Here is a 72,089-nt window from a genome sequence, read left to right as displayed (position 1 = left end):
ATCTGCCCAAACGCCGATATTCCGAACGATTGAAAATGACTTTTCTTGAGAAACATTTGGATTATCATGTCCTATACTTTGAAATTTTTGAAAGACTGACTTTGAGGATGCTATAAATTACTCAAGTCTGCCCGAATTGTGCGGGTAAAATTGATACCTAGTCACTTTGAATAAGAATGTACTTATGTCTCGTCTAACATTTGGAAGAAATATCTAGTTAAATGACAACAGGATACCGACATAACTTGAAGGAAATAAGAACGCCCTGAAGAAGTTCTGTTGTACAGAACGAAACGCGTCGGCTGGCTGTGGTACATAAACTTAAGGAAAATAAAAGCATTTGAATATACACCAAGATTCAGCGCTTCAATAAGGACTCTAAGTGATATGATTTGATTGGACTTATTGTGCAAGTGGTGCTGTGCCAAACTTTGGAATATTCTCCACTACTCTCTACTACTTACTCTCTACTACTCCACTACTCTCTAATACTCTCTACTACTCATTCTCTAGGACTCTACTACTCTCTACTACTCTCTCTCTACTACTCACTCCCTACTACTCACTATCTACTATTCTCTACTACTCACTCTCTACTACTCTCTACTCTCTACTACTCACTCTCTACTACTTTCTCTCTACTACTCACTCTTTACTACTCACTCTCTACTACTCTCTACTACTCACTCTACTTCTCACTCTCTACTACTCTCTACTACTCACTCTCTACTACTCTCTCTCTCTACTACTCTCTACTACTCACTGTCTACTGCTCACTCTACTACTCACTCACTACTACTCTCTACTACTCACTCTCTACTACTCTCTCTCTACTATTCTCTACTACTCACTCTACTACTCACTCTCTACTATTCTCTCTCTCTGCTACTCACTCTCTACTACTCACTCTCTACTACTCACTCTTTACTACTCTCTACTACTCACTCTCTACTGCTCTCTACTACTCACTCTACTACTTACACTCTACTACTCTCTACTACTCACTCTCTACTACTCTCTACTACTCACTCTACTATTCACTCTACTACTCTCTACTACTCACTCTCTGCTACTCTCTCTACTGCTCTCTACTACTCTCTACTACTCACTCTCTACTCTCTATTACTCACTCTCTACTCTCTACCTCTCTACCTCTCTCTACTTCTCTCTCTACTAGTCTCTACCTCTCTACCTCTACCTCTCTACCTCTACCCCTCTACCTCTCTCTACACGCAACACATATACACATATATATATGCATATATATGCATATGCATTTATATATATGTATGTGTATATTACCTACTGGCGGTCGCCAGTAGGTATATATAGTTAGGATTTTTTCTCTATGGGATTTTTGAAAATTCTATGTCTAATAACTTTGGCGTTTGTGGACGGAATTGGCTGAAATCTTCAGGGAAATGGAACATTTTGTTTCTGAGCAGCCCCTGAAAATTTGGGGGGGTTTCGTCAAGGGGGGGGCGAGAACAAAGGGGGGTCCCAAAACGTGTTTTTAACATTGAGTTTTCCATAGGGCGGTTGGCCTCACTTTTAGCCCGAACGGCTGAATGGATTTGCACGAAACTTGGCAAAATTGTAGGGACTGGTAGCCCGATGTGCCTTTGCTAGGTCTCAATATATGTGCTCCAGTGGATTTTGAGAAATTAACGTTCAAAAAAAGATATATATCTGTAACAGCGGACCAGGCAGCGCTCCAGTTCGCGTACTTTTCGCGTTACGGAGCTTTGTGAAGCGAAGCTGATTGGTTCTCCGGCGTCTGAAAACATTCCAAACAGTCCGTAGCGTCCGCCATCTTGTCTCTCGGTAGGATCGAGAGACAAGAGGAGGCCAAAGCGAAGGGGCAAATGACCATAAGGGGGCATAGTAGATCCTCCCTGACCCCCTAGGTTTGATGTGGAGGTTTTAAAAGGGACCCGGGGGGCAAAAAAAATAATAATAATAATAATCGAACGGCTGAATGGATTTGCACGAAACTTGGCAAAATTGTAGGGACTGGTAGCCCGATGTGCCTTTGCTAGATCTCAATATATGTGCTCCAGTGGATTTTGAGAAATTAACGTTCAAAAAAAGATATATATCTGTAACAGCGCTCCGCTTCGCGTACTTTTCGCGTTACGGAGCTTTGCGAAGCTGATTGGTTCTCCGGCGTCTGTAAACATTCCAAACAGTCCGTAGCGGCTGCCATCTTGTCTCTCGGTAGGATCGAGAGACAAGAGGAGGCTAAAGCGAAGGGGCAAATGACCATAAGGGGGCATAGTAGATCCTCCCTGACCTCTTTGAGACATTATTCATTTTTATTTTTAATTTATGAGGTTGTAGCGAAGTGATTGTAGTATAAAAAAAGAGTTATAGTATAGAGTGCAAAAATTGGTTCTTTTTGGAGGGGTGCGCCCGGTTAGTGTAACGGGAAGCGGACTGGGGAGCGTACTACAAGGAAAGAAGAATGATTGACTTTTAACTTATTGTATGTTTATAGACTTGTTTTTCTGCTGAGTGACGTCTCGGCCTAACTCCACGGGATGCAGTCCCTACCATCTCGGCGTTTAAGCCCAGGGGGACCGGTAGTGTGGGAGAGATAACGGGGCATATTATCAAGGGGGTTTATCTCCGCTTTTTTGGCTTTAAAAGCCAAGAAAGCGGAGATAAAATTATCTCTGTATTACCTAGCTGTTGCTAACACCAGTTAGCGACCGCTAGTAGGAGATAGCGACCATCTTGGGCTCCACTTTGCATGTCAGTGATATTTATCACTAATGACATGCAAAGTGGGCATGCCAAGATGTTAGCGACTGGAAACAGTCGCTAACATCGCTATCTCCTATTACCAACTTTTGGAGATATTCGCACTAAGCGCGAATATCTCCAAAAAGTAACACCTGCCCTGAGCAGTTCTTAGCCATGTTATCCAATGGGAGGTGGATAACATGGCTAAGAGCATTAGCTCGGTAATGCATGAATATCGCTGACTTTTCAGCGATATTAATGCATTGCGGCCGTTTTTTATCGCATTTGCGATAAACCTTGATAATAGCAAGGTTTATCTGCGATAATTTCTGACGATGCTTAGCGGTAAAAAATTCGTTGCTAAGCATCGTTAGGGATAAATATCGCTTAACTTTGGTAATATGCCCCAACGTCTGTTAACGTTCGATTCGAAGGAAATCAGGAAGTGTTGAAAAACATTGTCTGCGCCATCTTGCCTTTTTTCAAATGCCACACTTTTGTCGTGCATGGCAGCCATTTTAGATGCCTTGACCAGACCCACTCTCTGCACGCTGTCGATCCTTAGCATGGCTCCCCACCCTCGCAAGCATCTCCCCCAGGCACTGGTCACCCCCGCTCTCTGTCTTATGCATGGGCAATAAACCTCCCCCCATCTGCGCTGCTCTTCCCTGAGAATCACACCCTGTGCCCGCCCGACACCTCCCTTTCGCCCTATTCACTACCGCACCCTCTGACACTCCTTTTCCTCTGTGTCCGATTGTCCAGGCCGGTCGTAGGCTATCAGCTAGCCCTGCAGATGTAGTTTATGGCCCCAGCTGTAAAGAATCACCCCTCTTCAAAGGAGTTATAGTAGATCAAGGCCCACACCCGATGAGATCAGTCACAGCACACGCGTTCCTACTATCTCGAAAACCATCCTGTATTGTGATTGGGGAGGGGACCGAGCCTGAAGCGGAAGATTCCAGGGATGACTCTTTGTACATCAAAGTTTTTACAATTATGTGTCACATTAAAAATATATAGCACTCCAACAAAGTAGTAGGATTATAAAACTTTAATAACTTATAAATATATACAACAAAACAAAAACAGTAAAAACATTTAAACATTTTTAGGGAAAAAGAAGGAAGTAGCGGTCGGTTGTGCGAATAGTCCCAACGCAGCACAACGTCCAGATTTCTGGACGGCACCCAGGTGATGTTGCCTGGGTGCCGCACTGGTTTCGGTATCCGGCGTGATGCGTCGCGGGGGGTGGGTCATCAGTAGCGGTCTGTTGTGCGAATAGTTCCAAGGCAGCAGAACGATGGCACCAAGGTGATGTCCAATAAGTTGCCGCCCTCCGAATAACGGCGTGGGGCGCCCCGGGGGGGGGGGGGGTGAGGCGGCGTGAACGGGCTTCTCCAGGTGGAGTCTCGTCTGCTGTAGTGGGGCGCCCCTTTACCGTTTCAGTTGCCATTCCGTCCGCTTTTGGTCCACTGTGTCAAAAGCCGCAATTCAGCTGAGTTGCGCCCACTCTTGCGGTGCAGCGATAGGCGGCTGTCACAGGACTCTCAAAATGGCGGCAGGCTCTTTCCTTTTTGGGCCTGGTCCACTGAAATGGCCCTGGGACACCTTGGAAATCAGACGCTTGTCTGCTAGGTCTTGGACCCCATTCTCGAAAGCGTCCCCTCCGCCTTGAGGATTCTACAAAAGTTTTGGGGGCCCCCGACTCCTGCAGGCTTCTGGTGGGGAGCGGCTGCCATGATTGCTCGCGGAATGACCACGACGGAGCCACGAGATGGTGGTGCTTTCATGCAGACGCCAGCTTCAGTCTGAAACATCCAGGTGGGGCTTTCATCGTTTGGGAAAAAAAAAAAGTTTTCATCCAATGAAAAGTGTTATTTTTAGGTCATATGATCAAGCCTTCCATCATTAGGAAACCAAAAGTAAAATGAACCAATGAAAAGTTTTATAAACAAGTCACATGACCTGTTATGCGACATAGGGTATAAAATGCGGAGAAAATACGTTGGCACGTGAGGCGGCGTCAGTAGCGGACCGATGTGCGAATAGGCCGAAGGCAGCACAACGCGCCAAGATCCGGATGGCAAGGAGGTGGTGTCCAGCAAGTTGCCGCACTGGTGTGGCCATCCTACAATGGTAAAAGTCGGCGTGGGGCGCCCCGTTGGCCTGTGAGATGGCGGCAGTAGCGGACCGATGTGCGAATAGGCCGAAGGCAGCACAACGCGCCAAGATCCGGATGGCAAGGAGGTGGTGTCCAGCAAGTTGCCGCACTGGTGTGGACATCTTACAATGGTAAAAGTCGGCGTGGGGCGCCCCGTTGGCCTGTGAGATGGCGGCAGTAGCGGACCGATGTGCGAATGGGGCCAAAGGCAGCGCAGCAATATTTTCTGATTAGAAGACACCACAGGGCGCTGAGATGCCAAGATCCGGATGGCACCGAGGTGGTGTCTAGCAAGTTGCCGCACTGGTGTGGCCATCCTACAATGCTGAAAGTTGGCGTGGGGCGCCCCGTTGGCCTGTGAGATGGCGTCAGTAGCGGACCGATGTGCGAATGGGGCCAAAGGCAGCGCAACAATATTTTCTGAATAGAAGACACCACAAGGCGCTGAGATGCCAAGATCCGGATGGCACCGAGGTGGTGTCTAGCAAGTTGCCGCACTGGTGTGGCCATCCTACAATGCTGAAAGTCGGCGTGGGGCGCCCCGTTGGCCTGTGAGATGGCGTCAGTAGCGGACCGATGTGCGAATGGGGCCAAAGGCAGCGCAACAATATTTTCTGAATAGAAGACACCACAAGGGGCTGAGATGCCAAGATCCGGATGGCACCGAGGTGGTGTCTAGCAAGTTGCCGCACTGGTGTGGCCATCCTACAATGCTGAAAGTCGGCGTGGGGCGCCCCGTTGGCCTGTGAGATGGCGTCAGTAGCGGACCGATGTGCGAATGGGGCCAAAGGCAGCGCAATAATATTTTCTGAATAGAAGACACCACTAGGCGCTGAGATGCCAAGATGCGGATGGCACCGAGGTGGTGTCTAGCAAGTTGCCGCAGTGGTGTGGCCATCCTACAATGCTGAAAGTCGGCGTGGGGCGTCCCATTAGCCTGTGAGATGGCGTCAGTAGCGGACCGATGTGCGAATGGGGCCAAAGGCAGCGCAACAATATTTTCTGAATAGAAGACACCACAAGGCGCTGAGATTCGGTTACCATCGAGGTGGTGTCTAGCAAGTTGCCGCACTGGTGTGGCCATCCTACAATACTGCTCCGAATAACGGCGTGGGGTGCCCGAAGGGGGGGGGGGGAGGCGGCGTGAACGGGCCTTCCTAGGTGGAGGCTCGTCTGCTGTAGTGGGGCGCCCCTTTACCGTTTCAGTTGCCATTTAGCTGAGTTTCGGCCGCTCTTGATGCTACAGCGACAGGCGGCTGCAACAGGACTCTCAAAATGGCGGCCTGTTCTTTGGATTTGGGCCTGGTCCACTAAAATGGCCCTGGGACACCTTAGAACTCGGACGCTGGAATTTTTTTTCCTTTCCTCTACACGCAAAAAAAGGTAAATGCCCGGTACGTTACACGCTTCATCTGCCACGATGTACTCTCCAGAGGAACCGAAAAAATATATAGTTATGGTAACTATACCATGCATCGTCATATGGAGAGGTGGCACAGATTAATTATAGTGCTGCATAAAAGAGAGATTTGGAGGAGAACCCCCGACCTGCCAGTACATTCATCAAAGAAGTGGCACTGACAGCATCAGAGGCAAGGGAAATGGTCCCAAATATTTAGAAGAACTTTGGAAAGATTAAAATGACATGTTTAGATTGTGGCAAATTAATTTCATGTGGACAGATGAGTGTTACTCTAATAAATACAGCATATGAACATCATCATAGTCGATGGTTGGTAGAGACATTTTGACTATATCGTGGACCTGCCCGTCCTCGCCCAAAATGGCGCCGGAATAAATGGGACTCGTAACTCCTTGTTGTGTACTGGTTGCACAACCTTGATATCACGAGATACGTATGCAGTTTTGAAGCACATGGCGGGCGGGGACGAGAATAGATTGAATATTTCGACATCCCTATTGATATTAAGTTCTGATGTGTTATTGATTACTGTACTATTGAAAGTTCGAATTAACGTCACCCATGGTACTTGCCCGCAAATGTATATCTAGATAATTTTATTGTAACTGGCTCTGTCGTATTTTAATTATAAAATGTACGTCCACCGATTCCGCAACTGTTAGACACCTTAGTTCTTGCAACCTAATGGCCCGCCCGTTACGTTCCTCTACAGTGTAAATGTCTACTCATCATATACGATTACAGTTTGCTCCGTGGCCGGCCCACGTGGTTATAGGCTCGTATTTGTATAATGACATTTTCACAATAAAGGTTTTTAAAAGAAAACATGGTAGTAGTATATACATTGGTAAAGTTTTTAATAATAGTCACTGTTTTAGAATCAGTAAAAGGCAAGTGAAATAAAGCAGACCAATTACATGAAGGGTAAAAGGTATAATACGCAGGAACGCAGTAAAGATAAATGGTCAAGGGCTGTTGTGTTTTCTACTCCTGCAACATAAAGTGATCGATAAGAATTTCATATTCAGGCGTATCGGCGACTAAGACAGCAGGTCGACCCTCTTTTGCTCAACGGCTCCGTCATGGGACGAAGAAACGCCCTTTTTCTCGAAAAAAGAATATATTTTACTTGCAGGACAGTTGTAAATTTTCCGGGAAAGTACATTAGCCTGGAACATTATAACATATATTTAAGAAAAAATAATGTTCGGAAGTAATAAAAAGCGTAATTTTTAGGTCATATGACCAAGCCTTTCATCATTAGAATAAGAAAAGTAAAATGAACCAATGAAAAGTTTTATTAACAAGTCACATGACCTGTTATGCTTACGTTACGCGCTGCGCGTCGCGCCCCGGATCACTTCCGGATGCGCTAACGCGGCACGTCATATGACGCATTAAGCGACAACGCAGGTCCAGAATATAGTCAAAATGTCTCCACCAACCAGCGGTCGGAACACAACCCCTTTCAGCAGGCTAAATAGTTCTGTTAAATGACAACAGAAGGGACAGGCAACAAGAACCATCAGTCAAAGAGGGGAGGGCTAGTTCTTCTCTACCGGGTCACGTTGGGGCGCTACCGGAACTGATCGAATTGGTAGTCTACAGTGTTTCTGGATGTTTCAGACTGAAGCTGGCGTTAGCATGAGAGCACCACCATTTCCTAGCTCCGTCGTGGCCATTCCACGAGCAATAATGCTAGCCGCTCCCCACCAGAAGCCTGCGGGAGTCGGGGGCCCCCAAGAGTTTTGTAGAATCTTCAAGGCTGAGGGGACGCTTTCGAGAATGGAGCCCAATCTCTAGCAGACAAGCGTCCGAGTTCCAAGGTGTCGCAGGGCAATTTTAGTGGACCACGCTCAAATCTGAAGAGCCGGCCGCCATTTTGAGAGTCCTGTGGCAGCCGCCTATCGCTGCACCGCAAGAGCGGGAGTAACTCAACTACATGGTGAGCGAGACGCTGTAGTCGAAAGAGCGGGCGGTAAACAGCTGAATAGCGGAAGAGGCACAGTGTAGCAAAAGCGGGCGGAATGGCAACTGAAACGGTAAAGGGGCGCCCCACTACAGCGTGTCTTTAGGTGAAACGGATTGTGGGACAAGGTCAAGAATGGAAGAGTTACCAAAAGGCAAAAAGTTCCGCTTGATCCCGGGAGCCGGCCACTTATGTCGGGGGCGATCTCAGGCCACACCAGGAGAACACGACTTGGGGAGGGGGCCGGAGCCAAGCGCCCCCTCCGAGTCCGCGCCATCACACCGTCCCTCGGGGGCCTCCGTCAAGCGGTTCAGGGTGGCACCGCATCACATTGTTTTCAAATGCAGTCACGTCCTCAAACAGCCCCCACTTAAATTAAGAATAGTGAAGATGAAGCAAGTGCAAATAGGCTTCAGACAGTGTTACAAGCACTCCTCAAAACTTTGAACCATCAGAGTGCATGAGTTTCATGCTCGATCGATTGAGCTAGCCGGATCGGGTAACAAAAAGTATAAAATAGTTATGTAAATAGTTACTTAATAAAATGTTTTACCCTGTTACTTTGCTGGTGTGTTGTATATATTTGTAATATTTGCATAGAGTTTATCGTTATTTTGGGCGGGGTGGGTGGCGGAGCCGAGCTGTCTTGCAGCCATCATGGTGTGGAGCTCAGTTCATCTCACTAGTTTCGTATTTGTCATGAGGGGTTGTTCCTAATGTTTCTATTTTAGCGAGGTCAAAAAGAGATCCCATTAGTGGCCTACTGATTTTGCTCGATTCCTTTTGTTTTTTAACACGATTTTTCGCTATCTGCAAAGACTAAACAGAGTATTGCGACTCTGTGCTTGTTTGTAAATAGAGAATGAACCAAAGAGAACCAATTCTAAAACAGTAAATGCTTGGATAACAATCAATCAAATGGAGAGAGAAGCAGGCACGACGGATTACAACGGGGGCAAAGGCCTGCGTTAACTACCCTTCACTTCATCATTCATGTGATGATACGATGAACCTCTTCAGACTCTAATATAACCTTAGATACACTCAGTGTAAACAGACACTCACAGACTGTCACTCATCCATGGAGTTACTCACACACCTAGTCAGTCTTGCAAAGAATCAATCACACCTCCATTTCCTCAACTATATAGTTATACACACCTTACTTATTGAAACATATAATAACACATATTTACTCTGTTATACAATCCCTGATACAAGTTCACAATAATCCATACAGCCACTCACACATTCACTGGCTCTTATGCACAGTTATTTATATATGTCAACTATCACATGTACTGTGTTTTACATATGTACTTACTTTGACATGTAGCACTGAGATATCCATTCACTCACCAATACACTCATGCACACAGTCAACCGCCCATACAGCTGTTTCCACATGCACTTTTGAACCCATACATCTAGTCAATCAACTGCTCACACATCTATGCACAGAGTCATACACCTCCCAGACACCCACACACACACTCAGTCTCCCATACAAATACTTGGCCAACTAATCAATAACCCATATAGTTAGTCATATAGCTAATGATCAACACATGCATCAGATTACAAAACAACAGACACAATGATGCACAATTTAAAACAGTTTAGTCACTAACCCATGCACTCAGTGAGACACATTTAATCACTCACTTATACAGTCAGTCATGCACCTACAAAATCCTTCATCCAGACACTTATACATCCACTCATTCTTCAATATGTAAGACATATTTTAACTTTACAGAAACATACAGTCACTGGATGTTGTCATCAGTGATGTCATCAGTGATGTCATTTGAGATGTCATCAGTGATGTCATCAGTGATGTCACTGACCATGTCATGAATGATGTAATATGTGACATCATCAGCAGTGGATTGCGGGTGCGCGATATATAGTTAGTGCAACTAACTATATATGGAATTTCAATGGTTTTGTGTGAGTAAAATAAGGTTTTTTAAATGCTAATTCCGAACTATATATGGTCTATAACCTATGGTTTTTTCAGTGAATTTTCAAGGTTTTGTAAATGCTAAATCCTAACTATATATAGTCTATAACCTATGGTTTTTTCAGTGAATATATATATATATATACATACATATATCAACATATATAATCTGCATATCTATATAAATACAAATATAAATGCATGCATACATATACATATATGCATACATATGCATGTTATTTACATGAACGTTTTAAAAACACTAATAAAAGCAAAGCTAAAAAGCCACCTCATTACAAACAGAATGGCTTTAACTTAAACGAGGGCGAGATCTATTAAATTTTCAATGCTTGTTTACTTTGGTTCCATCAACAAGGCATTCAGATGTGTCACACATTTGCCATAAATTCTGAATGTTAGCACTCTAGTTGCTCATTTGATCAATGTAGTAAAGCTACTGCTCACCAGGGAAGTCTGCTGCTGGTATTCAAAGTGCATGTTTCAGTCTGCATGTCAGAATTTTTTTAATGAAATAGAAGAGGATTTGAGAAGTCACTCAAAATGTGCCCTAATTTTTCTTTCTGAAGCACTAATCATACTTTCTGTGGCAAAATGAACCCCCTCATTTTGTTCCTTTTTAAAGTAAATGTTTTCAGACTTACCACTTCATTCCAATCAAGATGGCTTCTGGTGTGCCATACTTTTGTCATAAGTAAGACTGTTAGCGCTCTAGTTGTTCTTTAGAACACTGTGGGACATTCTGTCATTGGGCTATACTTGGGCTACATCTGGGTGATATTTGGGCTACATTTGGGCTCTTTTGTCTCTGGTGGCCATCTTGGGAGACTGCATGTCAGAATTTTTTAATGAAATAGGAGAGGATTTGAGAACTCACTCAAAATGTGCCCTCATTTTTCTTTCTGAAGCACTAATCATACTTTCTATGGCAAAATGAACCACCTCATTTTGTTCCTTTTTAAATTAAATGTTTTCAGACTTACCACTTCATTCCAATCAAGATGGCTTCTGGTGTGCCATACTTTTGTCATAAGTAAGACTGTTAGCGCTCTAGTTGTTCTTTAGAACACTCTGGGTCATTCTGTCATTGGGCTATACTTGGGCTACATCTGGGTGATATTTGGGCTACATTTGGGCTCTTTTGTCTCTGGTGGCCATCTTGGGAGACTGCATGTCAGAATTTTTTTAATGAAATAGAAGAGGATTTGAGAAGTCTCTCAAAATGTGCCCTAATTTTTCTTTCCGCAGCACTAATCATACTTTCTATGGCAGAATGAACCCCCTCATTGTGTTCCTTTTTAAATTAAATGTTTTCAGACTTACCACTTCATTCCAATCAAGATGGCTTCTAGTGTGCCATATTTTTGTCATAAGTAAGACTGTTAGCGCTCTATCTGTTCTTTAGAACAATCTGGGACATTCTGTCATTGGGCTATACTTGAGCTACATCTGGGTGATATTTGGGCTACATTTGGTCTCTTTTGAGTCTGGTGGCCATCTTGGGAGACTGCATGTCAGAATTTTTTAATGAAATAGAAGAGGATTTGAGAAGTCACTCCAAATGTGCCCTAATTTTTCTTTCTGAAGCACTAATCATACTTTCTATGGCAAAATGAACCCCTCATTTTGTTCCTTTTTAAATTAAATGTTTTCAGATTTATCACTTCATTCCAATCAAGATGGCTTCTGATGTGCCATACTTTTGTCATAAGTAAGACTGTTAGTGCTCTAGTTGTTCGTTAGAACACTCTGGGACATTCTGTCATTGGGCTATACTTGGGCTACATCTGGGTGATATTTGGGCTACATTTGGGCTCTTTTGTCTCTGGTGGCCATCTTGGGAGACTGCATGTCAGAATTTTTTAATGAAATAGAAGAGGATTTGAGAAGTCACTCAAAATGTGCCCTAATTTTTCTTTCTGCAGCACTAATCATACTTTCTATGGCAAAATATACCCCCTCATTTTGTTCCTTTTTAAATTAAATGTTTTCAGATTTATCACTTCATTCCAATCAAGATGGCTTCTGATGTGCCATACTTTTGTCATAAGTAAGACTGTTAGCGCTCTAGTTGTTCGTTAGAACACTCTGGGACATTCTGTCATTGGGCTACATCTGGGTGATATTTGGGCTACATTTGGGCTCTTTTGTCTCTGGTGGCCATCTTGGGAGACTGCATGTCAGAATTTTTTAATGAAATAGAAGAGGATTTGAGAAGTCACTCAAAATGTGCCCTAATTTTTCTTTCTGCAGCACTAATCATACTTTCTATGGCAAAATATACCCCCTCATTTTGTTCCTTTTTAAATTAAATGTTTTAAGAGTTACCACTTTATTCCAATCAAGATGGCTTCAGGTGTGCCATACCTTTGTAATAAGTAGGACTGTTAGCGCTCTAGTTGTTCTTTAGAACACTCTAGGAGGCTGCAGTAGAACACAAAGGAATCAACTGACAGTCTCTGTCCTTGTTGGATGTACATGTTTTACTGAGAATGTCAGACTTCATTCTCACATGACTAAGAAAGATAATGTGAATTTACAGAAAATATGCTTTCAGTTTAGCTTATAGATCCCCTTCCAAACCACTGTGGGAAAAGCATGAGATAATCGTTTTCTTTCAAACATGATTCATGATATCCCAGCAGAAGACTTTTTCACATGGTAAAATCACCTTAGAACACACCACAATTCCTAAAATGAGTATGGTACCATCAACAAATGATTTATAATGTAACTAAAGTCCTAAAACCCTCTATTAACTACAATGCTTTTTAATGAGGTGCTATCATGTATATTGGTCCCAAGATGGCTGCCAAAACTTCTTGGATGAAGTGCTGACAGCCAATCAGATCTCACCACAATTTTTTGGGGGGCCTGGGGGGTCCTTGTGGGACCCCCTGAGCAGGCCTAGGGGGTCAGGGTGCTTCTACCCTGCCCCCTTTTTGAGTTCTACACTTTTGTTTTTCTGCTTTCCTGTGCCTCAGTCTAACGAGGTACAAGATGGCTGCCAACAATTTCTGTTTTTGAGTGTTGACAGACATTGGCAGCCAATCAGAATGCAGCTCGTACTCGGGAAGGTACAGAGTACAGTAAGCTTACAGTAAGCTTATATAGATATATATGTGTTTTTTAAGTTAATTTTCATAAAAACCACTGAAGCAATTTTCACCAAATATAGAAAAGGCACTTCTGCGTACCAGTCCCTACAATTTTGCAAAGTTTGGTGTAATTCCATTCAGCGGTTCGGGCTGTAGCCTTGTCTATTCGTCCTATGGAAAGAGCAAAGCAAAGAGGGTACATATAGATGCATCATGCTAACATAATATGGTCCGATACTCCTTATGTATGGGAAATATATTTTTTATCCCTCAGAATTCCCGGTGACTCCTTGGTATCGGACGTGGCTGCACAGGTGTGAGGCGTGCAGCATGCACCCGCCCCCTCCCCTGCCCCCGTATCTTTCCTCAACCCCCGATCACGGGGTCGAGCCTGCTAACTTGGGTCCTACGCGGGCCATAGCCAGTGTGCTGGGACCCAGGGGGGGCTACTCAATCGGGAAGAACTTAAGTCAATAATTCTCTTTGATTCCATAAGAAATGGGCTGAATAGAACAGAAGACTGGACCACCTTGCTATGAGCTTTGAGCTAACTGGACTATAAAGTAATGGTTCCTTCCTGTTTCCTCCTCCCTAAAACACACAGCATCCTGGCTGTGTTAAAGTATACTCTTAAATTCTGAACCGCTGTAAATTTTGAATTCTAAATGTATATAATTTATGATCACACACGTGAGAATGGGTTGTCACGCCTGCACACTTACAATACCAACACTTGCAACTAATGCTCGTGCGCCTAGATCCACCCCGGCGATATTTAGCGTTCTCACCCCCGTACCCACCACCCCGTGCTTAGTTGACACCCTCCCAATATCTATCCCTGGCACCCTTCCTTGCGGTAATCATGGCACGTTCCAATATGTCCACCACAATGTCTTCACCTCCTTCCAAGATGGCGCCCAACAGTGCAATTGCCAGCTTCCAAGTCCCCTCCTCCCTTTCCACGCCCCATCTCCAAGATGGCGTTCACACAGGCAGGCTTAAAACCGCCATAGGTCTGTCACCACCTGTTCCTGCCATTGCGCACAGAACCGGAGAAGCACATCGCTGCAACATCTCTGCGAGACTCCATTGAGGTAAGCTTGTGTCTCCGCACTTGGCTCACCCGCCTGACCTCACTCCTAATCTCTGCCCTTAGGTGTAGTAAGTCAACTACTCACTAACCCTTCTCTCTCCCCCCTCGCCAGCAAACTCAGATCAAAACCGCCATCCCATGCGGTTCAGCTGGATATCCCTTGGGCCCCGTGTCAAACTGCTACACGCAACAACTGGACCTCTGTAATTTTACCAAAGGTTATGCCAAGGACGGAAAGGTAACTTTCGACCCAGTGCCCAGCCCATCGCCGGCTACCCTGTTATTCTGCAAGCAAGCCCTGACTTTCCCTCTCTCCCCCCTCTAGGAAGCTTGACTCCCCGCCCGATGTGATAATTTATTCAACCGCATTCACGGAATTGCGGGCCTTTTCATGGTAAGGCTGCCCACATACAGAGGCCACCTCCGGCCACCCATCCCTGTTCCCAACCCGGCCGTAATCTTGTCCGGTCACCCACACCTGATCCCAACCCGGTCGTAATCTATTCCGGTTTCCGCCACGATACTTATCACAATTGACACAACCACCTCTCCGGACTCTCCGTTACAACGTCACCCGCCGCGCTGCCCGGCCCAATTTTTTCGCCGTTCCACAATCCGCCTTCGAAGCTGACTTACTCAGTAAACCGCCAGTCCTTTATTAATCCACAACGCACTCACCGCGCCTACCCAGAAGCTCAGGCATTCTTTTAAATTTTAATTTTTTTATTTTTAATATGTATAGCACTTGTCTGCCAGAGCTAGCACTGCACAATTGTAAAATAAAACACGCCGTATTAAGCACAACCACGGCTCCAGCAGTCTCAACAAGCACATACTACACTGGGTGAATGAGCACCCACCCCAAATATTTTTCTTCTCATGGTTGCCCGTAACGATGGTGGCACTCGACTCAAACAAAGGTTGTTGACATGCCAAAATATAACAGTGATTTTGATGGGTCACTGTCTTCTGTTTTTCATCTCTCCCTTTATCCCCACAGGCTGCAATGATACCCACCAGGCAATTGTGTTATTATTAGTCCTGATGATGATCCCTCTTAATTAGGAGCTTGGGAATGAACGTCGACTTTTCTTAAACAGTGCCACAAGTTGACCATTGTGTATAATGATTGTGGTAACTGTTGGTTAGAGCTTGCTGTACTATATAATTAAGTGCAAGCCACCACCGCTCCAAAGTTATTGCCTGATATTTGTTTGTTTCACATTATTTCTTTTCCTCACTTCCTTTTTCCCTAATGTTGGGTACAGGATTGTGCCTTGTAGTAATTGTCTGTACGTCTATTTTTGTTTCTATTCAAACATTGGCAAAATAAAATTCCATGTCCGGCTGGACATTGGAAATATAAATAGCACTTTTCTAAGTCTATTTAAATGTTTGTGATAATCCTTTGTCTGCTCAGGACCACTGTTTTCTGAAATAATAGGGACCCAGGGGGGAGGCGGTGGCTAATGACACTGACCTCACATTACAAACACAGAGGCATGACCTAAGGGCACCAAGGCAGCAGAAACACGCTGCACGGACAACAGAGGGGTCGCCAGGCGGAGACGCCCGTGCCCACATTGGAGCCGCCCCAACCACCCCCCTTCCCCAGGCAGCCCGCAGCCTTGGCCGGGCCGCCCTGCCCTCGATCCATCCCCGCATGGAAAGATTGAGCTGGGGGGAGGGCCATGGAATGCACTCACCGTGCAAATGTTGTTAGGCAGCTCCTCTGGGCACGACCCAACGATCGACACCCTTCAGACGGTGGGGGCCGTGGGCAGCCGCAGAGTGGAAAATGGCTATTGCCCTTAAGCTATGACTTTTGATAGAATAGGGATACATTATTACACCATCAAACATTAACATAGGAGGAGTACAAGTTAGGTAAAATATTAAGGGCCATATGTAGGTGGCCAAATACCGGTCGGTAACGGCCGAATGAGGCCGTTACCGACCGGTATTTTGAGTTTCAGATGTAGGGGCCAGATGTAGGTCGGTCGGTAACGGCCGAAAATCGGTATTTTCGGCCATTACCGACCGGAAAATCAGAATTGGTATGTAGGGCCCAGAATTTTACAGATTCGGTAAATTTACCGATCGGTAAATTTACCGAATCTGTAAAATACCGAATCGGTATTTATACCTATTCGGTATTTTTGATATGTAGGTCCCTTACCGATTCTGTATTTTACCATCAAATATATTTGATGGTAAAATACCGATTCAGGTGTGCATGCACATGTGTGCATGCACACCTGTGCCATATGACAGGCAGACCTGCCCTTAGGGCAAGTATGCCTGCCACATGGCCCCCGAATCTTTTTTGGGGGTGCTAGAGGGTGTCAAAGTGACACCCCCTGCACCCTTGTCAAAATCTGTATTTACCGATTCGGTAAATACCGACCAGTAATGCCCCATTCATTCCTATGGGCTTCAAAGCCCATAGGAATGAATGGGCCATTACCGGTCGGTATTTACCGAATCGGTAAATACAGATATTTACCGATTCGGTAGAAGGAACATCTGGATGTTCCTACATCTCAACCCCTTAGATTTACCGATTTTTAATTACCGAATCGGTATGATTCGGTAATTAAAAATCTGTAAATCTATTTTACCTACATCGGGCCCTAGATGGCCAAAATATTACCGAATCTGTAAATTTACCGATTGGGTAAATTTACCGATTCTGTAAATTAGCGAATCGGTAAAGTTACAGATTCGGTAATATGGGATGTAGGTGGCACTGAAAACAGTGCCACAGGCCCTTACTAATTTGTTATTTACCATCAAATTCTATTTGATGGTAAATAACGAATTTCTGTGTACATGCACATCTGTGCATGTACACCTGTGCCATGTGACACACATACATGCCCTAAGGGCATGTATGTGTGTCACATGGCACACAAGTCTGAATCCGGGGTGCAACAGGGTGTCAAAGTGACACCCTGTCCCCCTTGTAAAATCGGTAATTTTACCGAATCGGTATTTACAGATTCGGTAATTGCCATTGGTTCCTATGGGCCTCAAGGCCCATAGGAATCAATTGCAATTACCGAATCGGTAAATACCGATTCGGTAATTACCGAATGTTACCGATTCGTTAAGCATTTCGGTAAAAATACCTACATGGCATTTACCGATTTGTAAATACCGAATCGGTAAAATTCTGTATTTACAAATCGGTAAATGCCATTTACCTACATATGGCCCTAAGTGGTATAAAAAGAATATTGATTAAATGATTGATTATATTCAAACAGTCAACGTGTAGCCTGTGCCAAGTGTTAACAGTGTGAATGGTCCTCCATTTTTACACTTTCAATAATGTGGTCAGCGGTGTATGCAGGGAGCGTTTTACATTCAAATAGAAGCAAGGTCCTGATCTAATTTATGAACCAGAAAACACTGCATTCAAGCTTCTGCTCTGTAAGGCACTATCCTAAAGCATACCATACCAAATCCTTATAGGCGATCAACGTCAATATCCATCTTGTACAGTTTCCAGAAATGACTGAAAAAGTAATGTACATCATTAATAATATTTAGACTCGCAGCAAGACAAATATTAAGTAGCAACAAAATAAAATACAGTGTGCTTGATCAGGCACATAAGCGTCTCTCAAATGTAAGCAATCTACTATTATGATTCCTCAATGTATCTGAAGAACGTGCAACAAATAGAATGGCAAACTTAAAAGGAGCTGACTGGAGGTGCTGAGGACACATCTTGGTGCAGACACGGGAGACGCATCTTGAGGCAAGTTTGACTACAGGGATCTTCCTCTCTCACCCTCCTATGGGGCAATTTGTTCCCCTACCTAGGGCTTGAAACTCATAAGCCGCATAACTGTGGAGTGTGACACAGGTCACCCCATACAGTGGAACCCTCTCACCCTAGTCTGGTAAGAGTGGAGCTGCAATTTTTTCCTTTAGGTGCTGATGAATGCCATGGACCCAACTGGGCCGACTGGCAGAAACATGTCTACCACACTGACCACGGTGAGGGGATAACAGAATCCCCAATGCACCGATCACTGATTTTAATCACCATATAGATGCCAGTCACATTAAAATTAATTTGGCATCCATAAGGGCCTTTTACTCTCACTTTTTGCTTATATGGGCCCCCACTTAGTTTAGAAGTGCATCCCTGTCGTCAGGTGTATGCCCGCCCTCTATAAAACCGAGGGGCATATCAGCAACAGCCGGAGATAATCATAGCTAAGCGCGCTTAGCGCGAGGATAATTATCGCCAGCTATCGCTGGATTTTATCGCAGAGATAACACGCTATCAGCAACTCTTATCTCCAATGTGATAATAAATCCAGCGGTAGCTGCAGAATGTGCGATTATCGCTGGAAATCCAGCGATAATCGCACAGCGATAGGCGATACGTTGAAGATAGGGCAGGGTGGTCTCATCATTAGGATTCATCACCCATAGACTATAATGGCTTAGTCAGTTTACAACAGGCATAAGCAAACCTGCGATAAGGGCAGTTAGCGCTACTTTTCTCGTCGCTACACAGGTTAGCGATTAGCTTGATAATTGGAGAAATGTCTGTTAGCGACATTCTCCACGTTAGTTCAGCAGCATACGCCAACTTTGCATATGATTGGCGTTGCAAAGATGGGCATTAGGGAAACCGGCGCAGAGGCATAGGAACACGCGTTAGCGTGTCCTTGCTGATAGTGTGATAAAATTATCGCCGCTTTTTGCCCAAAAACGGACTCTTAAGCGGCGATAATTTTATCGCGGGGCCTTGATAATATGCCCCCAAGTTTTTAGAGGGCAAGGACTGGTCAATGATGAAGCATGAAGCTAGGTGGTGTGTGAGACCAGTCTTTCACTTTTAGGGGAATATTATCAAGCCTATTTTCGACGCTTTTGCAGCTGTTTTTGACCGAAAAGTGGCGATAATTCCATCGCAGTATTAACAAGGACACGCTAGCGTGTGTTTCCTTGCTTTAGCACCCTTTCCAGCTATGCGGTGCATCGCATCGCTAATGAGATGTAAAGAGGGCGTTCCCAGGCAACACAACAGGGAAAAACTCGCAAACCGCTCAACGCGGTATTAACAAGCCCATGCCCTGACACCCATAGCAATATTGAAACCTGCGCTAACCCCGGTTATCGCTGTAAGCTAACGTCTGATACATTTAAGACTTAGCTATATGTGTAAAGGGGGTGGATTGTCAGGCTACGACCACCATGGGCTATCAGCTAGGAATTCCCTATCGCTGCAGGAATATCACTGGTTTTCCAGCAATATTCCCTCATTTCGCTGACTATCGCTGGATTTTTATCGCCTGGGTGATGAGCGTTGTTAATAACAACACGCTAACCGGGCGATAAAAAACGGCGATAATTAAATTCGCGCTGAGCGTGCATGGCGATATTTATCGCATTTTTTTTGTTGTTAATATGCCCCTACGTGAGATGCCTACACTCAGAATCTAACACTTTAGCACCCTAGTCACTTAACTGGGAGCGGCCCCATTTGTGTTCAACAAACTTAAAAGGAGGTCTGGGCACGAAAACCAGCCATGGCAAATGTTGTTCGACAAGTCCCCATAATCCATGTATTTGTGCGTGTGGAGCAAGCAAGCGCGACAACTGCAAGAAGTTTTTAAGGGAGCTCTCCACCCATTTTCTTTCAAGAAATATCTAAATCGAGCATTTAACAACACATTTTTACAAAACATAACAAAATGCACATGTTAATATACATATACATCACATTTGCAACAGATGTTTATTTGAATCTGATAGCTGCTTACAGCATAATATGTATGCTGTCATTTTTGTATCATCATCAGAAATATCCTGCATCTCATTTGGTAACTATGAGGTGAAAACATTTCTGAACTTACGTCACTCAATATATATGCCATAGTCAATAGCTTGTTACTGCCGGTCTGACATACTCCCTGCTGTCTCTGAGCTGTAAGGTGGAAAAAGAGCTGTTTCTTGAAGTGCTCCGTACTTCATACACGTCATCCTCACTTTATTGAAAATTGACAAGAAGTGAGCCTGCCAGTGTCCCTTTGTCGAGTTTAATTTGTAACCTCATTGGAATCTTCACACCTAATAGTGCTGGGGGCACCCAACCCAACGAGCGGTCTCATGAAGCTAAGAACCCACATTCTACAAATGACTTCTTAACATTTTCCAAAATCTGTTGCCAGCATTTGCCAACCTTCTCGGCACTAGGAACTAGGCGCAGTGCATGGTACAGCAGGTCTTCCCTCTTGGATGTTCCTGGGCAAGTGTTGATCCTAAGTGCAGAGCATAGTGCAGGGTACACAGTTTGGTACATCACACCTCCTCTCTCTCCATCACATCATCCCCATGTGCATAGAAAAGCACAATGTTCAGTTCAGGAAGGACCTCAAGACCTGGCTCTTCAGATGACCTCATGACTCAAAGGAGCCACTCCCCCCTAACACCTTGAGAAACTTGTGGGTGAGTAGCTGCCCTTCGCAAACCCCTGATTGATTGATGCCCACTGTTAGAACTGGGGGTCTCTAGTTGGCAGAGGTAGGTACCACTGTCCAAATAGGGACCCTTGCTTCTAGTCAGGGTAAGGAGGATACACTCTTCAGATAACCCCTGCTCACCCCCTTGGTAGGTTGGCACGAGCAGGCAGGCTTATCGAAGGCGATGTGCAAAGTATTTGTGCCAACACTCACAGTAACACAGTGAAAACACCACAAACTGACTCCACAACAATTTAGAAAAATAAAGGTATTTAATCTAAACTACACAAGACCAAAACAACAAAAATCCAACATACACAGTTCAAGAATATGGTTTCAAAAGAGTTAAGGTTGCGTTAAAATAATCCACAGTTGCGTCACGTTTTGGCCAACAATACCTTTAAATGCGACAAAGTTCCAAGCGAAAAGCTGTAGCGGTGAAAAGCAAGCGATGCGTCACTCCTGAGACCCTGGGGAGGTGATATGACAACCCCGCTCGATGTAGCGGGTGTGTTGCGGTGACTCCTGTCTGTATGGGGAGGGATGCGATACCTTGCGTGGATTCCGGTGCACAGGTTTTCGTGGAAGCGGCTCGGAAAAGGGACGATGCGACGATCTTTGGGGCAGCGACGATCTCCGGTGCGGCGACGATGCATGGCTCATCGACGGTCTTCTACTCTCGAGGCCCCCTGAGGCAATGGCTCTTTGATGACTCTCGCAGCGACCTGATGCAGTCCGCAGGCAAGCGGTGCGACAATCTCACCCAGTGACGACATGCTCTGCGACGATACTCGCAGCGATGGTAATCTTCCCGCACCGATCTTGTGCGTCCCGCAAACGAAGGATGCAACAGCTCTGGCAGCGGCAACAGGCGCTGCGACGATCTCGACCTTCGTAGTGGTGGGAATTTCCTCGCACTGACGGGGGTGCGCTCCGCAAGCGAGCAATGCGATAAACTTTGCAGAAAGTTCTTTAAAGCTTGGTTTCCAGCTTCCCAACACAGGTACAACTTCCAGAGGCACTACACATGGGCCACGCACTCCAGGAAGGACAGAACTCTCAGCAGAGTTCAGGGAAGCTGGGGGTGAAGTCCTATTGTTCCTGGGACTTCTTAACAGGGAGCCAGCTCTTCTCAGGCCCTTGAAGATTCCTTCAAGCAAGGGAACACAGCACAAGCAAAGTCCTTCCCCTCTCCTTAGCAGCAAAGCAACAGCAGGTCAGTCCAGCAGAGCAACAGCAGGACAGTCTTCCTTCTTCAGTTTCAGCTTTCTCCTTGGCAGAAGTTCCTTCTTGATTCCAGGATGGTCTAATTTTCTGTAGTCAGGAGTCCTGTACTTATACCCCTAAAAGTCTTTGTTCCCTGTGTGCAGGAGGGCTCTGAGCCCGGTCTGAACCAGTTCTGGGTGTTCCTTGAGCACTTTGTTTTCCTGGCCTCTCCTTTCCTTTCAGAGAGAGGGGCAGGGTTGTCAGCCACCCAGCAGGAGGTGGAGCCAGCATTGTGGAAGGCAGGCACAGCCCTATTCAGGCCCAGGTGCTACCCCCTCCCACCACTCTAGATGCAGATGGAGCTATTCAGCCCAGGGATGGCCCACTCCGCCTCTGGGAGCCACCCAGCCCCTGTCACTCACAAACCAGACAGCCAATTCACAAACAGGCAAAGGCACACAGAAAGGTCAGACAAGAGAACAGCAACTTTCTAAAAGTGCTGTTCTCAAACACAGGATTTAAAAACAACCTTTCCTACAAGATGTGTGATTAAATTCTGAGTTCAGGGATACCAGACTTGTATGTCCTATCTTGCTCCTATGGGAAGATATGCTGGTAGCCACTGTAGCCAGCATTCCCCATGAAATCCTATGGGGCAAGATAGCCTTACAATAGTGAAAAACGAAAATGTCTGTAATTCACTACAGAGCATGTCACCTGCACTAGTACATGCTCTACCTTTTACATACACTGCACCCTGCCCAAGGGGGTACCTTGGGCCTTCCATAGGGGTGACCAATGCGCACAGAAAGGGAAGGGTTAGGCCTGGTCAGTGGGGACACTGACCAGGAGGACATGGCAGTTCACAGACTGCACATAGGCCCTGCGGTGGCAGGCCTGAGATACCATTTTAGGGCTACTCATATGGGTGGCACAATCAGTGCTGCAGGCCCACTAGTAGCATTTGAATCACCAGCCCTGGCACACTCTGTGCACTTTATTAGGGACTGCTTGGTGATACAAATATGCCAATCATGGATAGCCAATTACAATAACATAAATTTACACAGGGAGCACTTGCACTTTGACACTGATCAGCAGTGGCAAAGTGCCCAAAGCATCTATACCAGCAAAAACGAAATCCAGCACAGCATCAGAAATACAGGAGGTAGAGGCAAAAAGACAGGGGAAACCACGCCAAAGATGCCAGGTCTAACACCCACCAGAACTCCTTGGAAAGTTCTCGCAGGGGCAAGGCATAATACAAGCCACATCAGACGTCCTTACTCTCACGGCATAAACCAGCCAGGTACAGGCCTCAGCGCGTTGCATGTCATATCTCCTTCCCCTCACCCCCAGGTGTACTGGAAAGCAAGCCCTACGCACTGGTTGGCACTGGTTGTAGCAGAGCTGCTTGTGCAGAGCGCTTGTCACTGCAGAATCAGCATCCATTACCTGTTAACTGCCTAGTTGCCTCACCTCCTTTTTTCTCTCGCCTCTGTACATCATTATTCAAAGTAGTTTTCCACCCTTTTAAGGAACCTTGAGGCAATCTGGGTGCTAGACTAATAACCCATTGTATTCTGGCGGCAGGCCTACTGGGATATTCAGAAAAGCAGCAAAATATCCAGCATGTGAGGTAAAATGTGTCTTTTAGAGGTACAAAGAAATGCTCAAACTCCTGTATCCCCATTAACCAGCCTGCCTGGTTCTGCTCACATTCTTGTAGGAAGTGATTCATGAAAGTAACTACCAAACTGACCCATATCTCATTAGGGTGGATAGGCAAGGCTGCATAAAATACTTTTAGCAGCTTCCCTGCTAGTGCAGGGCCTCCTCACTGAGATGTCACGTTTCTTCCTTATTAGCATTTCTAAAGCCTATCAATCAATCATCAGACAGCATTTGTAGAGTGCAGCACTGTCACCAATAGGGGTATCCGGGAGATGTGTCTCCTTTGAAGAGCCAGGTCTTGCGTCTCTTTCTGATGTCTGCCAGTGAGGGGACTGTACGGAGCTGTAGGGGAAGGTCGTTCCAGGTCTTGGCAGCGATTTAGAAGAAGGAGCGGCCACTCCTGCAGCTGAGACAGATGCGGGGTGTGTGGGCAAGAGCAAGTGAAGAGGAGCACAGGTGTCTGGCATGTTGGTGGAAGTGCAGTCGATGGTTGAGGCAGGCAGGTCCTAGGTCTTGAAGGGCTTTGTAGACATGCGTGAGGAACTTGAACTGGTCTCTTTTCTGGATAGGGAGCCAGTGGAGATCTCTCAGGCAGGGGCGCTGTGGGTTCTTTCGGGGAGGTCCAAGATGAGTCTGGCTGCAGCATTTTCTATGGTCTGGAGTCTTCTGAGGAGCTGAGTGGAAATACTGGAATAGAGGGCGTTGCTGTAGTCGAGGCGACTGGCGATGAGGGCCCGAGTGAAGATATTTCTGGTGTTGTTTTGCATCCATCTGAAGATTTTGCGGAACATACAAAGTGTGTGGAAGCTGGGGGAAGCAACTGCATTAATTAGTTGTTTCATGGTCAATTGGCTGTCGAGGATGATGCAGAGGTTGTGTGTGTGGTCAGTTGCTGTGGGTGTGGGACCGAGTTCTGGAGGCCATCAGCTGTGGTCCCATGCAGAGGTGTTCTTCTAGAAGATCAGTACTTCAGTTTTGTTGGAGTTGAGCTGGAGGCAGTTGTCCTTCATTCATTTGGCTGTGTTGGTCATGGTGCTGCAGAAGTTGATTTTGGCGTTGAAGAGGTCCTCAATGAGCGAGAGAATCAGTTGAGTGTCATCTGCAAAGGAGATTATGCTGAGTCCGTGGGATCTGGCGACGTCTGCAAGGTGAGTCATGAAGATGTTGAACAGGGGGGGGGTTGTGGTATGATCCGTATGGTACGCCACATATGATGTCTTTGGGCGCGGAGGTGAAGAGAGACTGTCAGATGATCTGTGTGTGTCCTGTGAGGAAAGAGGAGATCTACTGGAGGGAATCTTGCTGTATGCCTATGTTGTGGAATCTGTTGATGAGGGTGTTGTGGGAGACAGTCAAACATAGCAGAAACGTCAAGGAGGATCAGTGCATGGTTTCTCCACAGTCAACAAGTGTTCTGATGTCGTCTGTGGCTCAATCAGCACCGTTTCAGTGCTGTGGTTGGCCTGGAATCCTGATGGAGAGGCGTCCACTAGGTGGTTTTGTTCCAGGAATTTGGTGAGCTGATGGATGGTTGATGGTTATTTCGAGAACTTTGGCCAAATAAGGGAGTAGGGAGATCGGACGGTAATTTATTACGTTGTTGGGGTCAGCAGAGGCTTTCTTTAGGAGGGGTCTGACGTCTGCGTGTTTCCAGCTGCCTGGGAAAATTTCTGTGGAGATGTAGGTGTTGAGGATACTGGAGATTTGCATGGTAATTGGGTTCGCTGCAAGGTTGTAGAAGTGGTGTGGGCAAGGGTCTGTAGGTGCCCAGGAGTGGATTGGAGACATGATGGCTGAGATGGTCAGGGCAGTGAGCGGTGAGCAGGTGGTGATGGCTTGGCTGATGTTCGCTGGTTGGTTGATGTGGTCGGGGTCAAGGGTGGTGGGTCAGAAGTTGAAATTGGTGTAGATGTTGGTGATCTTGCTTTGGAAGTAGTCTGAGAGGGTGTCGCAGAGTTCTTGGGAGGGGTGGATGGTGTTCTCTATGGCTGTTGGGGTCGAGAATTCCTTGACTATTTTGAAGAGTTCCTTTGTGTTGTTGGCTACCAAGTTGATGCAGGTGGCGATGACTGCCTTTTTGGCTTCTTTGATGTGCCGTTGATAGATGCTGCGGGCTGTTTTGTGAGCTGTTCTGTCTGCGGGGTCCTTGGTGGCACCACATCGTTTCTACAGTTGGTGGCAGTTGCACCTGGTGGTACTGAGCTCTGGGGTGTACTATCTTGCATGTTTGGGGGTCATTTTGGATTTTGTAGGTTTCAGTGGGGCGACTCTGTCGGCGCTGTCGGTGATCCAGGCGGCAAAGTTCTGGACGGCCTGGTTGAGATCTGTTGAGGCCTCAGGTTGGGAGGTGGTGAGGGCCTGTGACCACTGAGTTTCGATGACCTTGCTCCAGCTGCTGTGGGAGGAGATCTGAAAAAATAAGGAGTCAGGTCCTGGGACATGTAGTTGGTTGGGCCATGGGTAACCGTTATAGAAAGAAAAATTACCAACTACACACTTCTCTAGATCCTCAAATTTAAGGAAAAAACAACCCAGTGATACTTCTAGGTTAGTTGGGTATATTTCATTCGTACCCCTTTATTCTATTGTTTTACATTTTTTTCATTGTTTCATGTGTGAAAAGGACACTGAACATTTTGACAATTTACACATAAATACAATACATTTCTACAACATATATAATATACAACATTTATATATACACATATACTTCATATTCATACAGCGTGTTTGCTACTCACACTCCCTTCAAGACAAAAATCACGTTTGGACAAAAGGTTTAAATAAACAACTACTCAATGTGAAAAGAGTTTTTCAAATAGACCATAAATCAATTCTTTGGTCTATTGAGAAATTGATGTCTATTCCCATTATGTGCCGACGCGTTTCACACCCGATGATATCACTTCTCAGGTTCTCCTCAGGGCTCTGTCTTTTAAGTTTATCTAAAAGTGTATATAAAACAAAAAAGAATTTTTGTTTTTAATTGACTACATTTCATTCGCTCTCCTCCATTAGATCCAATTGTCACTATTTTTACCTGTTTTCCAGCTGTCGCCGGTCTGCAAGTATTATTTTGCACTCGACTGATTATCTTGGTCTTTGTACCTATAACCAAGGTGGGACATATTGTCATTCTCAGTTATCCCTGACAGTCAGACAGCATCTATGCACAAGCTGCATCTGGACATACCTGGGTGTGTCTGTTTATTGTTCTGACACTCTTCACTTTTTATCCTGTTTTTTCTAAGAATGGTACTCGTCCTTGCTTTTTGTTCACAATCTGGAAGTGACAAAACGCTCATGTAATTCTCTAGTGTGTTTATCTCTAACTCATTTTCTGACTTTCACTATACTTGGGGCATACCTGGTAAATTCTGATTCTCCCTCGTGTGCTGCAACAATTATGGCTTTATGTCCTCGAGCGGCTATTTGCACTTCAAGCCGTTTGACAGTTTACATGTGTACAGAAGATCGTTTTTAGTTTGAATGTATTTAGGGTGTAGGATTATACATAAAAGTCTACCCGCTTTTTCGGCGTCCTACCTGCTTGCTTCCGCGGCGATCCGGTGACTGCTGCATCAATCTGTGGATGTCGCAGCCATCGTGAGATGTGTGTTTTAACATAGCCGCGCGTCGCTCTCATCGTTATGCGTATATTGGCTTGCTGAGTTGTTTTGCCAATATAAATTTTGGAGCATGGACAGACAATCACGTACACGACATTGCGTGTTTTACAATTTGAAAAACACAAATGTTTCCACCTCACAGTTCCATGTTGAAATTCCTTCCCTTCCATTGTATTTCCACATGCCGCACAACTGCCGCATTTGTGATGTCCCTCAATGGGTTTCATCCCTCACTGGGACAGTAAATCACTTTGTCATGTGAGATGTCATCAGTGATGTCATGAGTGATGTCACTGACCATGTCATGAGTGATGTAATATATGACGTCATCAGCAGTGCATTGCGGGCTTGCGAGTTATAGTTAGCTGAACTAACTATAACGGGGGAATTTCTATGGTTTTGTATGAGTGCAATGTCCAGCTAATTATAACGCCCCTGAAACCTATGGTTTTTTCAGTGAATTTCAAAGGTTTTTTAAATGCTAATTTCTAACTATGCCTACAGAGATAGGACATGTAAAGAAAGAAGAAAAAACACAGAGAAAGAAAAAAAAGAAATGCAGAAAGAAGCAACAGAAGTCCTCGAAGACGAAGAAAAGTGCAGGAAGAAGGAAAACTTGCAGAAAGAACAAACAGAAGAGCAGAAAGAAGCCTTGTTGCAAAATCGTCCTGTACCCTCAACTTTTTCAGACGGATACTGGGGGTAACTGAGTCTGACTAACCAATCCTAGAGCTAGTGCTATGTTAATAGACACTTAGAATACAGTGAAAACACCTACATACACAAGGGAACACTAAGCGTTGGGGTCTCCCAGTGATTAGCATGACCTGCTCTGTAAGCCCCTAGTATATAATAGGGCAGGGGGATTAAAACTACCTCTTAAAATGCGCCACAGGGCGTGTTTGCACACGTCACCTCAGGCCCCGTCCACTCCCTTCACCACTGTGCAAAGACGCTCTGTGGGCGTTTTAAGTTGGGAGATTAAGTCCCCTTGAATCCTTTGGGTCCCTAGGGTCCAACTACCCCACTAGGTACTTCCAGTAAGCCCCACAGAGCAGCGTTGCAGAGAGATGTAAAAAGGGGCACAGCCTAGACCACCTCTCTGCAACGCAGCGCAGTGGCGCTTACTGGAAGCACCTGGTGGACTAGTTGGCCCCCAGGGTCCCACAGGATTGAAGGGGAATTATTTCCCCAACTTAAAACGCGCCACAGGGCATGTTTGCACACGTCACCTCAGGCCCCGTCCCCTCCCTTCTCCACTGTGTAAACGTGCCCTGTGGCAGTTTTAAATTGGGAGATTAAGTCCCCTTGAATCCTGAGAGTCCCTAGGGTCCAACTAACCCACTAGGTACCTCCAGTAGGCACCACATAGCTGCGCTGCGTTGCAGAGAGGTGGTCTAGGATGTGCCCATTTTTACACCTCTCTGCAACGCAGCGCAGTGGTGCTTACTGGAACACCTGGTGGGCTAGTTGGCCCCTACGGAGCCCGCAGGATTGAAGGGGAATTATTCCCCCAACTTAAAACGTGACAAAGGGCGTGTTTGCACACGTCACCTCAGGCCCCGTCCCCTCCCTTCACCACTGTGTAAACACGTCCTGTGGCCGTTTTAAGTTGGGAGATTAAGTTCATTTGAATCCTGAAGGGTCCTTAAGGGCAAATTAGCCCACTAGGTATGTCCAGTAAGTGCCATTGCAGAGAGGTGTAAAAAGGGGCACGACCTGCACCACCGATCTGCAACGCAGCGCAGTGGCATTTACTGGTAGCACCTGGTGGGCTAGTTTGCCACCAGGGTCCCTCAGGATTGAAGGGGAAATATTTCCCCAACGTAAAACGCGCTACAGGGCGTGTTTGCACACGTCACCTCAGGCCCCATCCTCTCCATTCACCACTGTGTAAATGCGCCCTGTGGCCGTTCTAAATTGAGAAATTATGTCCCCTTGAACCCTAAGGATCCCTAGGGTCAAACTAGCCCACTAGGTACCTCCAGTAAGCGCCTCAGGGCTGCGTTGCAGAGAGGTGTAAAAAGGGACGCGCCCTCTGAACACCTGTCTGCAACCCAGTTCCCTGGCGCATACTGGAGATACCTGTTGGGCTAGTTGGCCCTCAGAGACCCTCAGTATTGAAAGAGAATTAATTCCCCAACTTACAACTCGCCACTGGGCACATTTGCACAATGGTAAGGAAGGGGGCGTGGCCTGAAGTGACATGTCTCCAAACACGCCCTGTGGCGCGTTTCAAGTTGGAGAATGAATGCCTCCTCAATCCTGAGGGTCTCTGGGGGCCAACTAGCCCACCAGGTACCTCCAGTATGTGCCTGAGAGCTGCATTGCAGAGAGGTGTTTAGAGGCCACGACCCTTTTTACAACATTCTGCAATGCAGCTCCGTTGAGGTTCCGTAAAAATTATTACGATGTTCTGGGCATTGCCGAATATGGATAAGTTTGGTATCTACGAACCGCAAATGACGAGTTCGGCAAGTGTGCGAATTTTCGCTACACTACCTGCCAGGGTTCGTCTAATATTACGTATTCTTCATCTGAACCCTCGGGTTCCATTTTAGATACGGCATCCATTTTGTTTCTTGCCCTCACGTAGTCAGCGAGCAGATAACTGTTCGCCCCCTGACCCTCTAGTTCCCAAGCCTTACGGAAGACGCATATTCCTTTCATGCGTCTTTATGGCCGGAGGAATGACACAGCAAAGGCAGATGGCACAGCTTGAGGGTAATCTGGTTGTACCGGTCTATTGTGACAGCCTTACAGGCAATGGATCCAACTCTTTTGATCTCGCGATCATGCTTCCGATATTACCCCCACACTCTTTTCTCTACACGTGTCTGACTTCCTTGCAGCTGCTCTTGTCTCTCCTTCTTGGTCATTTACAACTCTAATGGGTGTGCCTAATGGTGGGAAGATGTACTTTTACAGTTGGGAACCGGCATGGCTATTTATAAAGATGTTCCGGGATTCTGAACACATGAAAGCGACCCTTTTGAAGTCTACTATGGGAACCGGATTGTAATCTTTTGTCCACATGTTATGCAATGGTAACACTCTGTATAAAAGAGAGCGACCTACAACCTCAATTTGAAGCAGACTCTCAGAACCTACACACTGTTGTACTTCTTGTGACTTTTGCCTCCCTGCAGTAATAAACGCTGATCTTTGACGCCGAAGGAAGTATCCCGTGTCTCTGTAATTTGTGCGCCGAAACAGGTATCCCATGAAGGTTATAGGTGTTGTTCCCTGGCACCGCTGGTACTGTTAAAAGTCCAGTCCTTCAGTTGGCGCCCAACGTGGGGCGACTTCAGCGGTACCGGTCCAAAGCCTGATGATCGTGAGGAACTTCGTGTGAAATCTCCGAGGGAAGGTGCACCCCGCTTCATCGATCCTGTTGTCGAAATAAGTGGCCCGAAGTTTTTCCCTGCGAAGATTCCCGCCTCCTGACGGCTGCGACGGACCGATGCCCTGACTGTCGACCTGTCTTCGACGCCCGGCGCAGACCTTATGTACAAGCGAGACGATAGACGGGCCTTCCTGGTGCCGCCATTGAAGTTCTGAGTTAAGTATTTTGTGGGTCGCTCCCAGTCCTTAGTGGTTGTTCTAGCTTCTTGAAAGCTTTGTTGTTAGCCTTGAAGGCTTTGTTGTAATAGCTCACCGAGCTTTTAATAGCCTCCTCAGGCTTTGTGGTTAGCTCTCCGAGCTTTGTGATAGCCTTAAGGCTTTGTTGTATTGCATGGTTCCATTGCATTTGTGGTTCTTAGTATTGGTCCTTAGTATTATTTGACAGTTGCAATTGCCAAAAACCGAGGGTTTTGACTTACACGAGGTTTAATTACTTCGGTAATCCTTGAAGTTTGATACTAGGTTAGTGTGCACGATGCCTAGCCATAGTGGTTTTTTTCGTATTTTCAAATGTTGCGCAATGGATTCCCGGTTGGAGGACTCGTGTCCGATACCTCCAGTTGGAACTCCGATACATGATCTTTATAGTCGACACGGGGTGGGTCCTATAATATATAATGATTACTGGGTCCGCTATACAAAGAAAGACTGTGACCTTAGATGGCCACCACATGGAACTTTTGAACTTTCGATTTTAGATAATCTTGAGGCTAAATTATTTTTAAAGAAAGCTAGGCCAGCTATGTTTGATTCCTTTCGGATATGGCGTAAAGAGGCCAAGCAGAAAGAAATCAAACAACTTAAAAAGGATCAGAAGCAAGGGTTCGTTCCGATAATGCAAGCTATACGAGAATGTAAACAGGACAAAGAAGAAAAGGAAATGGAAATCTCTACTAGATTGCATCATATGAAAATAGATAGATGTTACCCAGTTTTGCCAAATAATCTAGAAAAGAAAGAAGAAGATTTGAAGGAGGATTCCTTGTTATCGTATTTAATGAAATCACCACCTCCTTATGTACAGGGTGCTACTGCTCCTGTAGTTCCTCCTGTAGTACCTCCTGTTGCTCCCCTTGTTGCTCCAGCGGCTGCGGGTCAGCCCGCTGTTAACCCTACGTTTGTTCCACCACCTGTCCTTGTTCCTACTGCTCCTGTACCTGTACCTTCGCAGACTGTTGTTTCTGCTACTCCAACTATCTTGTCAGTTCCTACTATGCCTTCTTTCACCTCCAGTGTTGTTGCCCCTGTTTTTCTTTCTCCTTCTGTTCGTAAGCGTGTTCCTAACTCTGTTGCTACCCTTTATTCACCTTTTTCTGGTCCGCTATTTTCGTCTGATTCATCTGAAACTCCTCAGAGACGGAGTCAGATCCCTAGTGGTAGGGAGAAAGAGACATTAATAACCATGGCACATAGGTGGATAAGACATCCTGCTAATTACACTCCTCGTGTGGTCTTTGATACATTTTCTCAGTTTAATGAGCCTACGCAGAGATTCGTGTTTGAGGAGATGTGTAACTTTTTGAGGGAAGAATGGTATAATGATGATGTAGATAATGTACCATCCGACATAATTGAACTTCAGAGTCACTTTTCGAACGGTATGATTATAGGAGACGATGTACGACGTGCCGTGGAACGCTTATTAGCGTTCAGATCCACAGCACATTCTCGGGTGTCCTCAGATGATACCACCGAGAATTGGAAAGCGGTTCCTGGTCAATATCCCATGAGAGAGGTTCCGCCACTGTGGGTGCCTGGTGATCCTAATGCAAACCCTGTGGTTCTACCGCATTTTCGAAGGGTATGGATACATCTTCCATGGAAACGATCGGAAGTTTTGCAAGTGAAGCAATCCTTACCCGATCCGCGTAAAAATCCGGCTGGTTATTATAAAGAGTTATCACAACTGGTGGAAGCTTCTATTATGAACCTTGCCGACATCGACATGTTGTTTGGCAATGTTGTACCACAACCAGTTTGGGCCAAAATTCGTCAAGCCAACCGCGCAGTTGAATTAGGGGGTGATTGGGCTGCACTGCTAGCGGCTGATGCATTACAAGTTGGTGGGGCTAAGCCCGACCAGCTAATCTTAAACTTGCCGCAGAAAATCATTACGCTCATGAAAACTATCATGCCAGCGATGAAGGTGAACTGGGATAAGTTATCAGCTTGTAAGCAAAAGAAAGACGAGAGTGTCTCGGATTTCTTTACAAGGTTTGAGGAAGCGTTTGTCGACCACAGCGGTCAGGACATGGGAGCTGAGGGAGGCCAGCGGTTATTTGTTGACAAATTTGTGTCGAATTTGTTGCCTGAATTAAGCAACAAACTGAAAAATTCAGAGAGTGCGTGGGCAGTTTCAACCCCTGCGCAAATACTAGTAACAGCCCAGTATTATGAGAATAGGGAAAAGGAAGAAAGTGATCGTGTAGAGAAGAAAACGAAGGAGCTCAAGACGAAGGTTTTGTTACAGCAAGCATACCCTCCACGATCAAACCAAACTGATTCACAACAGCAGTATCGACCACGAGCACAGCCCAATAGGACACAGCCGCGTTCTGACAATTTTGATTATAGATCTTCCCTTGGGTATAATCAGTGCGCATATTGTAAGAAAGAGGGACACCTAAAATATGATTGTCTTGCCTTACGGGACCGCCTAAATGGTGTGTCAGCACGAGGAAATCGTGGTAGTGGTCCCCAACAGGCATCACGAGGTAGAGGTCGTGGTTCATCCCACAATCAGAGTGATCGTTATCAAAATCAATCAGATGCAAATAATTGTTTTGACCAGCGAAATGCAGGGTCAGTCCGATCTGCACAGTATAATGTGGACGATTATTACGTAGAGCATGAGACTGTTGTAAATGACCATTACTAGGACAGCCAACGACAAAGAGAGGGAGTAGTGTCAGTTCCGGTCGATCAGAGTGGGCCTTACGTTGCAGTGGCTACATCGGGTGTAGTTGAGCCTTTTCTGTTAGACACTGGTGCGACGAAAAGTTCCATCATGCATTCGAAACTCCCTGGCGCACCTTTGTCTGGCTTAACGAACGTTTCCGTTGGATTCTCTGGCGCCCCTGTTAGCAACCCAGTCTCTAGTCCTTTGCCTCTTATGATTGGTCCTCGTGAGCTAACGGCTCCACTGATTCTATCTACAGGTTGTGGTGAAAATCTTTTGGGCCTGGATTTGTTGAAACGATTATATGCAACATTGTATTGTTCCCCCGAAGGAGTGGAGCTTACATTGGGACAGAGAGTGATCTCTCCAATGTATTTATCAGTCGACAAATTCCCACCGGAATTGAGTTCCCTCCCTGCGTCCTTATGGGCCACAGGTCCCAATGATGTGGGCCTGTTAGACATTCCACCCTATGTGATTCAATTGAAACCAAATGCGCGATTACCACGTTTACCTCAATATCGTATTTCTCTTGAGGGCGAACGAGCGCTGTTAGCAATCGTTCATGATCTCATTGGAAAAGGTGTTGTTGAAGAAACTCGTGGAAACGTGTGTAATAGCCCTGTATTACCAATTCTGAAACGAACTGACCCAACTAAACCTCCTGTGTATCGTTTTGTAATAGACTTAAGAGAAGTAAACAAAATAGTGGTTCCACAATTTCCTGTAGTTCCCGACATTACGGCTTTACTAACAATGATTCCGGCATCTGCCTCCTGGTTCACAGTGATCGATCTAAAGAATGCTTTCTTTAGCATCCCAATTGCAGAGGAAAGCAGAGACCTATTCGGATTCTCATTAGGTGGTCGCAGTTTTAGGTTAAAACGCGCTCCACAGGGCTACTGTGAGAGTCCGTCAATCTACAGCCAAGCACTTAAAGGTCAACTTGATGCCTTTGTATTACCTAAAGGTGCAGCTTTGATTCAATACGTTGATGATCTTTTAGTGGCAGCTGATACAGAAGCTATTTGCAAAACGGCTACAGTATCATTGTTACATTATCTACATAACTTACACCACAAGGTATCGCCTTCAAAGCTACAGTATTGTTGTCAAGAAGTAACCTATCTAGGTCACTTATTGTCAAAAGAAGGGAGAAGGTTGACCCCAGAGAGAATTGCAGCGATTTCCCGAATGACTGTGCCAAAAACCCAGAGAGATGTTCGTGCCTTTTTAGGTATTACGTCCTATTGCAGACAATGGATTCCAAATTTTTCATTGTTGGCGAAACCATTGATAGCCCTTACGTGCAAGGATGTTTCATCCCCATTGCCTTGGACTGAAGAGTGTCAGAAAAGTTTTTCTGAATTACGTGATGCGTTGTGTTCGGCTCCTGTGTTGGGCACTCCTGACTACAGTAAGCCATTTACACTATACGTTCACGAGAGGGATGGTTGTGCGTTGAGTGTCCTGACACAACCTTTTGGTGGTAAGCAACGCCCATGTGCCTATTTTTCTTCGACTTTAGACCCAGTAGCAAGAGCCTTGCCAAGTTGTTTAAGGGCAACAGCGGCAGCTGCGGCGTCCATTCGACAGTCCGCAGGTTTAGTCATGAATAATATGCTCACGGTAATGGTTCCGCATGCAGTTGACACTCTATTGAATCGAACGAAAACTCAACATCTGACGAGCGCAAGATTGTCTGGATATGAGTTGACGTTGCTGGCCAGTCACATACGGATAAAACGATGTAATGTGTTGAATCCAGCAACATTGCTGCCGATCGACACAGAATCAAGTGGTGAAGCAGTACATGACTGCTATCTCAGAACTGAAGAGGAAACTAAGGGTCGTATTGACCTAAAAGATACTCCATTGACAGATCCCGATGGTACTTTGTATGTGGATGGTTCTTGTTTCAAGTTGCCGAACGGTGATGTGACGACTGCGTATGCTGTAGTTACATTGAGAACGATTGTGGAAAGCGAAAGACTAAGTCAGAATTCGGCTCAGGCTGCCGAGTTAATCGCTTTGACGAGAGCGTATGTATTGTCTAAAGATAAGCGGGTGAATGTGTTTACAGATAATCTTCGGGGTCCAGCTGAGGGTCGTCTTAGGTATACTGAGGGTGCCGAGCGTTGAGGGCGGTGTGCCGATTACGCCTCCACCCCCCTCCTGTGACCCATGGTGTGCATCTATCACACTATCAAAGTGCAGAAAACCCTAAAATCGGAAGCCTCCTAAACCAGGAGTTATTAGAAAGACAGTTTTTCTTTCTAATTTTTTGCACTTTTTTCACTATTTATTTTTCACTTTCACGTCCCTAGGTTAGGGTGGACCTTAGCGAGTCCATGCCGCCAGGGTTTATTCATACCAAGTCCTGAAGAATGCCAGGTAAATTCACACCGTTTCGTGGCTGAAACATGTCGACTGACTTAAGGAAACTACCACTTGAATAATTGTGGACGCATTTCCGACACATCATTTTATTGATAAAGTCCTTAGTGATCCTAATAAAACTGTTGTGATACACTACAGACTGATTTTAAACCTCACATCACTCACTTAATATTCTTTGCACATCACTGTCCTTACCCACTACCCGCTCCGCAGTAGTTCTGGCGTCGCAGCACACAGAGGGGATGCTAGATTCCCTCTGTGGGGCCCGATGATGAAGCATGTCATCACTAGGTGGTGAGTGAGGGCTTTCTTTCAACAAAAAACGCCTTAAGTGAAGTCGTTTCTTGCTCCATATTGATGGTCTCCAATCCTTCCTTGGAATACTCTTGTTTTGTTTATGAGATTAACACTGGGGTGCGAGAGTATCCCACTACCCTATCTCTCTTTTTGTTGCAATATGTGTTTACAGATAGCCAGTACGCGTTTGGTGTGGCACATAGTTTTGGACGATTGTGGAGAGAGAGAGGATTCCTTACGTCGCATGGCACGAAGATTCAACATGGTCAGCTTGTAAATGATCTTTTAGATGCACTCACATTGCCTAAACAAGTGGCCATAGTCAAATGTAGCGCACATCAGAAAGTAACAGATGATGTGGGTCGTGGAAATGCGTTTGCAGATGAAACGGCTAAAGAAACGGCTAAAGATTTAACGAACAGAATGTATGTTACGAGCTCAGTGAGATGGCCAACAGAGACTGGTATGTGTGAAGACACATTTGAAAGTGTGAAAGGAATACAGAATGAAGCCACTGAGACGGAAAGAACTAAATGGAGAGAGAGCACGGGAAGATTGGATGAGAATGGATGTTGGGTTGATTTATCAGAGAAGCAGAGATGGATGTTACCGGATGCGTATGTGCTCGCTGTTGTTACAATGGCTCATGGTATGGCACACATCAACACTAAAGGCATATGCAAGTTGTTGTCTCATGTATGGAAGAATGATGGGATTACTAAGTGCGCCGAGAGAGTGGTTAAGAATTGTATGGTGTGTTTGATGCACAATCCTGGTAAGGGCACCCCCACTCCACCTGGTCATTTTGCCCCTCCTACGTACCCTTTCGAAGTTATCCAGTTGGACTTTATCCACATGGACCGATGTAATAACTTGAAGTATGTGTTGGTTGTGGTGTGTGCATTCTCTAGGTGGATTGAGGCCTACCCCCTTAAGGATAATACGGCTTTATCCACGGCAAAAATTTTGCTCAAAGAGTATTTTCCCCGCTACGGAATGCCTCGGGTCGTATGGTCGGACAACGGAAGTGAGTTTGTTGGGAGTGTGATGAAGAGTGTGTGCCGCGGTTTAGGGATAGTACAAAAATTTCATAGTGCAAACCATCCACAATCAGCAGGCTTGGTGGAGGGATATAATGGCACTCTAAAACTGAAATTGGCTAAAATTCAGGCAACAACTGGTTTATCTTGGCCCGACGCTTTGCCTCTGGCTCTCCTGTCGACCAGGGCAACTGTACACTCTCGAGTAGGGCTCAGCCCATATGAGATTGTGTTCGGTCGTCCTGCTAATATATGGGGAGTCCCAAGACCTAAGGAAGTTGATAGAATTGAATACCCTATGTTGATTGATTATCTCTATGATCTGACTGCTAAATTGAGTTTGATTCATCAACAGGTCTTTGAGTCTCTGCCATCACAAACAGAGGGTCCTGGTCATCGACTTCAACCAGGGGACTGGGTCCTCGTCAGAAACTACGGACGAAAACGAAACCTTGAACCAAGATTTGTGGGCCCGTTTCAGGTACAGCTGGCTACAAGAACGGCGGTTCGACTACACGGACGTCGGAACTGGGTACATGCTACCCACACGAAGAGAGTCCCGCTTCCTTTGCCATCGGACACCTGGATAAGAAGAGGTCTTTCTTCATCTGAGACCGACACTGCACCACGTTTCGTTCCATTCAGCGAAGCTCGGCTTGTATCTGACACCGTTGCTGACTCCTCTCAAACAATTTCCTCCACATCAACCTTGGAAAATTTGACTGTTGAACAATTGCCTGAACAATTGAACACTCCTTTGCCGTCCAATCCATTGTTTGAAGATCAGACTCGCCCTGGAAGTAGCCGATATTTTCTTCGTCCACGAACAAGCCATAAATAAAAAGATTTTTTTGTTTATAGGTTCTACGTTACTCTGAAAACAGTGGACATTATATATATATTGTGTATCTTTTTCTTTTTCGTACAGCCAAGAACATTATCTAGCCTAGAACCTACCATCCAGGTTGACCGTAAGGCCGTGCGGGTACTTCCTTCTGTTTAGCAGCTATCGACACAAGGTTGGTTTCTATTATCAATTTCTGGGAATTCCTGGGAATTGATAACCGCTACTCAGAACGAAGTGCGTCAAGAACGTCGCGGACGGTCGTTAGGGGATGGAATCATCATTGTCTGAGCTGTCGAAAAGAGAAGAAATGTTGGCGCAAAGATCTACATTGCAGAAAATATGTCATACAAAATGGTTTTTCTCACAAGTAATCATACTGTTTCTCACCATATCTATGCTATTGGTAGGAGGAATATATTATGGGTCTCAGTTCTTATTGTCTTCTGCTACACCTACTCTTCCATCTCATGATCAATATTTCATTTCTACTGTTTCTCCACATTCCTTTTATCCTCTGCCTCAACACGAACAAATCAGACGTGCGGAATTCAGAAACAACTCTTTTATACAACTCCTGCATCAGCATCAGTTAGTGGTAAACACTACCAACTGTTGGGTGTGTGGGTTAATGCCACATACTATGGATAAAGGTATTCCGTACCTAGTTCTGCCTTATAGTGCACAAGGGTCAGCTCGAGCATTACAAACTATGTTCCGTAGCGCACTAGATTCCTACCCCCATCGAGAACCACGCTCAGCAAACTCTGGTCCTGGCCCATACCACAAGACTCTGGCGAGAGCTATTGCAGACTTAGATAGAGATATTTTTGACGCATCACTCATCCCAGAGGAAGAGGTGCGAGCATATAAGGAACTAAGTGAAGCTGAGTACAGCTTATCAGTGGGTGAGAGGCAGCTTAAAAGCTCGCCACCGATATGGATTGTACCTCACCTTGGTAATTTCTGCTTAAAAGGTCTTGGTCGAAATCCGAGAGCTCAGTTTGGGGAGAGTGCTTGTACCGAGGCATATGTCTTACCGACGCTCTCTTCCCCTGTTTTCCTGCCTACCAAGGGTACTTACTTTGTATGTTATGATCGAGCCTATACGTGGTTACCTCATGACTTCTCGGGTACCTGCTATATTGCGAATCTTTTGCCTCCCACTTTCACTGTGGCCTCTGATTATCACAGAAATAGAATTGTAAGAGGCGTGATTAGCAAAGAAGATACTTCCGGACAAGAAGCTGGAGACTTCTTTAAGGGTTTCCTACCGTTCTGGGGACCAATGGTTAATAGCAGGAACCTGAGACAGTTAACTCGTGTAGTAGAATCAACTGCCAACATAACTGCAAATGCCCTTGGTAATTTGACAGCCGAAGTCCAGGCGGATAGACTGATGACGTTGCAGAACCGTATGGTTCTAGATATCGTTCTAGCAGATAGAGGTGGGGTTTGTAAAGTCATCCATTCGAGCTGCTGCATATTCATACCTGATAACGCTCCAACGGTTTATCAAGCCATCTCTAAGTTGCACAAAATTTCGGAGTCCATACACGTGGACGAAGGAAATTGGACGCTTCTGGGATGGTTTTGGGGTCTGATATCGACTTGGGGTTGGAAGATTCTGATGATCATAGGGATTGTTGTGACATTTCTGTTCTCATGTTGTCTTTGTGTGCAATGTGGTCCTGCCTTATGTGGCCTTTGTGCTACGACGTGTATAAGACAGCCCGTTGTCACCAAAGAGGCATTGAAGGATCGAATAATGTATCAACAACATCTGAGTGATCTGATGAGTATCGAAATCGATTATGATTCCGACTAGTGCTTGCCTACATGAGGGCAAAAGGACCGTCTGAGGTTCCGTAAAAATTATTACGATGTTCTGGGCATTGCCGAATATGGATAAGTTTGGTATCTACGAACCGCAAATGACGAGTTCGGCAAGTGTGCGAATTTTCGCTACACTACCTGCCAGGGTTCGTCTAATATTACGTGTTCTTCATCTGAACCCTCGGGTTCCATTTTAGATACGGCATCCATTTTGTTTCTTGCCCTCACGTAGTCAGTGAGCAGATAACTGTTCGCCCCCTGACCCTCTAGTTCCCAAGCCTTACGGAAGACGCATATTCCTTTCATGCGTCTTTATGGCCGGAGGAATGACACAGCAAAGGCAGATGGCACAGCTTGAGGGTAATCTGGTTGTACCGGTCTATTGTGACAGCCTTACAGGCAATGGATCCAACTCTTTTGATCTCGCGATCATGCTTCCGATATTACCCCCACACTCTTTTCTCTACACGTGTCTGACTTCCTTGCAGCTGCTCTTGTCTCTCCTTCTTGGTCATTTACAACTCTAATGGGTGTGCCTAATGGTGGGAAGATGTACTTTTACAGTTGGGAACCGGCATGGCTATTTATAAAGATGTTCCGGGATTCTGAACACATGAAAGCGACCCTTTTGAAGTCTACTATGGGAACCGGATTGTAATCTTTTGTCCACATGTTATACAATGGTAACACTCTGTATAAAAGAGAGCGACCTACAACCTCAATTTGAAGCAGACTCTCAGAACCTACACACTGTTGTACTTCTTGTGACTTTTGCCTCCCTGCAGTAATAAACGCTGATCTTTGACGCCGAAGGAAGTATCCCGTGTCTCTGTAATTTGTGCGCCGAAACAGGTATCCCATGAAGGTTATAGGTGTTGTTCCCTGGCACCGCTGGTACTGTTAAAAGTCCAGTCCTTCACCGTGGCGCTTACTGGAGGTACTTCATGGGCTAGTTGGCCCGCAGGGACCCTCAGGATTGAAGAGGAATTAATTACCCAACTTAAACCCCGCCACAGGTTGTGTTTGCACACATGTTAACTCAGGCCCCGCGCCCTCCCTTTACCACTGTGCAGACGCGCCCTGTGCCACGTTTTAAGTTGGGGGATTAACTCCCCTTGAATACTGATGGTCCCTGGGGTGCAATTAGCCCACCAGCTACCTCCATTAAGCGCCACAGAGCTGCGTTGCAGAGAGGTGTAAAAAGGGGCTTGGTCTCAGAACACCTCTCTGCAACGCAGCCCCCTGGTGCATACTGGAGATTCCTGGTGGGCTAGTTGGCCCCCAGGGACCCCCAGTATTCAAGGGGAATTCGTTCCCCATCCGCAAACGCGCCAGTGGGGCGTGTTTGCAGAGTTCTGCAAGGAGGGGGCGGTGCGATGCCGGTCTTTTTTTTTTTTTAAGAAGGGGGCTGTGTAGCCCCCCTTCTTTTTCTAATTTTTTGGCCCTGGGGACCCCATACTCCAGGGCCAGCCCCCTAATTTCTTTTAAAAAAATTAAAAAAATTGTAATGGGGCCTCGTGGTCCCCCTCCCGGTGCCTTAATCTGCCCCGGGGACCCCATCCCCCGGGGCAAGGCCTTTTTTTAAAATTTAAATTGTTTTGGAGAGGGGCTGCGTTGCCTCCCTTCTCTGACCACTTATGGCCCCTGGGACGCCCATCCCGCTGGGCTGGCCTTTGTTTTTTTTTCATTATTTATTTTTTAAATTTTGGGGGAGGAGGCCGCGTGGCCCCCCTCCAGGGCACTTTTAGCCCCGGGGACCCCATCCCCGTTGGGGACCATGGGGGGGGGGGGTCCTCAATGCCCCCACAGTCCTGCCGGCTCCCTGCGACCCTCAGGATCCGGGTTTGCTTTCCCACATGGGCAGCTGCTAACATGCAGCTCCCCATGTGGAAAAGCAATTTGGTTTGAATTTTGAAAGAGAGAGTAGGTTTCCCTGCTCTGTCTTTCAAAATTTAAACCAAGTTTGCTATGGCAGGGCGGGAGCCGCGAGGCTCCCGTCCTGCCATAGCAAACTACAATGTCCCGGGCTGGCAGTCCCCAGGCCCATGACAAGGTTTCAGGAGGGGGGCCGCGTGGCCCCCCTCCCACAACTTTCAAAGCCCTGGGTGGTGGTGGTCCCCGGGGCGTATGTGGGGCTTGAGCCCCCCCACTAAGGGTATTGTTTTAAAAAAAAAACACCCAGGGGTGGTGGTCCCCAGGGCTTGGGGGGGGGGGTACTTGAGCCCCTCACCCTTGCATTTTGAAGCCCTGGAGGGTGGCAGTCCCCGGGGCTGGGGGGCTGTGAGCCCCCCTCATAATTTTATAAAGCCCCGGGGAGTGGCAGTCCCCGGGGCCATTCACATAAGTACATTGCCCCCGGGACTTGGCCCCCCGGGGGCTAATTACAACAAAGCGCAGGAGACCGTCCTTTGTTATTTTTTTATCGGCACGATCCGCACACCCTGCGCAGATTTTGCCGATTTAAAAAAATATATAATAATTTTTTGGGTTCCCCTAAGCAGGCCTAGGGGGTCAGGGTATTTCTACCCTGCCCCCTTTTTGCGTTTTGCGCATTTCCTTTACTGTTTTCTTGTGCCTCGGTTCTACCCATGTACAAGATGGCTGCCAACACTTCCTGGTTTGGAGTGTTGACAGCCAATTAGCATACAGCTTGTCATCGGGTGAGTGCGTGGATCCTGCGCGGCAATGAATATATATATAATTTTACTTTTGATTTTCTCAGCAACTACTGAACGGATTTACACCATTGAACAAAAAGGCACAAGTCTGAACCAAGGACTACCTCTTTGCCAAATTTGGTGTAATTCCGTTCAGCAGTTCGGGCTGTAGCTGCGAGTAAAGGTTCCTATGGAAATTTGCATGGGGAAAACACGTTTTGGGATCCCCTTTTTTCTCGGCCCCTGCTTGAGGAATCACCCGGAGACTTTCAGGATAGGAGTGGACCGGAGCTGACCACAAGTTTTGAAAATTTCGGGACGATTCGTCAACCGGCGCCAAAGTTATTGGGAATAGAATGTTGCGGATTTCCTATGGAAAATAGGTCCTAACTATAACTACCTACTGGCGACCGCCTGAAAACACCAAAGGTTGCAGCGTTGTTATAGTTAGAATTTAGCATTTTAGAAAACCTTAGACATACACTGAAAAAAACCCAAAGGTTACAGGGACATTAAAGTTAGGCTCAGGTGTCATTGGTACAAAACCAGTGAAATTCAGCTGTTATAGTGAGAGAGCTAACTATAACTCGTGCACTCGGAATGCACTGCTTATGATTTCACATATTATATCACTCATGACATGGTCAGTGGCATCACTGATGACTTTGCTGATGACCTCTCAAATGAAATCACTGATGACATCATCCAGTGACTGAGTGTTTAAAAAAAGTTTGAGTGTTAAATTATATACCAAGGTGTATTGGTGAATCAGTGAGTGTATGAGTTCATGATTGGATGATTCAGTGGGTGTGTGGCTAACTGTATAAGTGAGTGATTAGGTGTCTCAGTGAATGTATAGGTGAGTGACTGGTTGTATGAATGTCTCTATCTGTCAGTTGGTGTCCAAGTGGCTTTATCAGTGTGTGAGTGGGTACATGATTTTCTGTATGGGTGAGTGATTGGTTGTCTTAGTACTTCTATGGAAGTTTGAGTGTCTGTGTGGGTGGGTGATGACTGAGCGGGTGAGTCAGTGGCTATATGGGTTAGTGAGTGTATGTGTATGGGGCTGTATGTATGAGTGAATATGTGTATGGCTGTGTCAGTGAGTGAGTGCATGTGTCAGTGGCATATGGGTGAGTAACTGGGTATGTGAAAGGCAGTGTAGGGGAATGATGGGATATTTGACTGACTATCAGTGAGTAAGTGAATATGAGAGTGGTTGTATGGGTGAGTGTGTATGGGTGAGTATGTACTTGTGTCAGTGACTGCAGGTGAGTGAGTACATGTTAGTATCTGTATGAGTAGGTAAGTATGTATGTATCTGTATGGGTGATTAAATGGCTGTGTGATTGTATGGGTGAGTGACTAGGTGTGTGAGTAGTGCTCTATGGGTGACTGACCCAGTGTGTGAGTGGCTGTATTGGTGTATGAGTGGATATGTCAGTGGCTGTACTAGTGAGTGAGCAGGTATATGAGTGGCTGTATGGTTGTGTGCATGAATGTGTGTGTAGATCTATGAATCAGTGAGTGGGTAAGTACTGGTATGAGTCTGTGAATGTGTTTGTGACTTGTGTGGGAGTTGGCGTATGGAAGGTTCTATGGGGTGTGAGTGGGTGCGTCAGAGATTCTGGGGAGGATGTAATCAGTGATATCATCAGTGATGTCATCTGAGATGTCATGCGTGATGTCACTGACCATGTCATGAGTTATGTATTATGTATTATGTGAGGTTGTAAGTGCATTTTGGGGGCATGAATTATAGTTAGCTCACGTACAATAATGGCTGAATTTTTCTGGTTTTGTACGAGTGACACCTGAGCCTAAATATAAAGTCTCCGTAACCTTTGGTTGTTTTCAGAAAATTTCTATGTTTTTTAAAATTCCATTTCCTAACTATAATGTCCCTGTAACCTTTAGTTTTTTCAGTGATTTTCTAAGGTTTTTTAAATCCTAATTCCTAACTATAACGTCTCTGTAACCTTTGTTTTTTTCAGTGATTTTCTATAGTTTTTAGGTGGAGCCTAGAGTCAGTGCGCATGCGCTGCTAAAGGGGAGACTTCTTGTAGTGGAGTATGTAATGGAGGCTCTGCTCACTCTCTGGCCATATTTGCCATTGGCTTGCGTCAGTGTCCTTCATAAATGCTGGCATCTGATTTGTAAACAGGCTTGTTAGTCCCTCCTTCGAACCCCCTTGTCTACATTTGTACCCTTCCATGGCGACTGGACCTTTTACTTGTGTCTGTAAAGTTACTATTTGTCCCCAAATACGACAGGACACAGCGTCAGGTTAACGCGCTATTTATTTAACTTAAGTGCTTCAGAGCCCCTCAGAGAGTGCCGAGCCGGTGGAACGTCCTGGCTCCGGCACTTGCGCCTCTCGAATATGGATGCGCGCGCATCCACAAAATGGCCGGGGGTGCGTCGCATCATCACGCGACGTGCGTCAGCTAGAGCGCTGACACTACATATCTCCCTTTTTTCCAAACAATGGAACAACAAGAAACTTACAGTCCGCTGCTCATATCATAGTCCTGGAACCTGGATGGTCTCACCACCGCTCTCCCCCTTCGGGTCTGTCTTACCGGGGTGGCCATGGCTTCCCTCTCATGAGTCTCTACGCCACCTCCTCTATTGTTCAGTGCAGCTGGGCTCTCCATTGACCTCCTTGTATTCGTCTCCCTTTCCGTTCCAGGGCTACCTCTGTTGCCATGCTCATCGTCGACTTCCCCTCTTCCCGTGTCCATCTCCAAGTCAATTCTTTCATTTCCTGCATTGGGCTCCACCGTCCCTTCCGGTTCGATCTCACCTTGGCTCCAATGTAGTACTTTATTGCATCTTGCCATGTGGTCTTGAGACCATACATTTGCATCACTTAACCAGGCGGCTCTGTCATACACCTCCTTGACCTGAAGGGGTCTACTATATTTGCTGTCCCCCTTCCTTTGCATGATCGCCAACTTAATTCGCACCCATTCACCTTCCCCCAGTCCAGTGTCCTTCACATTCCTTCGCATGTTGTAATATTTGGCGTAGACAGCTTGTGCTTTCTCCAAGTTCGCCTGAACCACTGCGGGGGACCATTTCCTAGTTATTGTTTTCTCCTTCCACGCTCGGTTGTCCTTCATGAAGGGGTCCCGGCCCCTCAAAATTTGGAAGGGGCTATACCCGGTTCCAGTGGGGGTGATTCTGTACGCCCATATCATAAGCCATGTTTCTTTCTCCCAGTCCTTGTCATTCGTTATCGCCGCTTGTACAGGCCCCATCACCACCCAGTTGAAGCGTTCTACTAGTCCATTTCCTGCCGGCTGATAGATCGAGGTGTGTTTGGAGAGGATACCATTCCTTTCCATTAACTTGGTCCATTTTTCTGAGGTGAACTGGGGGCCGTTATCGCTCAGGATGGACTTGGGAATGCCCTCTCTCACAAACGTGTCGCTCAAGAACCTTAGAATTGATTCTGTGTCCATTACCTCTTCCACCTTCACTTCAGGCCATTTCGAGTATCTGTCTATGAGGACGCACACATACTTTTGGGTCCCTTGTCTGTCTAAGATCGGGCCTAGGATATCGATGGATAATTCTTCCCACGGGTTCTTTGGGGAGTCAAATCTTCCCAGGGCCGGTCTTAGTGGCTTGAGGGTTTTGTCCGCTCCTTGGCACTGTGTGCATTCCCTGACATAACGTTCAGCTTGCAGGTCCATGCCTGGCCACCAGTATCCTTGTTTAGTCAGCAATTTTGTCTTTCCGATCCCCAAATGACCTTCATGGAGTATAGCCAATAGTTTTGGGACTATGCCTGCTGGGGGAATGACATTGTCCCCTCTGTATACGAACACTCCTTGATCGTCCATTGACAATTCTTCCCTGACCTCGTAGTACTTCCGTAGATTTTCACTAAGGTGCTTCTTTTCTGGCCAGCCAGTTACTATGCATTTTTTCACTTCCTGCATGGCCTGATCGTCTTTATAGGCATCATTCCACTCCTGAATGCTAATGACCTTCTCCTGGTCATCCATCAGGGCTACCATTTCTTCCCCGCCTACTTTGTCTTCTTCTCCGGGTTCCAAGGCTGCCGCCCTGCTCAAATAGTCTGCCACTTTGTTCCGACTGCCTGGAATGTATTCAACATCATATCTAAATTCCAGCAGCTTCAAAGTCATTTTTGAAATCCTGGGGGTGGCACTGGCGTGCCCGCTGGAGGTAAGTACCTTCACCAATGGTTTGTGGTCCGTTTTCAACTGAAATCGTATACCCCACAGGAATTGCCGGAACCTTGTCATTGCCCATACTACGGCCAACATTTCCTTTTCAATGACACTGAACTTCCTTTCCGTATCACTCAGTGTGCGGGATGCGAAACTCAGTGTTTCCATCACTCCTTGTCCCCTGTCCTGCATTAACACAGCACCCAATCCTTTATCGCTGGCATCTGTCGTGAGCACAGTGTTTCCATGAGGATCGCATCCTTGCAGGGGTATGGCTCCCATGACGTCTTTATTTATGCTTTCGATCTCTCTTTGTGCCTCCTCTGTCCAGCAGAACACTGTCTTTTCTCTCATTAATTGTCTCATGTGGTGTGTCTTTGTTGCAAAATGCTGCACGAATTTGCTATAGTACTCTGCCATGCCTAAAAAGGACCTGACATCTTCCTTGCTGGTGGGTGGTGGTGCATTACAAATAGCCTTTACATTCTCAGTCTTGGGTATGATTACCTGCACTCCTAACTCGTGACCTAAGTAGGTCACTGATTCCATGCCTAGGTGGCACTTTTCCCACTCTGCAGTCAGGCCTTTTTCTTCCAACACCTTCAGTACTCTGGTTAGTTTTGCATCGTGGTCCAATCTATCTCGCCCCATCACAAGGATATCATCCTGGAAATACTGGATGCCATCCATATTCTTAAACAGCTGATGCATCCATTTCTGAAACACCGCAGCCGCCGATGCTAGTCCGAACGGCATGCGACGGAACTGGTAACATCCAAAGGGGGTGATGAATGACGTCAACCTCCTGCTCTCCGGGTGCAACGCGATCTGGTGGTATGCTGAGGTTAAGTCAATGGTGGAGTACCACTTGATTCCCCTTGTTTCTGCCAACATCTCTTCGATCCTTGGTAAGGGGAACTTCTCCACTACAATGTTCTTATTTAGTTCGCGTAGGTCTACGCATAGTCTGACCTTCCCGCTGGGTTTCATTACCACTACTAATGGTGCCAACCATTCCGCGCACGTGATCGGTTCTATTATGCCCTTTTTCTCCAACTGTTGCAGTTCTTCCTGCACTGCCTCTCTCACTGCGAGGGGCACATTTCTCACCTTGTGAGACACTGGCACCGCCCCTGCCTTGAGTACAATTTTGTGCGCGAATTTCTCGAGTCTTCCCACTGTGCCTCCAAATACCTTGGGATACTCTCTCTTCCACTTCTCCAGATCCGGCCAACCCTCAGGTTCGGTGAGCAATATCTGAACTTTACCTCCTGGGTCCAGTTTGATGCCCAGGTCCCCCTGGTCCAGCCATCCCAGCACCGATGGTCCTTTTTCAGATATGTACAGTTTGCAGTTGGCACTGCTTCCTCTGAATTCAAACTTTAGTGACCTGAACCCTACCATGGGTATTCGATCTCCATTGTACGTGACGGGCCTGATGTCCAGTCGCTCCAGTTCTGGGCCCAAATGTGGTTTCAATGTTTCATCCCATATCGCCCTCTGGACTATGGTATAGGGTGAACCTGTATCTGCCACTATGCTTATCGGTACTCTGCCAATCGTCATGTCCAGCACCGGCTTGGTTGATCTCTTGGTATCCACACTTAACACTTGGTCATAGATGCAGAGAATGGTGTCATCCTCTTCATGGTTGTTCGCCTCCGGGTCCCCCTGTCCTTGATCAATGAATTTAACCATACTCCTGGCGGACTTTCTGCGGCACACTTTCTCGTAGTGCCCTACGATCCCACAGAACATGCATTTGGCGCGAAACGCCGGACACTTCCTGTCGTGGGCTTCGTGTGTCCAACTTCCGCATCGGTAGCAGGCCTTCTTGTTGTTTCCCATCTGTTTTCCCGGAAGTCCCGGATTCCCTTGCCACCTGTTTGGTCCCTTTGGTGTGGTCCCTTTGAATTTCCCATCTCTCCGGGGCTCCTCTTCTTCTATCTTGTTCACCATCGGACTAGCCAACGTCTCTCTTTTTGCCGCTTCCGCGCAGCATCGCGCCAATTCCGCTTTCTTGACTATTACCATTACTTCCTTCAGCGAGGCGTCCCCACTAGCCCATAGCTTGTCCTGCACGGCTGTACTTGTGGTGTGCATTACGATTTGATCCTTAATGAATTCGCCCTGGAATGTATCGTATTTGCATGTGGACGCCAGTTTCCTCAGTGCCGCCACATATTCTTCCACCGATTCTCCCGCTTGCTGCTTCCTTTGTTGAAAACTGTATCTGTCAATTGAGACACAAACCGCAGGTCTGTAGTGTTCATTCAAATCTTCAATCGCGTGGGCATATACGTCGTCATCTGTACTCGCACGTTGTTTGGGCACAAGGTTTCTGAAAATCCTGAACCCCTCCGGGCCTAGATTATGCAACAATATCCGTTTCTTCCTCTTACTGGTAAATTTCTCCTTGTTTTCATCTTCAAGAACTTCAATGAAGTTGTCAATGTAGTCTGTCCAGTCTTCCCACCTCATGAGGGGTTCCCCTGGCTTGGGTAGGAATTGTACGGGCGCCATCGCGGATGACGCCTGTGCGCACATGGTTTTGCGCCTTTCCGAGGGTGTAGTCCCACTGTGGCCCCTGGGGCTGCCTGGTGCGCCGTCCTCTACTTGCTGCTCAGACTGCAGCTGGGGGCTTTCTGTCTCTGCCCCTTCGCTCTTTCCCGAGGTCGCCAGTGCTCCTACCCATGGGTTGTACTGTGCTGTGGGGTGCCCTCTGCAGTCTACCCCTCTGCGCCCTTTTTTCCTACGCTGCGCTCCTTTATGGGGATGTGAGCTCTGCCGCGCTCTCTGATGTCCCTCCGACGCTGTTTGGCTGTGGTACTTACAGGCCTACGCTGTTTGCTAGCAGCTCCTGCCTGATTTCGGGGCTCTCTGGGTTATTTCCAACGTTGAGTCCGTGTTCTCTGTTTTTTTTCTTATTTAGATCCCGAGCTCGTCGCCATTGTAAAGTTACTATTTGTCCCCAAATACGACAGGACACAGCGCCAGGTTAAAGCGCTATTAATTTAACTTAAGTGCTTCAGAGAGCGCCGAGCCGGTGGAACGCCCTGGCTCCGGCACTCGCGCCTCTCGAATATGGATGCGCGCGCATCCACAAAATGGCCGGGGGCGCGTCGCGTCTTCACGCGACGTGCGTCAGCTAGAGCGCTGACACTACAGTGTCCTTTCGATATTGCCTGCCTTAGCCATTCTGGCAAATTCTTTGCCTAATTAAATTTAAAGAGCACTGGTGGGATTTCAGCTTTAGCAATGGTGGCCGTATTTGCAGCACGCTGGGGGCACTTTTACTTTTGCTTTTGCTTATTGGCGTTGGCTTAACTTTTCATTATCACTCCTTTGCCTCACCCTGCAGGGACACCACGCGATGCGCGCCCTGTGTTGATTACAGAAATCTCTGGATGCTTCCTCCATTGTTCCCTCCTACCTCCCTCCCCCATCCATGCCCTTCATGTAGCGTGTGTTTTTATTTTTATTTATGGCAGCCCCGCACTGCACAGCACACACACGGCGCTGTCTCTCCTCTGTTCAGACAGTGCTCCTGCAGCTTCACAACACCGCCTTCATTTTAGTCTGTGAGCACTATTTACTTTATTGACTTTCTCTTACTGCAGGCACGATGTGTTTGAATGTAACCAAAGCATGTCAGGTCTGCAGTAAGCTGCTGGGAGAATGGTGGCCATCATTCCAGTGCCCTAGGTCTCGCATTTTTTTACAAAGCCATTCCTACCATGATTTTGTGGTCTCTCGACTATATAAATAACAGGCGCTACTACTATTGAAAGTTATGATATTCAATTTACCGACCTAGGAAAGATGGAAGGCAGAGCGGTCTTTACCAGGATTCCACTGTGGTTTGCATGTCAGTGGGGGCATACAACATACAGAGCCAACTCTGCTATTCTCCTGCAGTACGTTCATATTGTATCATACAATGTTGCCTCGGAAAAGCACCAATAAAATACACCATTGGTAAAATACTTGAAATCTAGAACCGGTAAAGCAAATGACAACTAAAAATATCAGCACAATAAAGCAATGGTAGCTTTCCATGAAATCACTGCAAGTGTGCTTTTGGTTTACATCATACATATTATGAATTACATGAAAATGTCTGATCACATATTCAATTGTCAGCTAGCTTCAAAAGCTGACTTCAAGCTGTCCTAAAATCACGGTTATTATTTATAAGCCTTGTGCCACAAAAAAGTATTTTTGCACAGAAGTAACAGATTCATTATTTTTAATAGAGTCATTTTAATTTCATCGACTTATGATGGTTGAGAGGCCTGTAAGCCGCAGATAGTAATGTGCTATTTGTTACAGGGTAGGGGCATCGAATATTTTGTTTAAAAGCTGCAAGCCCATGACCTGTTTTCGCAAGAACTCGAGTGGCATCGTCTTAGAAACTACAACTTGTGATAGGGCTTTTTTTGTTATAAGAAGACACAATTAATTTTCACCAGACCCCTTAACTTTGTTAACACAGCCATCTATTTTAGTTACTTGAAGGTCTTTGCACTCTAAGGAAGTGAGCGTGTGCCCGTATCTGTGTGTCATGCAACATGTGACAAACTGAGGGGCATATTCTCAAGGACTTATCGCCGAGTTAGCAGCACTTATTCGCAGCCAAAGTTGCGATAAACTTATCGTCCCATTCACAAGCTGGTGCTTACATCCGATATCACCAGATTTCCTGCAATAGCAGCCACAAAAATCATCGCCACAGATGACACCGGCAACTATCGCTAATGAGATGCAGAGTAGGCGTTTCCGTGCAACAAGCCACGACAACACCACTACGCAACATTCCCAACGACCAGCCAGATCAGCGATAAGATCACAAAACAGGTAGTAAGGCACGTTAGCAGCAGGAATTTAACACCTGCTCTTACCTGGTGTAAAGTCGAACGACAACCTGCACCAAAAAAGGGAGCCCAGCCCAGAGCCTCACTTGAAGAACAACAGATGCCATGGAGCTATTGATCATGCAGATCGGAGCCCCAAGAGGGCCACAAAACCCACCGCCACAACCACCCCCAGGTCCGCCACCCCACCGGATCTCCCCCCCCCGGACTCCCACAGAGGCAGCGCAGACAAAGACAGCTGACCTTCAGAAAACTCACTAGCCTCACAGACTTAACACCAGAGGATGTCATTGCCCACTACAGGCTCAAAAGAACAACATGCCTACCTACCAGACACAACAGCACAACTCACTGTGGTAACCTGGGCTAGCCATGTACATAAGCCATCAACGGCATAGCACCTCAGCCACACAATAGCAGACTGTGGGGAGGGGTGGGAACCAGGCATGTGCAAAGGAGGCAAGTGACCCATGAATAAGCATGTACACAATGCCAAGTGTGGCTTGGATGTGCTGAACAGACTGCAGTATGCAGACCACAGACATATCCATGTTGACATACGTTGCTGGTGTTTGGAGTGTAGTGGACAGTGGACGCAACCATGTTACCTCAGCCAGTGGGGAAGAACGTGGAAATGTAGCTTGTTATGTCCCTCCCTGTAAGCGGGAGCGGAGTGGGCGGGTCCGGCGTATGCCAGGCTAGCGTAGGGGTGTGAATAAAAAGCACGTAGCACTGGGCATGGTTCTCTTCCAGAATGGCCAACGTGTCTGCCAGGGCGGCGCCTCTCACCCCACCACGAGGCCGACGCTGTGAGCGGTATTGCCTGCGATCCTGTGCGCCTGCTGCACCCCAGGCCGCTAGTCCCCAGACCCGTCTTGCCTGCCCCTGTGCATCCAGGCCTCACTGCTCACCTGCCAACACCGGTGTGTGTCAAAGAGGGCCTACCACGTGCCAGTGCAAGCTCCAAGCCTGAGGCCAGCGACCTTGGCAGCCTCCTCAGACCATCACAGCCTCTGCGACACAGGCCAGTAGTACTCCTTTCCCGTTGACATACTCCACCACTGCCTCTGTCCTCCACTGCGGTCCAGTAGGTCACACATTTGGAACTGAGTCTTGACTTTTCTATGGCAGAGTTCATATGGTAATGGAACGTTTGATATCACTGTACAGGCGTCACTGGACATGTGACCCTGGCAATAAAATGTGTCCAGGCGCATGTGCCCTTAGCTAGTCCACAAACTATCTAAGTGTGTCCGTGTGGTCATTATGTATGCATGAGGGCCCCGGCCCTACCACATTACATTGTACTGTGTACAGCGGACGCAGCCATGTCACCTCAGGCAGTGGGGTAGACCTGGGCCATGTAGCTGTGTCGTACCCCCCTGAAAGAATAAGCGGAGTGGACTGGTCCGGCGTATGCCAGGCTAGCATAGGGGTGTGACTAAAAAGCACATAGCACTGGCGTGGTTCTCTTCCGGAATAGCCAATGTGTCTGCCAGGGCGGCACCTCTCGCTCACCCATGCGAGTGAGGTATCATTATTATCGGGACACCTGGGGGAACGCTGGGTGGTAGGAAATGTGTGGATCCACGTAGATTCCAGAACTTTCCCACACAGAAATGTGAGAAAAAAGTAATTTTTTTCAGCTAAATTTGAGGTTTGCAGGGCATTCTGTGTAGGAAAACGTTGGGGGATCCACGCAAGCCATACCTATCTGGTTTTCCCCAGGTGTGTAGTTTTCAGAAAAGTGTGGGTTTGGTAGTTTCACAAGATGGCCGTCGAGCCAGAGGCCAAAAATCCCGGTGACTCCCTTGCCAAATCAGGTTGTTTTGTGATAAGTAATTTTGATCTCTCCTCAATACGTTTTGGGCCCTTGCCTGTCGCGGATACTTGACCCACCCACGCGAGTGAGGTATAATTTTTATCAGGAGACCTGGGGTAACTCTGGGTGGTAGCACATGTTTAGATCCACATAGATTCCAGAAATTTCCCACACAGAAATTTGAGATTTTTTTTTTTTTCAGCTACATCTGAGGTTTGCAGGGCATTCTGGATAAGTAAACTTTGGGGGATCCACGCAAGCCATACCTCGCTGGTCTCCCCCGGGTGTCTAGTTTTCAGAAATGTGTGGGTTTGGTAGTTTTCAAAGATCGCCGCTGAGCCCGAGCCCAAAAACCAGGTGAACCCCCTTGCAAAATCAGTTGGTTTGAGATAGGTAATTTTGATGTCTCCTCAATACGTTTTAGGTCCTAGCCACTCGCGGGTACTTGGCCCACCCATGCGCGTGAGGTATCACTTTTATTGCCAGACCTGGGGGAATGCAGGGTGGGTGGAAATCTGTGGATCCACGTAGATTTCAGATCTTTCCCACATAGAAATTTGAGAAAAAAGTGATTTTTTACAGCAAAATTTGACGTTTGCAGGGCATTCTGGGTAGGACATCGTTGGGGGATCCACGCAAGCCATACCTCCCTGGATTTACCTGGGTGTCTAGTTTTCAGAAATGTATGATTTTGATAGTTTCCCAAGATGGCTGCTGAGGCCAAAAACCCAGGTTACCCCCCTTGCAAAACCAGGTTGTTTTGTGATAGACATTTTGATGTTTCCTCAACACATTTTGGGCCCTTGCCTGTCGCGGGTACTTGACTCACCCACGCGAGTGAGGTATCATTTTTATAGGGAGTCCTAGGGGAATGCTGGGTGGTAGGAAATTTGTGGATCTGCATAGATTCCAGAACTTTCCCACACAGAAATTTGAGAAAAAGGTGATTTTCTCAGCTAAATTTGAGGTTTGCAGGAGATTCTGGGTAGGAAAACGTTGAGGGACCCACGCAAGCCATACCTCATGGGACCCCCTCATGCAAAACCAGGTTGTTTTGTGATAGGACATTTTGGTGTCGCCTCAATAGGTTTTGGGCCCTTGCCTGTCGCGGGTACTTGACCCTCCCACACAAGTGAGGTACCATTTTTCTCAGAAGACTTTAGGGAATGCTGGGTGGGTGGAATTTTGTGGATCCACGCAGATTGCAGTGTGTTTTTTTGCACAAATATTGAGGTTTGCAAGGGATTTTGAGTAACAGAACCTGGTGAGAGCCAGACAAGTCACCCCATCCTAGATTCATCAGACGGCGGAAGGCGCACTCATTGAAATCTGACACAGATTCTTCTTAGTCCAAATAGTTAAATTCTTTATTTCGGTAATTTTACCAAGAGAATCACACAGCAACGCGTTTCGTTCCGTGTTGGAACTTCGTAAGGGCTCTAAAAGATATGCGTCCAATTGGCATAGAAGCTTGAAAAATGATCAGTGCAAAAGATATATATGGCACTCCTGTTATAATTCTGTCACAAGAGCAGGTGACACTTGCTCCCAGTCGTTCCAAGAGCACCCTTTGTGAGGACAATGCGTGTAAACTTGCAAGCAATTGAATCCAGGAGCAAGTGAGATAATGGAAAGAAGAAGCACTTTATTCGGCTCCTGGGAAGCAGTATATGCTGGATCCTAAGCGGCGACTCCCGGCATGGTAACTGGGAAAGAGCGATCGCTCCTAGATTCCCCTGGGAGTGTAGTTTTCAAACATGTATAGGTGTGGTGGGTTTTCCTAGGTGCCTGCAGAGCTAAGGTTCAAAATCTACAGCTAGGCACTTTGCAAAAAATGTGTCAGTTTTCACTGAAAATGTGGTATGTCCACATTGCGTTTTGGGCCATTTCCTGTCGCGGGCACTAGGCCCACCCTCACAAGTGAGGTACCATTTTTCTCGGAAGACTTTGGGGAATGCAGGGTGTGTGGAATTATGTAGATCCACGCAGATTCCAGAACTTTACACCACAGAAATGTGAGGAAAGTTGGTTTTTTCTGTTTATAAAGTTTGAGGTTTGCAGGGGGTCCTGGGTAACAGAACATGGTGAGAGCCAGACAAGTCACCCATCCTGGTTCCCCTGGGTGTCTAGTTTTCATAAATGTATAGGTTTGCTAGGTTTCCCTAGGTGTCTGCAGAGCTAGTGTTCAAAATCTACAGCTAATCACTTTGCAAAAAAAGGGTCAGTTTTAACTGTGAAAATGTGGTGTCCATATTGTGTTTTGCGCTATTTCCTGTCGAAGGCACTCCGCCTACCCACACAAGTGGGGTACCATTTTTATCGGGAGACTTTGGCGAATGTGGGGTGGGTGGAAGTTTGTGGGCAGAAAGTCTTTTGTTTTCTTTGGAGGGTAGTGTGGGGGCATTTGCATGCCCATTCTGGGCAGACCCCACCCCTAAATTAATCGTAAAAGAAAAACCCTGGTGTCTAGTGGGCTTTCTGTCCTCCCTGGGGTAAGATTGGGGGCTACTACCCCCATCTGCACCCATGGGGGCAGAAAGACTGCAGTTGTGTGGGTGGATGGGTGGGTGCATTGGCAGGCCCATCTTGGGCAGCCCCCACCCCTAAATTAAACATGAAAAAAACCCTGGTGTCTAGTGGGCTTTCTGCCCCCTGGGGGCAGATTGGGGGCTACTGCCCCCCGGGGGGACAGAAAGACTAATTGTGCAGTGGGCAGCCCCCACCCCTAATTTGCATATTAAAATAAATCCCTGGTTTCTAGTGGGCTACTACAAGGGGGGCAGAGAGATTGGAATTGTGTGGGGGAGGGGTAGTGGCATTGGCATGCCCATCTTGGGCAGCCCCACCCATCTTCCCCCGAGGGGGGGCAGAAAGACTAATTGTGCAGGGGGTAGGGGCATTGGTGTGCCCACATTGGGCAGCTGCCGCCCCTAACTTGCATAGTAAAATACATCCCTGGTTTTTAGTGGGCTTGCTGCAGCCCCCATCTGCCCCCCAGAGGAGACAGCAAGACTGAATTTACCCCAAAACTTATAGGGGGAGCAAAGGCCCTTGCCCAAGGGGCCACTCCCCCCTCCCTGATGCCAAGTGGGTGGATCCCTTCTTGATCCCCAATCAGGCATCCACTAGGGAGGGGTACCATTGGAAAGGAGAGATTCTCCCCTTTCCAACGATACCTCTCCTGTCTTTCTACGTGCTCAGGGGCTGAGATAGCCCCCGGAGCATGTAGAAAGTGAAACTAAAATGAGCCTCAAGGCGCATTTCAGTTTTGGTTTCACTGAAATGACGTCAGCGCAACGTGCACGCTGATCGTCATTTCAGGGAAACCAAAGAAACAGCATCTGGAGCTGGGGAAGCTCTTCCCCAGCTCTCGAGGCTGTTGGGGGGGAAGGGAATTCCCCTGCTGCCTGCACCAGAGGGATTCCCAGTGCCATGTGATCGGACGGCCGGGGGTCGTCCTATGCACATGAGCACTGGTGCGTCGGACGGTTCCCGGCCGTCCGACACACCGAAGGAGTTAAAGACAATGGGGCATATTTACAAGCCCCTTGCGTCGCTGGTGCGTCAGTTTTTAAGATGCACCGGCAGCGCAGTGTGGTGCTCCATATTTACAACGACATGTAAAGCCACCAATCATGGCTTTTCATATCTTGTAAATGCGGCCCCTTTTCACGCAGAACTATGCGTGAAAGGGGCATTCCATGGGTGTTGCTGTGCATGTTCCCACGCAACACCCATGGATGTTGCCGCATTCCCGGATTTACAATGTTTCGTACACCTGGGAATGCATCAGAATCCTACGCCTTCCCCGAAGCTCCTCGTTTTTCATCTTTCTATGCTTGCTGCATTCTGCAGTACACATAGAAAGAGGAAAACACCTCTCGTGATTGTTTTTGTGCAGGAAGGTGTGCCTTTCTGCTCAAAATCAATCATCCCCACAACGCAGGCATCCTGCACCATGGTGCAAGCATGCCTGCGTTCACCGCCCAGAAACCTGCCGTCACACAAGCTCAAACTCACTTCCTGGGGAAACACCTCAAGCGCCAATCAGTGAAGAGTGGGAGGGGCTAAGGCTGAAAAGGGGTAAAAATGCCACCAGCAGCGCAGGAGCGCAGCGGACACGTGCAGGGGACGCGCGCAGCGGACGTGCCAAAAGCAAGCCCGTCTGCGCCCGTCTGCGCCCGTCCGCGGCCGACCGGGGCAAGGGGCAAGCCATTATGCTCAAAATACTATCTACTCTGCGGTCAAACTGAAATCACTCCATTCCAACGAACTAGCAATCGACGAGCGCTGTCTGGCTAACATAGCCATGAATGGGATAATGGCTAAATGATCCTCATTCCCCGAATTCTGTGATCATAAAAATCCGAGTCAGAGACCAAATCTCAAGGCCGCAGCCATGGAACAAGCCCTAACAGTTATCTATCTAAATACCCGTTCCATGGTTAAACACCAAGTTGAAATACACAACCTACTGACAAATGAAAAACCAGATATCCTACTATTGACAGAAACCTGGTTAACACAGGATTCCTCCCCAGATATCCTAGTAGCCCTCACTAACGATTATTACATCCTTCAAGCCAACCGCCCTCAAGGAAAAACAGGAGGGGTTCAGCAGCTATAATTCATCAAGACCTAACATTCTCAGCACTTACCCCCCTCGACCTTCCACAAGTAGAGAACCTAGTGATTAAATTAGAATCCAATTTCGCCCTGTTAGTCTGTGTCATACTCTACAGACCACCACAGAACATGCCACAGTTCCCACAATCTCTGAGCGAACAGATGACACAGATTATAATGAATCACGCAAAAATTCTACTGATTGGTGACCTTAACTACTGGGCTAACGTCCCAGCAGGTGGTCCACACTCAGCCGAAGTTACTGATCTACTCACAGGGCTAAACCTCCATCAACACATCACCTCCGATACTCACACCAAAGGGCATACCCTAGACCAGTTATGGTCCACAAACCTGGTATATGTGCGCTATACAAATAAAGTTTAACATAACATAACATAACTGCATTGGTGCATGGCAGCCAATTGTGCTCTCCTTCTCTATTTTCAACCTGGCCCCTGAAAGGAGAAGGGTTTGGTCTAAATAACATCAGGCTGGTTTTTTTACCTAAAAATTAGGACACCATTTCTTAACAGATATGGGTTTAAATGTTGATACCCCATCTGTCAAGCCAATTGATATATATGGATGGAGAGAGTTGTTCTGAAATAAGAACGAAAATCGTTGCACTAACATGGAGTAATGCTTTGCCATACCCCAAGGATATAGAACGGGGGATTCTTTGTGGAAACGATTTAAAATGGAATTCAAACCGGGCAAAACCATTCTAGAAGTACTAGGATTTAAGATGAGAAAATTGGGTAATTACCATAATCTGCACTAGAATCTTTCACTTTTTATTCTTTACTTTAGGTCATAGTGCAATTAAAGAAACAGGCATGTGGGCGTGGCTTGGCCGGCTGCAAGATGGCCGCACTCTAAGTGGGGTCTGCCGGCCAAGCTTTTTAATACGACATAATCTGCATGCAGACAGCTTTATTTCTGTCACTCACCTGTAGATCCTGAAGCGGCAGGTCCTTGGGAGCCACCTGGTGCCTTTTTGACTCCCGGGCGTCCTGTGTGGGTCGCAGTCTGCAGCCCACCAGTCTGGCGGGGCCTGCTCCTCGTGGTGGGTCTGGTTTGGCACCCTGCTGTCTGCTTCCCTGATCGCCGCTGGAGTGGTCCGAGTCACCCGGGGGGTGCCGAGGGCCCACACGCTACCAGATTCGGTGAGTTCGGCTGCTGCTGGGGATGCTCGCAGCGGGGTTGGGGTCCGTGTTCTGTACGGCCCGGCCCGGGCCTGCAGCTGCATTTGCTCCACCCTGATCCCCGGCTGTGCCCGCTCGGGCAGCTGCTGAAGCCCAGGCCTGGTGGCGGGTGCGATGGACCCCCCGCGTTTCCCTGTCGCGGTTCCCCCTGCTTTGCGCCTGCTGCTGATTGCCCCCGGGTGCGTCTGTGTGGGGTGGCCGGTGAGGGACTGCGCTCTAGCCGCCTGCTTCCTCGTCCTGAGGAGACCTGCCCAAGCCACTTCTAGGCTGCTGCTTCGGCTCCCCTCTTGTGCCGCTCCTGGACCTCGGCTGCGAAAATTACACACGCGGGGCAAGCGGTGCCCGTGGCCGGACCAACCCTACGCCAACATTTGCTGCATCACCGGGGGCAAAGAGAGCCTGCTATAATGCCCAGAACCTTCACCCTCCCCCTGCCACATCTCCTAGAGAGAGGCCCCGCACCCACCACATCGCTCTCACTGCAGGTGCTGGGTGCCCTCCACCCGTCCTGGTCTTGACCTGAATTAGATTCCTGTGGCTCCTAAAACCTCCCTCATCACAAAAGACAGTGCCACGCTGGCCCTGAAGCCTGCCAGACACAGACAGCCTATACCTTAGGGCGCTCGCTGGTCAGCCTCATCTCATGCTGGGGACTCGCTCCTGCAGTGCCACGCTGCTGCTGCCTGTGATCCTTGGGCACTGGTGCCTTTTGCTGCTGCCTTCTGACGCCCTTTTGTGCCCACTACGGGTTGTGCCTGGCCGCTGCTGCCACTCGCCGCTGAGCTCTATGCTGACTTTACCACTCCAACTGCCCCATATGTGAGGTGTTGTTCAGCACGCTGCCCACTGTGACATTGTCCTTCCCGAGCACAGTTTGGCCTCTTTGCGCCGTCCGGGCGCCTTGGTCGGTGTTTGTTCACCATGGGGAGAACTGACCCTAAACAGCCCAAACTTGCCTTTGACTGGCGTGGATCGACTCGCCAGGACGGTACGGGGCCGGACGTGGGTGACACTGCGCCCACTATGGAGGCTCCTCCGGCACGCGATGACGACCTGAAGGTGATCATGCTGGATGTCAAGTCAACGGTCACGGGTATCGCGGCACAATTCGATCAACTCTCTGCACGGCTGGACTCGGTTAAGGTCACAGTGGACTCTCACGACAATCGCCTTCTTTTCGTGGAGTCTCAGATCTCGGACATTGAGGACACGGCCGTTCAGGATCGACAAAAGATGCTCCAGATGGATAAAATACTGGAAGTTATCCGTAATAAGGATGAGGACTTAGAAGCGCGCTCCCGCCGGAGCAATCTTCGCATCACAGGCGTGCCAGAGTCAACCAATATTTCCCGCATGGAAGATTTCGTGGAACAGCTGGTCCGGGAACTTTTTGGGGACATCCTTTCCTCAGTCTTTGTCGTGGAACGTGCCCACCGCTCTCTAGGTCCCCGCCCTGGTCCAGGTCTCCCTCATCGCCCCATTATTGTGAAAATATTGAACTTCAGAGACCGAGACGCGATTCTACGGGCAGCACTCAATAGGGGGAAAATCACCCACCGGGGAACTCGCTCTCCTTCTTCCCAGACTATACTTTGACAGTTCAGGCCGCTCGCAGTGAATTCCTCCCAGCAAAACGGATCCTTCAAAAACATGAGGTGACTTACTCATTGGCCTACCTAGCAAAGCTGAGAGTCCTTCAGTGTGCCAAGTCGCCCATGTTTCCCAACCCGAGGGATGCCCTTGCATTTGCTAAGAAGCTGGATAAATCTTCACGTTGGTCGCCCTCCGGCTCCCAGCCTGCTACTTCCGACAACCTTAGTGACAATGATTGACTTGCTTTGACTCATTGGTGAGCGCTTATTTGTTTGCTGTCTGCTGTTTCAATAGCTTGGCCATCCTGCTTCACTGCAGGAGTGTAGGCTGAGCCCAGCCATGCCCTCACGGGATAAGTCCCTTTCTGATTTTTGTTCTCCTCCTTCCTAGTTGTAGGTCCCTTGGGTGGGTCGGGGAGGTATCTCAGCCTGATTGGGGGGTTGGAGTGGGTATGCGGGTAGCGGGTTTTCGGGGTATGATTTTTAGGTTGAAATTGTGGGGGGATTGGTTGGGCGGGGGGTTTCCTGTAATTCAGCTGACTGCACTTTGTCTGCTTCTACTATGGCAGATTCTGGACTCTAGCTCGCAGAAGGCTCAATGGTACGGGCAGGGTAGGGGGGGTCTTATGGGTTTGCCCTGCGCCTTTTGGGGGTTAGGGTATTGTTATTTTGTTTTTCTTTCCACTTTGTAATCGGATTGCATCATTTTTTTGCTATCACTGTTTTCCCTTACGGCAAGATTGTGCAGGTTTTGCCCCTATGTATGATGGGCACTGCTTCCCCTCCCTTCTCTCCCTTGGCTGTTATCTGTGCAATGGTGGTTCCCCTTATACCTGGGTCTCCTCATGTTGATTTCCCTGAATTGGTCCTACCACCTGCTAGGGGTGGTCATCCGGCTCTCCCTCTGATTAGAATCTTAATGTTGCAGCGACTTCACTGGCCTGGCCTTATTCGATATCTGCCCTCCCGCTCAGCGTCACATTTCCCCTAGTTACAGCACAACATGACTGAAACTATCTGTTGGACCTGGAACATCCGTGGTCTTAATGATCACCAAAAGGCCAGGCTCATTCACTTGGGGTGAATCTCATTCCTCGCACTATTCCTCTTACGCTAGTGGGGTGTCTGTTCTGATTCGAAGGGGTCTCTCCTGGCATACTAGTCAGGTACTCATGAATCCTGATGGTCGATACTTGATTCTACACGGCTCCCTGCTTGCCCAACCCATGACGATAGCCGTAGTGTACGGCTCTAACTCAGACGACCCTGACCTTTTCACTCATATATGGCACCTTATTTCTTCCCTGGGCCCGGCGGCTTTCCTTTGGGGGGGGGCGATTTTAATGTCACTCTTTCAACGGCCTTGGACCGTTCTGGCCACCATTCTTCCCATCCTCGCGCTTCGGCGTTACTTCAGTCCATACTTATGGAAAACTCGCTATACGATGCCTGGCGTCATGTGTGGCCAGATGCCCGTGAGGGCACTTGCGTCACTGGTGCTCGGAGCTGCTGGTCTCGCATTGATTTGTGGATCACCTCGCCGGATGTCCTCACTTGGCTCACCTCTGTCACTCATATGGCACGCACCTTCTCGGATCATGCGCCGGTTCCGATTTGTCTGCATCTGCCTCACTCCCTACAGCGAGCTTTTACATGGCGGCTCCCGCCGAACGCACTGCGCGACACCGTCTTCTGCAACAAGATCCAAAACAGCGATCACTAACTATTTTGATGTAAATGTTGGTTCGGTGGATTCTGCTTCCACCCTGTGGGAAGGCTTTAAAACTGTCATACGGGGAGAGTGCATCTCCAAACAAGCCGGTGTTCTTCGCTCCATCCATACCACATTGGACAGATTGGAAACTGAAATTAAGGCCTTGGATGCCGCTCATGATGCCCACCCCCAGGCCAGAGACCCTGGCGCTCCTACGGGAAAAGCACACTGAATTTACTGACGAGGCCGACAGAGAACTCACCTTCCTGGGCAGGGAGGCCCGAGTTCGTCGCTTCGGGGAGGGTGATCGGCCTGGAAAGACCTTAGCCAACCTTCTACGGCCCCCGTGCCGCGTCATACATCACGGCTCTGCAGGATGGCAGCCCCTCTAGAACCACCTCTCTGGTGGAAATCATGACTCATTTTACGACTATTAATCACAACTTTACACCGCCGCCCCCCCTCGCGTGAGGCCTTTGAGGAATATTTCAAAACCATTGCGTTGGTCTGGTTGGAAGACTACCATCAGAAATTCTTAAACAAGTCTTTTACGAGGGAAGAGATACTTGCGGCTATAAACAGCTTACCTAGTGATAAGGCCCCCGGTCTGGATGGTCTTCCAGCTTCTTTCTATAAAACGTTCGCATTGCTGCTGGAACTACATCTGGCAGCCATGTACAACGATTCTTTTGATAGCGGCCTCTTCCCAAAGTCCCTTCGCGAGACGATCTTAACGCTGCTGCTCAAGCCGGACAAACCAGCTGAATGCAGTGATTCTGATCGCCCCCTCTCCCTCATTAATATTGATAACAACATTTTTGCCAAATTGTTGGCCTCCCGTCTCCTTCTCCTTATGCCACTAATTTCTCTCCCTTAAGAGTCTGGTTTCATCCTCAGCCGGGCCACCTCGCATAACCTCAGGACTATTTTTTCAGTTCTCCATCAAATTAACCTCGATCTCCCCGCTGTGGCCGCTCTACTAGATGCCGCTAAGGCATTCGATATGCTTGAATGGCCCTTCTTCTACCACGTCTCGGCTTTAGTAACATGTTCATATGGAAGATATCTCTTCTCTACACTCGCCCCTCTGCTCGTCTCCAAATCAACGGTCAGGTATCAGATCCCATTTTGATTGAGCGCGGCACTGGGCAAGGATGTCCACTGTCCCCTATGGTCTTCGCTAATGCGATGGAGCCTCTCGCGGCCAGACTCCAGCAACACCAAACCCAGAGGGGTATAGGTTGTTCAACCTGCTCCCTCCTGGTCTCCATGTATGCTGACGACGTTGCATTATATGTTCGCCACCCCCAAGATAACCTCAGCCCTCTAGTGCGGGAGATAATACGATTCGGAGGACTGTCCGACTTACAGATTAACTGGAGTAAGTCAGTGCTGTTCCCACTTACGGATGCTACCGAACCATTCACGCCGGATTTTCCCTTCGATGGAGCCTCTGGCCCCATCCACTACCTAGGTATCTGGTTGAATAGGGACTTGGACGACCTCTGGACGGCCAACTTCGGGATAGCGGTGGACTGGTTGGAGTCTAAAATATCGCATTGGAACCAGCTCCCACTGTCCCTGGACGGCCGCATTGCCATTGCCAAGATGGTGGTCCTCCCGAAATTCCTCTACCTTTTTTTAAATATCCCTATTCTCCTCAACACCCACTTTTTTCGGAAAATTTGCTCCTTGATCATCTCCCTTCCCTGGGCAGGCAAACAGCCCAGGATTGCATACGATATCCTTACTCTCCCCATGTCGGTAGGAGGCATGGGAGCTCCTAATTTTTCCTTAAGTGCCCAGGCTAGCTATCTACATTTCTGGATTCATCCCTCCCCTTATCAACCACACGTCGCGGTGGAGGAGAACATCGCAGCTCCCTGGCCGCTGACTACTGCCCTGTTTGCCCCAGCAAGTCGTCCGTGTGCTGAGGTGGACACAGTCGATACCCTGCACTGGGCCTGGTCCGAACTGCGCAAACTTTCCAATGCCCTGATATTGTCAGCTAACGCCATGCCGATTGTTCAGCACCCTGCTTTTCCCCCTCTCCAACCAACCGGTATGTCTAAACGTGCCTCCCGCTTGGGTCTGACGACGCTGGCAGATCTTTATCCCGGCGACACCTTCTACTCTCTCTCCTCCCCTTCTGGTTCATTGGACACTTTACTTTTATATCAGTTACGAGCTATATGTAGGAAGGTACATCCAACTTTCCCACAGCCTCCGCCTTCAATGCAGGCTTTCGACTATATATATATACATATATATATATATATGGAGAAGCGTGGCTCAGTGGTTAGAGGCGGCAGACCCGGAAGCTGAGATCAGCCGTGGACCAGGGTTTGATTCCCCGCCTCGGCGGGTCTCGGGCTCAAAAATTCCACGGACTCGACAATTCTTGCTCCGGTGCCTACTCGACTCACGGGGTCACACTCTGCAACTCTGGGCAATAGCTTGCTTAATCTCCACTACGGCCCCTCGCGGCGGGATGCCTGGCTTTCACCTTGTGAATACCCTGCTGGGGTATCTCACAGGGGAATACCAGGACGGGTTCCCTAAGCAAGCGCCTTGAGACCCCTGGGTGATTCGTGCGCTATATAAATCGAAATACATTTACATTTACATATATACATCCCCACTCCTTGCAAAATAGTCACCAAATTATATGCCCTCACGCTCTCATCCACCTCCATCTCCACGGATCGCACACGCACTGCTTGGGGAGAGGATTAGGGAATGGACATCGCTCAGGCGGACTGGCTTTATTGCTGCAACCAGACAAAGAAACTGTCACCCAACTACTGGCTTTGTCTCATACACTTCAAATATTTACAAAGATTATATCACACTCCTGCTCAGCTCCATAAACTGGGACTTATACCTAACAAAAGTTGCATGTGTTGCGCTGCCCCTGCCACGGATTTTGCTCATCTAGGGTGGCTCTGTCCTAGGGTATCTGATTTCTGGCTGGCGGTTTGTGCCGGCATCTCCGATATTACCTCCACACCGGTACGACCCGACCCACCGCTGTGTCTGCTGGGCTTTGTTAAATTTTGCCCGGATTATTCCTGCCGTCTGATCGCGATGCTGCTCGTTCTGGCCAGGCGTAGGGTGGCCATGTGCTGGGATCGCAGACCGGCGCCCCAATTCGCTCACTGGCTTGAAGATGCCTCTGGGACTTACTTCCCATGAGATCTCGCCCAATTGACATATGGGGGCCATTAGTGACATACCTTCATTCCGACCTAATTCGAGCCGTGCTGCCTCCCCCGCACTCCCCGCTGGCACTCCACCCGCGGCGGCCGCCGGCGCTGGTCAGTAACTGCCTCTCCCTATCCCCTTACTTCCCCTTCCGATCGTGCTTACTCCATCCCTACAGTGCTACCCTCACCCACTTTGCGATGTGTTGATTATTGTGCCAAAGCAGTGCCTCACAGAATTATATTCTTGCATGACGTGTTGCCATTACATTTATGATATTCGACTAACTACCTACTGTGTACAACGCTTTGAACTGATGCAAAAGTGTACTATGATTATGTTAACTTTGTCAATAAAGGTTTTTGAAAAAAAAAACAGGCATGTGTGGTAAAGCTTATTCAGGCTTATTAAAGGGAGACAATAGATTCCCTGGCCGATAGGAGAAGAATTTCGGACAGATACCTCCAAAAGTATGATTCCACAATTGGTTATGAATAAAGTGGGTTATACAGATCTTTTGAGTTTAAACAAAATAATAGATAGGACCACAACAGTATATCCTGTTGTCTTAAAACCTAACTGTAGAGTTGTCTTCATTTTCTAGATGGAATGTGGAACAATCTGGATGGGTGGAATGTTATGCTTTGAATGGGAAGGGGGTTTAAGCTGTGAAGTTGAAGAGCAGGCTGGAGGTATTTTACTTTGTCTTGTACTTAATAAAAATAGTACTTGAACTTTTACACTTTCTGGAAATCATCTTTACATTGGCAACGAGTTGAAGAACCCATACTGCGCAGGGGCAGTTTACTACTATCTCCACCCCTGGATCTCTTACCTGGATTCCTTACTTGCTGTGTGCTCTTCTCAATTGTAAGTAATTGTTACTACTACAACTACTCTCAGGGTCATATTCACAAGGAGCTATCACTGAGTTAATACATTTATCGCCCTATTAACAAGCTGGTGCTAACAGCCCATAGCACCAGTTTACCTGCGACAGCAGCCGCAAAAAACATCGCCAAAAATGACCCCCGCAACTATCGCTAATGAGATGCAGAGTAGGCGTTCCCAAGAAAAAAGCTGCGACAACACCACTCTGCAACATTCTCAACGACCAGCCAGATTGGCGATACGACCACAAAACATGCAATAAGGCACGTTAGCAGCAGGAAACTAACACCTGCTCTGACCTGGTGCAAAGTCGGACCACAGCCTGCACCACAAAAGGGTGCCCAGCCCAGAGCCACACCTGAAGGGCAACAGATGCCATGGAGCCACTGATGATGCAGCTCGAAGCCCCAACAGGACCACAAAACCCAACGCCACCACCCCCAGGACCCACCCCTCCCAGGGCCCCTTGTCCAAAGACATGCCACATCAACTACACGGAATCATGTACCAAATAATCCGCCTATGTCGCACAATCACATTTGGTTACATGCTTGTGTCGTCACAAAAATGAGCATCACACATCTACCTTCGAAGCAACAAATGAAAATATATTAAAACAAACACAGAACAGAAATGAAGACACATGGCGGCTCCCCTCGGGATAATCCGTAGGTCAAAGCCTGCAAGACAAAAATCATGATGAGAAGGTGTGTCCTGCGCACATCAAGGGACAGAGAGAGAGCAAAGGAGAGAGAGAGATAGATGGACAGAGAGGGGGAAAGAGAGATAGACGGACAGAGTGGGGGAGAGAGAGATAGATGGACAGAGTGGGGGAGAGAGAGATAGCTGGACAGAGGGGGGGAGGAGGGAGAGACACAGAGAAAAGAAGAGAGGGACAGGGAGAGAGAGTGCTGACACTGGGCACCCAGGCCACACTGCTAACCTGCTGCCACCGGTGTGTCTCCAACCACGTGCCGGTATGTAGTGCAGTTCACCAGGTCCCACATCTGAGACAGACCCGTCATCTGAAACAGAGTCCAGATACATGAATGGCACAGCACATACAATTGCACACAACATCATCACCTGTCCGTCCCTGCGCACCCAGGCAGCTTCACCCCGGTCCCTCCCACCACCCCGTGGTGCATGCCTGACCCTGCGCACCCAGGCAGCTGCACCCCAGCCCCTCCGCAACCCAGCGGTGCATGCCTGCCCCTGCGCACCCAGGCCCCACTGCTCACCTTCCGCCACCGGCGTGTAGAAAAGAGTGCCCACCACATGCCGCTGCAAGCCACAAGCCCAGGGCCTGCCAACATGGCCCTCTCCACATCATGGTGCTCCGCTCCACAGGCCACCAAGTCTCCCTTTTGATGCTGGGTCTTGATTTCGCCATGGCAGAGGGCATACCAGTGCAAAGGGCATCATAGCAGGCTGCACACCCGCCCAACCCTTGAGGTGCCACTAACTCTGTGACCTGCGATGTGACATCACATGGCGGTAGGCCCCCCCCTGTCCGCTGGCTCAGGCCTACACTGCGGTCCAGCAGGGCACACAAAACCTGAGCAGTCCGGACCACCGGGGCGGGGCATCATCGCGGGCTGCACACCCGCTCAGCACTTACGGTGCCCCTACCTCTGTGCACCGAAAGTCACCATCCCGTGGCGGTGTGCCTGTGCCAGCCACAGTGTATCCGGTACCACCAAGTCTGTGCCCCACTAGTAGGATTGGGTATCGTGGTGCGGAGGCCATCATGTCACCTCCAGGACTTCGGAATGAGATGTTGCAGGCCCCTGGACCCCATGCCTACATGCACACCACACGGATACACCCCAAGAGAGGTTGAAAATGGCATCAAGCACGTGTGCCTGACCCTTTTTATTGGCAGGGTCACATGTGCTGTGACGCATGTGCTGGATGGGTATTGTGTGGGTGTAAATCAGCCGAGAGGGAGTGGCTGTGGCATGCTGACAACTAGACCTGTGAGCAGCAGATCACTACAGGGAAGTCCAGGCACATGTGGCGTTGTTGTCCCGCCGTCCGTGGAGCATAAGCGCATGCCAGTCCAGCGTAAGGGTTTGAATAATGACCCAGAGGCTCTGGGCGTTGTTCCATACGGGGCTGGACAAGGAAGTAACAAATGAGTGTGTCGCTATTGTCGCATCGGCACCACCCGAACAACATTCGGCAATGTGCCATCCTGTGACACAAGTCCAATGACATGAGCCACATGGATAAAGGAGGAATTCACTGATCCTACATTCATCAATACTACCACACTTGAAAGACCATAGACACAACACATCTGTGTGATTTGGAATGTTTAATGCACATTCAGTGGAGTGCTGCATCTGGAGCAGTACAGGGCCATGCAAACCCCACTTTACAATGTTGGCTCGTGGAGGGTCAGCCAGAGTCCTTCAGGGAATGACAAGTCCAAAGGAACAGGAAGAGGTCAGTCCACAGTCTGTATGCTGTGTCATTGCTGATCAAACAGAATATAGCAGTCCATTGCGAAGTCCAAGGTGAGTGATGCAGAGTGTATCAGGGGACAGTGGAAGGTGATGATGCAGAGGGCAGAACCAAGCTGAAACCGGCCTTATGGCGTAGATTAATGCTACTGCGTCCTTCTTACCACAATAGCACTTTCATCTGCATCTTCGTCCTCTGCTGTTCCATGAGCCTCACATGTGGGTGGTGCTGGCCTTTCCCCAGCACTGTGTGGCAGTGACACCTCAGGGGCTGGAGGTGGAATGTCTGCCGCACTGCGTGGTACTGACACTTCAGGGGGCAGAGATGTGGATGTAGTGGTAGCAGCATGCATCAGTGCCAGGCCTTGTGGAAGCAATGCCATTAGGATGGTTTTGAGGTGATTGAGGAACCCAGCTACCACTCGCTAGTGTGCAGCTGTGGCAGCCGCTCTTTCCGCATTGGCCTGCTCCATGGTCTCCATGAGCCTCCGCATGGTTCCCACCTCCCGGGCGAGCTCGCTGGAGCCACTCTGACTAGACAGTTGTTCTTGCCTCTGATTCAGGACTATGGCAATGTCAGCCATGGTTCGTTGGAGAGCATGGAGCGGCCTGTGTGTGTCTGTTAGGGGCTGCGAGTGGTCCATGATGGGACTTAGACACCCACGTATAAAATCTAGTTTGTCTGCCATGAGGTCGAAGCCCACCCGCACCTGTTCAGCCAGCTGCTCCTGGCATCCCAACACACGGTGTTGGAAGGCCATGTGTTCTTCGTGGGGGCCCTGGGAGGCAGCTGTGATGGTGGGTGCTGCCTGTTGTGTGGTCTGTGCAGGGGGTGGTGTGTCCTCGTTGCAGCTGGCCTGCCCTGCTCCTGGAGGTGGGCTGCGGAGACTGTCAATAAACTCTTGGAAGGCATCGGAGTTGAAGCTGTGGTGGTCCTCTTCGTCATCGGAGAAGAGAGGTTTGGGCTGCTCTGCAGGAGGTGTTGATTGTCCCTCTGCAATGTGAAGTGGAGATGCAGTTTAACAATGTGTTCACATGTGTGTTGTCGCATTGTTCATGTTTATTTACAGACTGCATGACTGAGTACATCATGGCTGTTTGGAAGGAGCTGCCAATTTGATAGGGGACAGTGGACAGTTCGACAATAGATGTGTGTGTGTGTGTGTGCACTTGTACATTATCATCTCACATTTCCCTGAAATGCCACTTTTGATTGGCCAGTGTCTACACCCAGTCGGCACCAGTTGTGTCCTGTGTTCTGCTGTGGACGTGTTGCGGTTTGTGCCACATTGTTGTCAGTGTTGATGTGCTCTGCATGTTATGTGTGTTTTAATTTTGGGGGTGTGGCCCCTGCTGCTCTGTTTTGCTGCCCCTTATCCCTTTTCTGCGATGTGCCTTTGACTTCTGTGCTTATACAGTGCTGAGATGTTGCATACCTTGGTATATTGGATTCTTGCTGTGAATTGGGGTCTGGGGCATGGTTCTTCCGCAGATGTGCTCAGCTCAATTGTGCATGTGTGCCATTGTGGCCATCTCCCCCTGTCCCCCCAGTCCCTGGTCGTTACTAACCCTGGTACTGTTGTCTCCGGTCATGTTGAGTAGTGTCCTGTCCTCCGACTCCAAACACCGTCTCCCCACTGATGACTGTGGACACCCTTTCCTCCATGTCGTCCAGCGCCTCCTGTGGCACAGGACTCCACCTCCCGTCTGCATTGCTGCCTTCCGGTTGTTGGCGAGTTTCAGCTTGGTTTTGCGCTTGACGTCATTCCAGCGCCTCTTGACTCCATCCATTGTCCTCTTCAGCACTCCCACTGCATTCACCTTGTCCACGATGGAATGCCATAGTCCATTTTTTGTTGCCAATGACACAGTGGAGGTGACGAACAGTTGTTGATGGTGTTCGACCACCTCCGTTATCAGAATCCTGTTTTCCTGCGGACTGAAGCGCTTCTTCCTACTCTTCTTCTCCCTGGCCTTCCCTGACCCGAGGTCCCAGGCATGTCCTACGGGGGGCTTGTGGGGTTCTGGTTCTCCTCCGTACTTGCTCCGGAAACATCCATTGTGTTTCGCTGTTGCTTGGCATTTGTTTGTCAGTTTTCTTCTACTTTTATGGTGATTTTTCCCGCCTGACGCATGTGAATTGCAGGCCTGTAGCTGGTTTTCGCAGATTTTTGTATTGCAATTGGCCTCATCGCAGCTTTTTTTCAGTTCGCGTTTCGCATTTTTGCAGCGTGGCGTTGATTTTAACGCCATCAGTTGACGTGTTATCTGGGGAATATCAGATTATTCTTTATTTCGATACATTAGTACCATAAAAGATACATAAAAACATGTACTAATACATAAATACATAGGTTGATGTTGTTGCGAGATACCAAGTTTTATAAAGTGCAGTCTATTAACTATTGCAAGGGAGACAATTGTAGGGGCGTTTATCATTACATTAAAAATCTTTTATAAATATTTAAAAAGGCATTTATAATAATAAAAAAACCATATAACAATCGTAATTGAGTCCACGGTTCTTCTAAACCATCTAGCAGTAATGATAATCAAGTATTTGAATATAAACACATTTTAAATTCATTAATAATACAAATATCATTATCATTTCATAATACAGTTCGTATATCT

Source organism: Lissotriton helveticus, chromosome 2_1 (assembly GCF_964261635.1).
Source record: "Lissotriton helveticus chromosome 2_1, aLisHel1.1, whole genome shotgun sequence".
In the NCBI taxonomy this organism is placed as follows: Eukaryota; Metazoa; Chordata; class Amphibia; order Caudata; family Salamandridae; genus Lissotriton; species Lissotriton helveticus.
This window is presented reverse-complemented; position numbering follows the sequence as displayed.